The following is a 72,089-nucleotide window of genomic DNA, read 5'->3' on the forward strand; positions in this document are numbered from 1 at the left end:
TCAATAGGGGTCTACCTATAGATGTCTGGATGATTTGCTACAGACGTTCCATGGTTTCTATTTCCAACATTTAAGGAGGAATCCTTCCACACTGATAATGAGGTTAGTGATAACAATAACCATGTCAGCTAGCTACTATGACATACTCCTCAGCTAGTTCAACTTGAAAGGGACAGTCATCTGCTTTTAAAGGTCCCAGCATTTCTCTCCTCCTCCCACTTTCCTCCTTCATCTTGAGCTTAGTTCAGTTGCTGCAAATGAGTCAAAAGTGGGGAAGTAGTTTGCACTCAATTAGTCTTGCCTTTCTCCATAGGCTTTGGGCAAAAGAAAATGCAGCAGCCTTAGGGCCTTTCCACACAGCCATATAACCCAGAATATCAAGGCAGAAAATCCCACAATATCTGCTTCGAAGTGGGTTGCTTGAGTCCATACTGCCATATATTCCAGTTCAAAGCAGATAATGTGGGATTTTATTCAGCTGTGTGGAAGGGGCCTAAGTTTGTGTGATCTTTCTCAGCAGTAATGATTGCCATTTTAACTACTCTTTGATGTGGCTTGGCCACAAATGTCCTGATTTCCATCTGTGAAATGAAGGATATGCCATGAGATACCCCCCTAAAAATCCTCTGAGATCCCGTCTACACTTCATATAAAATCCAGGTTATCTGCCTAGAACTGGATTATATGGCAGTGTAGACTCATATAATCCAGTTCAAAGCAAATAATGTGCATTATCTGATTTGATAATCGGGATTCTATGGCAGTGTAGAAGGGGCCTGAGTCAGAGAGATAATTATGAGAGATAAAAGTGATGGCCTTTGAGACACTGATATAAGTAATTGGCATAAAACCAGTGTTGATAGAAGTCATTTCCTCCTCTTCCTCCTCCCCCTCCTCCTCCTCCTCCTCCTCCTCCTCCTCCTCTTCTTTTTCTTGAAGGGAAGAAAGAGAAGATGAAAGAAGGAGGGGAGTAACTAAGACAAGGAGGAAAAGAAGACATGACTCCATCAGCATTGGTTTTGTGCCATTACTTATCTTTCTGTCTCAGAGGCCATCACAATAGCCATTAGGACACATTGAACTGTTCCATTTTTTTTCATTAACACATTTTCTGTAGTAAGGGAAAAGACAGAAGTAGCACAGAAAAGTAACAAGGAAAGGTTATGACTTGACAAGCCCATGAAAAATGTGATTGAGTTTGGCAGCTGCTCTGCTAAAAGCACCATCTGAAAGTACAGTAAGAGTAACTTCTCTGTAAAATAGGTGGACCATTTGGTTCCTTTTGAGCAGGATGTTATTTAGTTTTACTGACCAGTTTGAGAGTGTTATGTCAGAAGAATCTTTGAGTTCTGGGAATTCAAAACATATTTTTATAGGGTTCCAATATAAAAGGACCCTGGCTTCTAAATTCGCCTTTTTTGTTTGTTCACTTGCTTTGTTTCTAATAGGGAGATCGTATTCTAAATACAGTGGAACCTCTACTTAAGGGCATCCCAACTTAAGAGCTTTTTGAGTTAAGAGCAATTGCATGGCTCAAGTTTTGCTTGGACATAAGAGCAGCATTTTGATTTAAGATCTATTTATTATTTTATTTATTTATTTACTTTACTTATATACCACTCTTCTCAGCCCTCAGGCGACTCGATCTAGTGCCAGAGGAAGTGCTAGCACAAGGGTACAGGGTTTTTTTATTATTATTTTATTTATGCTTTTGTTAAGAATTATACATAAAATAAAATAAAACTAATGCCTTGCCTTGCCTTGGCCTCAGCCTAGGCCTCGGTTTTTGAGTATTCTGCTTTATGCCCAAGGAATATTTTTATCAAACTGGATAGGATGCAGATTTTTAGAAATTTCCCATCCTTGCTTTCTAATCACTATATTTCACTGTCTAGGTTTGTAAAGATCTCTGGTATTAGATCGAAAATTACAGCTAACCAGCCACTTGTTCAGTGTTTCCTTAAGACCCTCTGGAGTGTAACTGCTTTTGCATAGATTGAAAAGCTTAATGGGAAAATCTGCTGAGCTTCTTTTGTTCCTCCCCTCTCCAGCCCATCATTCTCCTTCTCATGCACTGTGCTGCTGCTCTTGAAGGATGTTCCAAATGACCAGGGCCACCCCATTCTTGAGATAATCAAGCCATATTAATGTAGAGGGTAATTGAGTTCCCAGTGTTTGCAGTTTCTCTGCACAAACATATTACTTACAGTGGCGTCATCAATAATGAAATTGAGACAGCGGATGAGAGCCTCCAATTAGCCAAGTGCCACTTAGGACCCCTGGCTTCTTTTTAATAGCCTCTCTGACAGAGACCTTATCTTAATTTCAGTAATCAGTACCAGAGTTCTTCATTGTGCCTCCCTTGATTCTTCATCTAAATGAAATAAAGGTGGCCATTGAATATCTGCTAGCAAGGTCATCCTAATAATATTTCTACACCAATTGCTGGACTATTTTGAGTCATAATGGCATTGCAGTTTCAAGTATATAGTAACGCTTTTTCTTGACCGGTGTGTCTCTTTGCCTACTTTTTTTTCACTTTCAACAATGCCAGACTGAAGGGTGCAATCCCACAGTGTCTGATTTGAACTGAAGACAACATCTTCAGTTGATCTTAGTGTTTGTTCTACTGATCCTTTTGAATTTCAAATTTTGATTTATAGCCATAAGGGCAGGGTCAAAAATGATGCTAATACTAACAGGGTGTTGAAAAGGGAGAACAAAATTCATCTGGAACAACTGTTACCTTGGTTTGTTAATACATCCAGGCTCATCTATGCTGAATCGAATAGGTTTACCAATGTTCCTGCATCATTGCTACACAGGGCTTATCTACACTGGCAAAATCTTGAAGGATCGGTCCAGAACAGAAATGCTCTGAACTGTCTCTGAATTGTTTATACACAGTCTTTGTCCAACCCAGAGTTGGTGAAAGCAACCTTCCCTGTTGTTGTCACCATATGGCCACCCTCTCCTTCTCCCTGCTTCTGTGGGTGCCTCTAATAAATACTAGCATAGGGTCCTGCAAAGGCCAAGTCCTCTCCCAATTCCTGCAGCCATCTGCAGTGGCGATGGCAACATGGTCCAACCTGTCTTATTTTCCCTGTGCTCATGAGTGCAGGAATAAGGAGATGGTGGTGGTCTGTTTGGACAGCAGGTAGGTCCAGACTGCATCTTATAATGTTGTCTACATTGTTCCCAAAGTGTGGCACTCCTCTGGACTTTCAGCCAAACTCTGGAGTATTCTCTGGCTTTTCTTAGCATGGGGCTAAACTGGTTTAATCCAATTTGCCCCACAAGAAGTCCCTGGATGTTGTGTGGACATTCAGGAGTGACCTCTAACTGAATGCAGGATATATGCCCTAACATAGACAGGCCTACATTCTACTCACTGCATCATGAATATGGGACATTTGGCTTTTTCAGGTAACTACTACAATTGCTTACCTAATTCTATACTGGCAAGGCATTTTGATGTTGAATCCAAAAGGATGGATGTAACAACAATTCTCCACATTTTTTCTACATCGTGGACAGCAACATAACTTACATGTTGCAAATAATTCTCTCTCTGGGACTCTGCACTGAAGTGTTAAGAAAATCTTTGCTTCGCATAAAGAGTTACGTAGGTCAGGTTGTCAATCACAGAAGCAATGAAAAGATCAGTGATTTTTGTGTGCTGATTAGGGCCCATAAATATCGATCAAGTACTGCAGAAATCAATTTCCTTTGCAATGTCATTTGTTTTCATAAACAGACAGCAACAGTGTATTTCCACTAAACCCTGTCAAGTGTCCTTAGCTCATGTCACACAGGTATTTTATTGGAACAACCAATTGTTAATGCAATAATTCTTTAGCAATGAAGCATTATGTCATGTCATCCCACGTTCAGACTAGATTGTAATGGCTTCCCCTGCTTTGGGCATTGATTTGCTGTTCACTGAAAAACAATTTGTTTAAGAATCACCAGCCTATTGCTAACACTTTCTCGACATTTATGAAATGGCACCCTTTTGCCTTGCTAATATTCACATATATAGGCAACAGATTCATTGTGAGTTTCATTTAAATGTTTATACATTTCAAAAAATCTAGCAGTGATAATTAGCAAAAGGGCTTCAGGGGTAGAAAGTCTTTAAAAATGACTATCATCAATAACACTTTTGCAGGATTATTTTAGTTTTTTTCCTCCACTTATTATGTGAATATAAAATCCTAACTGAATGAAGACTATTCACAAGTAGCCCATCCCAAAGAAAAAGCCATTCTTTGAATGTAGACCTACGCATGCCTACTGATTGGACTTCATATATATATATATATGTAAATGGCCTATTGGATTTTTATAGCAATTTTCTTCAGGGGCAAGGGGTCATCTTAGGAACCATGCCCTGTTATAATTAAAATATTTTTTCTGACATTTTAACATTCAATCATATGTCCTCTTTGTGGACTGGAGAGATGAAAGGGCTTAGACAGGACAATGACAGGAAGAAGATGATTTTACACATATTATAACAGCAATGCCAGCTACATGTCTTCAGAAGACTCATGTTCTCAGGATTATATGCAAAGCTATGAAGCTGCATTAGTGAATAAGGGGACTTGACCCAAGAGAACAACAATCCTCATACAATTGGAACAGAAATGCTGTGTTTCTTCGTGGTTCAGGGTTTATGAATGTTGGTGTTTTGCAATTAATGGGTTACTTATAACGTATTATTCTTTAGCAGCCCTTGTGAGCACAACAAAGTTGTGTATATATATATATATATATATATATATATATATATATACGTGTAATGCGTACAGCATTATTACAGTGGCTTCTAGATTTTGCTGTCAAGGCAACACCTAGCAAGGTTCACTGGAAATTGCTTCTGAAAGGTAGTGATGCTTGCCCTACGGCACAGTTGTTCCAGCCTTAGTCTAATTAAAGTTCATTTTGATTAGGAATATGTATGAAGAACATTGTTCCATCATGCTTGTTTCTATCTGAATAGATCCATGGAAAACATATTTTGTGCAAAATTGTATTTTTCAAAGTACTGTGTTAATACAGATAGGAAAATGCAGTAAGTGAAGCAAGCATTCATTTTAAAAAGTATAATTTAAACACAATAACAGATTGCAATGAGGCAATGACTTTGTGCTTTCATTATTCTTTTCTGTTTTTGAAAAAAGAGGCTCACCTCATTCTAAGATCGGAGGGAGTAAAATCTCATTCAGTATTAAATGCATGAATAGAAAAGTGCCCAAATGCACTTCAAACGACTCTCTTATGGATTTTAATTTAGACTACTTTCTATCTTATTTCTTTCTTTCATAATTCTGTTTTGTAAAGCAGAATTGATGGGCTTCTAAAACATTCATTATAATAGGGTTGGGGAAAGTGGATGGCTATATTACATCTCCCATCTGAGACTACAACCCCCATCATGTCTTGCCATTGATGTGGCTGATGTGACCAGGAGACCAACAACATTGGGACTACCACTCAGCTCCCAAGCCTTATATTATAATGAATACTTGAAATGTTTTTAAATAGGGCCTGTGGCTCTCAATATCTTTATAAAAGACTAGCTATTTAACCAGGAGTTCTAGAATCTGACTTTGCTGATATGGCCATGGATACATAATAATGTTGTTTGTAAATGACACCCTCCACATACTGAATCTTTTTCAACCTTCAATCTTCAAATAGTGCTGCATTACTACTCCCACTGTACCTGAATCTTGGCCATGTTGAGTTCAACCAGTATGCTGAGTTCAATAACATCTGGGAACTCAAAGTCTGGAAAGGCTGATATGAATATACAATCATGTGCCTCAAGGGCCTACCATTTCAAATGTTGGAGATGTGGTTTTATTTCAATGACTAAGAAAATTTTACATGACAATATCTCTCACATAAACAGCTCCCTTCTAAATAATTATGGAAGAAAGAAACAGGTTAGAATGAGTTGTTATTCAGGGACATTTCAGAGTTTACAAATAGCTCATTCAGAAGAGCGAGCAAACTAGTGGGCAAAGTGTAACACTATGGTGGGTGAACATGTGGTCTTCCAGATGTTGTTGGACTTCATCCCAGAGCAACCTTAGCCAGTGTAGCCAATAGTAAAAAAAATGAGAATTGTGGACCTTGGATTACTTGTAAATTCTGGGTTTCAGGCTATAATCATTAATCGAGAAAATCTCTTTAGTGACACATCCAAGAAGAGTACAGAATTGAGGATGAATGTGTTTATCTGAAACAATTTCTAGAACTTTTAATATTGCAGGTCTTTTGCAAAGCTTATTGGTCTTGACAGCTCAAGAGCTAAGTCATCTCCAAATATTTTGAATTACAACAGGACTATGACTGGAGACTAAGAAAACTCCAGGATAGGCTTACTTTAGGGTCACTACAGTTTGGAAACAACTTGTTGTAAATAACAAAACTCCTGAAATTTCAACAAAAGTCCAAATTATTTAATTGAAACCCTCATACACATTAGACAACATGATTCATTGGAAAAGACAACAGGAAAAGAGGAAGAGCCTTTTTACAGGTGGATAAACTCAATCAAGGAAGTCACAGCCCTGAGTTGCAACACCTGCACAGAGCTGTTAATGAGAGGCTCTTTTAACAGTTTTAATTCATAAAGTTGCCATAAACTGCAGCTGACCTGACAGCAACCAGCAAGTTGCATATGGCAAGCTCAAATTTAATTGCCAGGCAATGGATCTTGTGTAACACAGCTGAGAAATGGCTTTGCCTGAAGATTTACTTATCAAAACTTGGAAAGGTTTTATAAGAGCAGGGCACTGAATTTACTAGTTTGGGGAGAAAAACCCTCACTGGTGTCAACTCCCTGCAGACTAAAGGTTTAAAAAACAATAATTATTGAGAGTATCTGAAAAGAAAAAAATCAGGTGTCATTTTGTAGCAGAAAAAATTGATAAGACAGAAGAAATAGCAGTAGAAACCCAACAGCACTATAGTCAGTATGAGATGTTTCTCAAAAAGAAAAGAAACGAAAGAAAGAAAGAAAGAAAGAAAGAAACGAAAAAGAAAGGTAAAAGATGGATGCTAAAAACCCTACTCCTAACCTGTCTAAGTGAAGTATAGGGTTGCAGTTGGGCAACAGATATATGGGATTTATCACTCATTGAAGTGAAGAAGAGTCCAAATAATCTGAATGGCCAAATCAGCAGCAGCATTATCAACTCGGGGGCAGGGAAGCAGGTTCTGAATGAAGGGGATCATGTGAGCCTCTGCTTCTTTCTGTGTTGGGAGCTCTCAGATTCTGCTCCTAGAGAATCTGCTTCTCTTTCACATGACTGCTTTGCAGATTCTGTCTTGTTTCTCCCCTTTACCCATTTAGCTTGTTTGAAACTTGGAGCTGTCACATTGAGTGAAGGAGACACCTATGAGCCCCTTTGCCAGTAAAAGTAAACAAGACAGTTAAATACAAATAGGTCTTCAAATGCAACAATTAGACAATTTCCTTGTCAGCAGGAGGAAGTGGGGGGTGGGGGTGGGGGCTTGAAGGAGAGTTCTGGTTTGTACATTAAAATGTAACTTGACTTCTTCCAAGATGGCCAGGGATCTAGGGTATCACTCCCTATGCTGCCAGTACACATGCTGCAATATTGAGAGACTGGCAAGATGCAGCTGAACGCTTGCTTGCAAGTCATATTTATCAAGCATAACTCACAGAATCGTAGAGTTGGAAGACACCACAAGGGTCATCCAGTCCAACCCTTGCCATGCAAGAAAATACAATAGAAGACCTCCCACAGACAGCCATTCAGCCTCTGCTTTTAAAAAAGTTGCATTTGGAAGAATATTGAAATGCAACTCCCAGAGTCCTGCAACCACCATGACCATTCTGCACTTTGAACATGCTTGAACAAAGAAATGTGCAGCTGAAGTGGACATTGGGCAGAGGGGACGTGCTAAACCTTTCTGCATTTTTCTGATGAAAATGAACTCTTTCCTATCTCCCCTCTCACCAAGCTCTGATTCTCCAAGTCTAAAATGTACATATTTATTTGCACCATCCACATTCTCCTGAGAAAATGTAAATAATGACGTGCTCAACTCCCTTCTGGATCCTGTGCCGCTACAGCACTTAAGTATATTCCCAAAATGCAGAAGGGTAGAGAGGATGGGGCGGGGGAACACACATAACCACAAACTGACTTTATTACTGCTGCTTAATCAGAGGTTACCGAAAGGTACCACACAAAAACAGGAACATCACTTCAGCATGGGTGATTAGAAGTAAATTGCCATGTAATTAAGCCATGCAGAAATTATCATGTGGTGTCATTATTTACCACACAACTAAGGAACACAATAATGTGGTTCATATAATAGCAATCAAAGCAGGATGAATTAACCACAATGAGGTATTCTTGATATGCTTGCTGCTGTGATAATATATTCCTGATCAAATTTACCTGTTTACTGCACTGGCATCATTAATGAAGGAAGACCTGTAATCTACTCAGGCTGGATTTATTAAACACAACGGCAAAAGAGTAAAGCTCACCAAACAAATTGGTCTTTATTTTTGAATAAATGTGCACAACTAAATGTGTACAACTAAAATACTCAGAAAAAGGGTATTGATTTTTATTTGAGGGAATCAACAATTAAATTTCCTACTTATTTATTCATATTTTTCTACATATCACTGGTTTCCATTATAACCAAATGTGCTGTTTGCAACTAAACTATAGGCCATCCAGTCCATCCACTAGCCTCATATGACCTAGGACAGGGATGTGCAGCTTTGGCATAGTTGGAGATCACCTCTACCATCTGTAATTAGCTGCAAAAGCTCTGCAAATTTATTTATTTATTTATTTATTTACAGTTCTTATATTCCGCCCTTCTCACCCCGCAGGGGACTCAGGGCGGATTACAGTAAACACATATATGGCAAACATTCAATGCCAGTTTGACAAACAACATTTAACAGACAAAGGCTATTTAACTTTTTTTTTTCTGGCCGCCAGGGGAGCTGCTGCTTTTCATCGTCCATCAACGACACCGATAAAGTTCTTCCGCATTCCACATTCCCCGGAGTCTTCTTTCTTTATGGCCTCATAAATTAGTTAAATTTAGCCTCCCACACAAGGTGGTCCCTTATTTTCCTATTTGACAGATGCAACTGTCTTTCGGGTTGCAAAGGTCGACAACGGGCTACACAATGGCTGGACACCCACTCCAGCCCGGGCTGGCTTCGAACTCATGACCTTTTAGTCAGAGTGATCTTAATGCAGCTGACACTCAGCCAGCTGCGCCACAATCCCGGTGCTTAAATGATGAGAGATGTTTAAAAGGAGAAAACAATAAACGTAACTGAACATCTAGTTTTTTTTCCATGTCATGTGGGACTTGAGTAATGCAAGTCACTTCTGGTATGAGAGAATTGGCTGTCTACAAGGACATAGACCAGGAGACATCTGGATGATTGATGTTTTACCATCCTTGCAGGAGGCTTCTGTCATGTCCCTGCATGGGGAGTTGGAGCTGACAGAGAGAGCTCAACCCTCTCTCTCCGGATTTGAACCACTGCCCTGTTGATCAGCAGTCCTACCAGCACAAGGGTTTAACCCACTGCGCCATCGGGGACTCCAAGTGAACATCTACTAATAGCACTAGATTTTGGAGAATTCTGTCCAAGGGTAGTAGTATTGTTATTTACCTTCAAGTAGATTTATAGCAACCCTACCACAGGATTTTCTTGGCAAGAGGTATTTACAGGAGCTTTATTCTTGCCTAAGATTTGCCCAGGTCTCCCAATGGATTTCCATGACTGAGCAGGTATTGGAACCATGATCTCTCAGAATTCTAGTCTCAAACACAAACTATTACACCACATTAGCTCTTCCCTACAGGCAGGAAGAGCACTGAAATGGCCCAGGGACCACACATGGCTCACAAGATGTGCTTTCCGCATTCTGATCGAAGAACAAAATGACAAAAAACTTGTGTTAAGTTGCCTTGTGTGCTGGCACTTGGGGGGGGGGGGGGAAGGAGACTAGATATACCCATCTATAAGTCATAGAATCAGAGAATCATTGAGTTGGAAGAGACCTTGTGGCTAATCCAGTCAAACCCCCTGCCAAGAAGCAGGAAAATCGTATCCAAAGTACCCCCAACCAATGGCCATCCAGCCATTAAGTCAACCTCTTGTAGAAGTCAAGAGCAGGTTTGGGACTAAAATTGCAATTTTTTTCTATGACTTGTTGAGAGTAAAGCCTAAGACATGTAACATACAAATCTTTTCCTCTCCTTTTATGAATTCATAGAGTGAACAAACTTCATAAAAGCTAAGGAGAAGATCTGTTTATATGAGGGATTATAATGTGTGTCTGCGTAAATTACATTGCTGATCTTAAAATGTCTATGTCTATACAAGTATAAATAAGGAAGGAATATGAATGAGAAAAAAGAATCTGAATGCTGCCTAGAAAAAGAAGAAAGTTTGGAGATGATAGGAAAGCAATACACTTCCTTTAAGGACTTAAAAGGAAAGAAGTGGCAAGAGGCAGAGACAAGAAGCTCTCCCACTATTACCTTCTCATTACCTAAGCTGGAGAAAGAAAGACCATCTCCCTCCTTCCTCACCTTTTCTTTTGGCCTGAGCAGAGTTCAGCAGCAACATGTCTATGAAGAATTTGGTGCACCTGCAATGTTGGGTTTTTGTGGTGGAGCAGAATGTTGGTAGCCATCTTATTAAGGCCTTTCTGCAAAGCTATTCTGTAGAAAGATTGCTTGGCCATTTTAAATAGGGGGTTATGGTAAAATGTGTCTGCAGCAGTTTCTCTGCAGAGAGGTTTATTTCAGTAAGCCCTTATTAAAAATGTCTGCTTCCTTTTTATTCTCCTCAAGCATCAGAAATGGTGAGTACACTGTGTTTTTCACCAATTAAAAATTGGAAAGAGGGAGAGCTACTTTTCTTTCTCCAGTTTAAGCAAAGGGGAGTAATGGGGTGGGATCTTTTTTCCTCTGCATTTTGTCACTGACTTTTCATTGTGTCCCTGTTCCAGTATTGACATGTGTAGAAGTTGACTTATAAATTAATATATAAAATATATAAAAATAACCATAAACATAAATTCATTGCCATCAAGTGTGCTTGGGGCATAGAGTTTCATATGTAAAGGAAACCGAGGAGGAAGGGGGGGGGGGAGGAGGAGGAACTACTCTCAGAGTCCTGATTATTTGTGCCTCTGGAAAGACTATGGAAAAGCAGGAAAAAGAGGAAATTCGAGATCAACATTTGTTTTACACTCTCTTCTACTCTCCCACCCTTTCTCAGAAACAACTTTTTTTGTCTATAGCACAGATTAACATTATTTTGCTAATACAGTGGAATCACTAATATAATTACTTTTCATCTGCTATTATCATCAATAAGAATAATATACTTTCCTACTAATGCAATTAGGGAAAACTTCATGAATAAGAAATCTGGTAATGTAATGAAAAGAGCTGCTGGGAAATGTTGCAACCTGCTTTATTGCTTTGTTGTGTGTTTCAAGGACTGCTTTAATTTCTCTCCTGAGACCAAAGTACAATGGCAATAAGAAGCGTCCTGCTGACACCAAGACGTGGGTATTTTTCCCCATTTTATCACAAAGTGGGAGTCCATTTTGAAGAGCACCTTTATTATTGATGGTGAAAACTGATACAGCTGTGGGGCACAATTGTTAACCTTCCACAAATACAAAAGGATAGTGCCACAGGCAAATGTAGTTAACAAACACAGGGAACATTCATCCATTATAAGATACTGTCTTTTGAATTTTAACTGCTCTCTCCCTCCCTCCCTTTCTCATTTATGCATTTTAACTAGCTAGAAGGACAATGCAGGTCCATATCACATGTAACTGTGCTAAATGCATGTACAGCATGAAACAATTTTCTTTGTGGCTATCTGTCTAGTTAAATGCACAGTACCATCCCCATATCCATGATACAATCCTGTACTTACCAAGGAAAGAGGAAACTATAGATAATAGTAAATCCTATTGAAATGGACAACGTCTATCTGAAGGCACCATAGAATTACTATAGAACCTAGACAATTCCTAGAGTGGACATATTTTGTCAGATTCAGATGGCTGAAGTCACAGATACTCTGGAGCATATTTTCAATGCACAAAAGTAGTGGCATCACTGGGGTTGGTGTCACCCCCATGGACTTCATCCCATTCTGAATCATACATACAGAATCCTTAGTGCTTTTTAAAAACCTATTCTTCCTTTTCTGCATTGGAATAGTCTAAAGTGCAGAAAATCGAAATCCAGTTGTTACTTCCACATATAGTAGATCTGTTAAATCATTTGCTGAATAATATGTTAATCCTTTTGTTTTTTATTCAATGGATCCATTCTATTTATGATGATCAATTGACTTAGGCCAGGATGGGAATCAGGTGACTTTCCAGCTGTCCTGTGACTTCATGTCGGGGCTGGGCTGGTAGCACAGCTGGTTAATCAGCTGCAATAAATCACTGCAGACTGAAAGGTGGAAAGTTCGAAGTCTGAGTCAGGGTTGAGCACCCGACTGTTAATAGCTATTAAAAATAATAGCTGTTAAAAAATAGCCCAGCTTACTGTCCACCTAAGCAGTTTGTAAACAGCTGTGAACTGTGAGTAGAGAAATTAGGGACCGCTTAAAGAGGGAAGGTTAATTTATGACACTATAAAAATGCCAGAGCAAAAGGAGGAAATATTATGATCAAAAGACTCGGCATCATAGAGGATGAAGTGACAGCTCCCCCTGTGGCCGAATCGAGCAACCTCCAGGATCCAAGGTGGAAGAACTGCTGAATGGCCTCTAACTGTCTGTATGTTTTGTATGTCAAAAATGGCATTGAACGTTTGCCATGTATGTGTGCGTTGTGATCCACCCTGAGTCCCCTTCAGGGTGAGAAGGGCAAAATATAAATACTGTAGATAAATAAATAAATAGTTCCTTGCCAACATAGCCAAAGTGGGATATGGAGTCCTGAAACATCTGGAAACCACATGATTCCTCCAAAGCCTCTAAAGTATGATTTGTTACTTTGGGGGAAAAGAAATATTATATATATTATCTTTTGTATACTTTAATTGTAAGATTCGTTAGTCTTTTTGGAAAAGAAGTAGTAATAACAGAAAATATTTTAAAAGTAAAATGTTACAGAGCATAAATACTATGAGTAGACATAAGAAATTGCTAAATTCTTCCAGAAAGTCTTGATGATGCCTAGTTCTTATTCATAGCACACCAAAATCTGAAAATCCCATACACTCACTTCCCGTTTTATCCCCCCATGCCTTGCAGAATGGTTGGAGGAATGTTAGGGCTGGATGACTGATGTATGATTCCCTGTGGAAAAGTGGTTTTATTCAGTGTTCACAAAGTTGTGACTACAAACGTACTTTCAGAAATTCCATGTGATGCTATAAATCAGGGATAGGTACCTCTCAGCCTCACGGGCTTTAGTTTTGTTATTTATTGGATCCACAAAGACCATCAACTAGTGACAGTAGAAACAAGATGAGGTTGGAATACTTTTAGAACTCTGAGGCTGGTTCTACACTGTCCATAGGATGCAGTTTGAACTTGAGCATTAATGAATGCAGTTCAATGAAATTCAAACTGCAGTATATGGTCAGTGTCGAAGCAGTCTGAGTTAGGATCGTTTGCAACCATGTTAAATCCAGGTACCAAAGGCACTTGAGTTTACAAAGTCATGTTAAAAAAAAATAACCTTTGACACATCCTTTTCACCATATATATTTTAACAAAAGCCTGTCATCACAGGTCTGTTGAAAAACAAACTAAAGTAGGTGCAAATTTAACTGAGAATACATGCTTATAGATTGTTTTTTGTATTTTCACTGTATTTGTATGCAAATACGCAATTTATATTTACTTCACTAGGTAATTTCCATTTCAATGTCAGATAATGCTGTATTTCTTTCTCTTTTAGCATAATCTAGGACATTTATATTCTGAGTGTTTTGCACCAAAGACAAAACCCTACACATCCATCAGTTTTATATCTAGGTGTAGCTAATAATTGAGGCACACCTTGCAGACATGCTGCATATTCCATTTGATATATTCCATATCGGTTTTACTTGAAATACAGTGTTTGAAATGTAAGCTTGCTTACTTGTACTGCCTGGTGCTGATAAAGACCTTAATCTCAAGGAAAAACAAAAAGGTAACAACCAAATGTGAAAGTATGTAAACTAAAGTCTTCATTATTTTACTTCCACAATTAAAGCAGTAGAAGTGGCCTCAATTAAAGCGGATAATAGTTTACTACTGGTCTTTCTCCAACAGTAGCCTGAGGACTACCACTATAACAGATATATAAACTGTACCATATATTAACTGGGCCACAGAACTAGTCTAGCCAGTACTGTTTCATTGCACTAACAAAAAGAATCATGATGTATTCATTTGGCTACAGGTAAATTGCTATCTGTATTGCTTAAAATCAGGATGGATTATAATACAGGCAGTCCCAGAGTTACAATCATCCGACTTAATGACTCACAGTTAAGAATGGGGTGAGACAACAGGAAGTGAGAGAAATCTACTCCTAGGAAGGGAAATTAATTCCTGAAAGAGTTATCGTGGGGAATAGGTGTCTCATCTGAAGTTTTATCACCAATCCTTGTTTCCATAACAAACATTCATAGGGCCAGAAAGTGAGGTGAAATCTTCTGAACAGGGGCACAGGCAGTAAAACAAACTCCATAGGGGTGTTAACCTTTCCTAATCCAAAGCTTTTGTGTGTGTGTGTGTATTTGTGTGTGTGTTTGGAGTTACACTTAAAATGTATTGGATCCAATTTTAAAACAGATTCAACTGAAGAACAAACCTATATCAAAGGATAGACAAATTACTTATACATATACCTAAAGATGGGCAAATCACCATTGCTATTCCTCTAAGCACACTTAACACCCCCCCCCCCATTTTGGAAAATTCTAATAAACAACACACACACACACAAATTCACAAGCAAATGGGCAAATCTGTCAGCTTTGCTTTCTGCCACATCCAAATCTTAAATTCTGATTGAAACCAAAAATAAATGATTTTTTATCCAGCTCTAATGTGGCTCAATGCTTTTATGGATCATTGTGGGAAAACTCTGTGATGTTGTTGGTTCATAATAAGCCTCCCACCAAATGTCTATATCCCAAGAGCAATTCCCTGGAGCAGGACTTTACTTTATTTAAAATATATGCATGGATTTATTTGAATGTGAACTGAACATCCATGGCTGTTCCTCAGTTATTGTCTCTGTGGAAATGTTTTTTCTCTTTCTGCCCCCATTAAAGTAGCCCATTGCTTCTGGTATGGTAGAGGACCTAATGGCATTGCCAGTGTTGAAGTAAAGTTCTTCTGTCAGTTCAGTTGGCTTCTATCTGCGGAATGGAGGCACTATTTTTACCATTTCCTCAGGCACCAAAATATCTTGAGGAAGCCCTCACATATAAAAATAATTTATGATAGATCAGTCATCTTGCTGACCTTTCTCTTTAATAGGTACAGGACACTTCTGGACATTTTGTCATAAAGCGTATTGTGCTGTCTCCATAGCTGAATTTCGTGTAATCTTGAAAGACAGCAGAATACAATCTGACAAAGCAAAATACAGCTATAGAATCAACTAGTTATTTGAAACTAATTGCTTCCAAACTCTGTGTTCAAAAAAGCCTTTACTGACTCATTTTTCAGAGGTACAAGCATATAAAAGCTTTCACACTTTCTACATCAATGGTAAGCCATGAATAGTTAAACATTGTGTATTTCTAGCTCAAGATAAGTCTCTGATAGTAATGTGCATGATACTAAAAAAAACTACACAACCTTGTCTTTTAAAATCATAAGGAATATAATTTTATATCTATCTGTACTGAACTTAATTCCATCTACTGTAATTGGACTTACTCCCAAGCAAACTCAAGTGTGACTTCAAATTGTTTCAGACTTATTGAAAATATTACTGGTTTTCTTGACAATATTCGTTCAGAGAGGGTTTGCCTTTGCCTTCCTCTAAGGATGATAGAATGTTACTTGTCTAAGGTGACTGAGCAATTTTTCATGGATAAGTGGGTTTTGATCCTAGGTCTCCAGATTTGTAGTTCCATACTCAACAGCTGGACTGATTCCAAGGTGGAATTGATCACTTACATGACCATTCTGTGCTCCCTTCTAATTTTTCTTCTTGTGGCCAGCAGGTGTGAATGGGTCGTGGTGGTCATCAGTTTTCTGGAGTGATACTGGTTACAAGTTGATTGGAGAAGGGAAGGGGAGTGTAGGGGGTGATTCCTCCTCTCCCTCATCTCTTTGTTGTCCCAACCGGTGTCATTCCAGATAACAAGCAACTGGCATGACACATATCATCTTTGTTAGTCATTGTGGCAAGAAATACAGGGGGGTGGTAAGGGTGGCTGTCCAGCATCACAGAACCGGATTTGGTGTTGCTTGATAGTTAACACTCCCTGCTACTTTTGCAGTGGCCAGTGGAGTGGTGGTCTAAAACATCCCAGGGCCATTCACTATGCCATATGGGCCCCAGGATAAGTAGTCATTGTAGAACAGCTTTTGGTTGTAAAGATTCAGCGTGTAGACTGTCTAACTACTTTAAAAAACATGCTCCCATTTTATGTAGTTTGTAGATTCTTGACCTAGTTACGTTGAATGCCAGAAACCATCATAATCCTGCATGTGTTCCTTCTCATTATTATGTCAGTCAGAGATTCTAAAGATTAATCACCATCACAGTTAAAATGTTAGCATTGGCTCTGATTTAATGGCAGCTATTTGTTATAACTGAAGCCTCTTGCCAGGAGAGTTGTTGAGGGACTGCCGCGAGAAAAGAAAATAGGTCAGTCACGGAGCCTCGAGACATTAGCATCGAGAATTGTTGGCTACCCTAGCTGAAGCGTGCATAATGCCCAGGTTTCTTAAGTTTTGATACCAATTTCATACAAAAAGCATAATCTCAAAAGACAGGTCTTTACAAGATATACATACATTTGATATCAACGTGATTATGTTGTCTTTTATATTTCAGCCTTTTAACTGGAGGATTGGAGAACACAAGAATTTTATTGGCCACTGATAAGAAGGTGGATGTAAAGGAGAGAAGAAGAAGAAGAAAAAGGAATATGGCAGAACCTTTAAGACTAGCTGGTTTTTATTTTTGTATGAACTTTTGAGGGTATAAACTCACTTCTTTGAATACAGCACAGACGTTTAGTAAATGCTGAAGTATAAAACATATTTATACAGTTGTGGAAATGTGATAAAAGGAAAAAAAAGATTCAGAAAGATGCAAATTGTGAGCCTTGCTTTAAATTTTCAAAGGGGTGCATAATGTGATACAGTCTTTTAGGTTTATAAAGTGGTCAGTGTGTCTTCTTATGTGAAAATAATAAACCTGCTTATCAAAAGTCAGGTGCCTTGGGTTCAAAACTCCCTCAAAGAATATAGCATTGTTATATGAACAGTAGCAGGGACTCTTGTATTAATATACATAGTGCTCCATGAAGTCATTGTCTTTGTTCATACCTCTACCAATGGATTTGAATTTGTTACTATAATTAAGTTCAGCAGTTTCTTTTCAAGCCTTCCTTCATAATTATTTGTTCAAGGACAGAAACTTGTAAACTCTTTCCAGAAAGGTTGAAGATGTTCTGCAATAGGGCTTCAAAAATCCAGAAAGAGAGTTTAGTATCTGTCTGCTTTATGAGTAACACGGTGATACTAATGTGTGGTTCTGATTCAACAATATGGGGTAGACAGACTTCAGTATTACGTCATCTAATTTGGCTTTTTCTTAAAATTGGAAATCAACCACCTGCAGCCATGTACATTTGCTAAACAGTAAAGAACAGAGTACCTCTGAGCATATGAGCCCTAGCATTTTTAATCAATACAAAACCAAGTTCACAAGTATTTTCACACAAAAATCCACTCCTGCCCCCCCCCCCAGCTGACTTTCAAGTGAAGGGAGCTTTTAGATGTTACCATTGTTAGACAATTGAGGCCAGTAGATCTGCTGATAGATCTCCATCTACCTTCTGCTTTAGGTCATAGACTCCCATCTCCTTTCTGTGCCATTTAACCTGCAATGCAAAACAATCATAGCTTTCCAGGGCATGTAATCACTTTCTTATAAAAAGATGAATTCTGCTTATTTTTGGAGGAGGAAAACATATTCAGAAGTCTGTTTGGAGTGTCTGGAGATAGAACATGCAATGAAATATTTAAAGCTGCAACACCATACTGCAGAATTGAAAGCAGCTAGAAGGAGGAACACAAGTGTAATGTCCCCAATCTCAGCTGAAGGTAATCACTATTCCTTGCTTTTATTTTTCAAAGGTCATCTGAACTATATTCACAGCAATGCCAAAATGGAAAAAAAGGAGATTGGATGGTTTGAAAAGAAGAATGAAGAGGAAGGTAGGGGGAAGAAGTGCGATCATTAGACCAACTTTGAACCCACTTTGAGAACCAAATGCTACCAAATATGTGAAATACCTTCATGAGCTCAGTAGATTTGTACTGAGACAACTAATTTCTAAATAAACAAATTGAATTATTAGATTTTTTTAAAACCCCACCTTTTTGTGATTATTTTACAGGAGTCTTTGTGTGCACATGCACATTTCTGTTTTTGACTGAGGACATGGAGGAGCTTATGTTTAACAAAATAAGATGAAATAGAACATGCTCATAGTTTCATGCACAGTATTCCAGAATAATAGCTTTCTAACTATCTTATAGACAAAGAGACATGTAGAAATGTAAACCCTAAAACATCTGGCATGAGCTTTCACAGAGAGCAAAATCCTTTATCTGCGATCTAGGAAAGCTTGTGAGATCCATTTCTTTTCCTTCAAGAGCAGCAAGATTTTTAGTAACAAAAGTATTTCAAAATATTTTGAATTCACTTATTTTCAATTCTAAATTATTGGTTCTTGACTTGATCTTATAATACAAATTAATAACCAAACATCCAACAAAACTCAGGTATTTTATTTTACTTTTATAGTGTCCAAAGTGGAAACTAGAAAGGATTTTCCTCAGAAACTCTGCCACCTGTCATGAAGCGCTCTCAGAGGAGAGTTCTCTTTGCATAATTTTTCAAATAGGGGGGATCATGCAAGCCATGCCTTCTTTGTACAAAACCATTAGATATGGTTTGATTTGTCATCTGTATCTATACACCTCATTTCCTGAATTTCAAAACATTTGTGCCTGTTCTGTTTTTTAACAAAATGGAAAATGTTTAGACACATTTGTGGACATATTTTTTCACAAGAATGCATATTAATGACGAGATTGAAGTTCCTTTAGAAATCTGCACAGTGGTGGTGGTGGGGGGTTCCCATTTCCCAAATAGCCATTTGATTTTCATTTGCAGAATGCACAGCAATCCTATGAGCCTTTCACCAGAAATTATGTTTATTTCAGTGCTCAGTACAGGAGGTAACGAAATATATAGAATGAATTGCTTACACACAGAGAGACTTTCCATTTATTTGGCATGGGGTCAAAAGAGTGGCCAAAATTCTACACAACATTTGTGACTATGTATAGTCGTCCCTCCACTTTCATGCATTTCAAATGATTATTCAGGCATTTGAAATACTGCCTCCACCTCTCAAAATTGGGTCTACTGTGTGTATGGTATGCTTCAGGAGATGACCAAGAGGGCTATTTGGGAGGTGGGCATGCCATGTATTTGTTTTGCCTGGTATCTCCCTTTTATTGTCTGGATGAAACCAACATTCATTGCATGCAGGCAGAGAAGGAACTGGTTCAGTGCACCACTTCCCTTACCCTGAAGATCAGGCTTATTTTCCTCTTCCTATATTCTACAGTTTTCCCCATGCCAAAAGAGAGAGAGCATTTGGTGAAATAGAAACAAGCAGCATGCAAGAAAATGAGAATTAACCAAATCCATCTGTGAAATGCCAGTGTACACACACATGAGGCCACTTCCTTCTCTTCAGATTTGCCACATGTTTCTGTTTCCCTAAGACAAAACACACACCCATGATACACAGGATGAGGAAAAAGAGCTGGGATACGCAAGAAGAGTGATGTGGTGCATGTGTCTGTTTACTGAGGAATTCGCCATCTTAATAATAGTAATATGATTGTAAATACATCCCCTAGATCGGGCATCCTCAAACGATGTCCCTCCAGTTGTTTGGGCCTCCAACTTCTAGATTTCCTGACCGAGGGGCCACCACCGACAAGGCCCTGTCCGTCATCCCTACCAATCGCACCTGCGAAGGCAGTGGGTCTGAGAGCAGGACCTCCCCGATAGATCTTAATGTTCTAGCTGGCTCATCTACGTTGACCACTTATACCAAATGGCAGGTGAATCAGCTCTGTGGTGGCTAAATGCATCCTTGAACCTAATCAACCAAAGTCATGGGTTGCTCCAAAATCTCTGAGAATCCAGAGAAAACTGTGACTTTGGGCCCATATAAACAGTTGGGCAGTTCTGAGATGGAACCAGATACAATTCTTTACATGGCTATCCTTTAATCCTCAGCGTCAGGCAGCCTGGGGACATGGGCCTGTTCTTTTTGTCACAGTGGTCAACAGGCACAAAATAGGTCATGTCAGTCATTCATCACCTAGAGTGACCCTGGCTGGAGTGACAGGGTGACTAGAGAACTGAAGGGGAAAAGACCTTAACCCCTTACTCTGCTGACCTGGCTGTTCTTGGGAACAAACACAAAGCATGTCTTGCCCACTGGTCACCATGACAAGGATGGTGAGAGTAGCAACAAACTTGGTTCAGTGCTTCTAGATGGTCAGAACTCCCTCCCACCTCTGCAGCAGCCAGGAATGAGGGTGGGGGATGGAATGGTCAAAATTATCCCAGGGCCAATCCAGTATTCATCACTCTAGATTGGTCTCAGGAGAAGTGGTCAATGTACACCCACTCCTTGTTATAAATCTGTAACTGCAATGTGGGATGCCATTCGGTGCTCAATTCCTTCTGCTTCATTGAGAGGTACAATCTATGACTAAACATATGAAGGTGGTTTTCTACATATTAATTCTGTATATCACATAATAGCATGAACTTTTCAAAACAAAGTTGTCAATTGTCGTGAAAATTAGTAAGGCCTTTGATTGACAAGTGGGATGGTGCTTTGTCTGTGGCATCTTTAACACCTTAATTTGTGTCTTGCTTCAGTGGTAACACATTTGACTTTGCTCATTCAGAGTCAGGGAGAAGAATTAGCCAGAACATTTTGCAACTGTCAGCAGCATTCTTTGTCCACTCTGCCAATCAAAGCAAAGCCGGCTCTGATAGAGAGGAGCTCAGAAGAGAAGAGCAGACATTTATTTCTTTCTTTCACTTTTTTCAATGGTATCTTCCCATCGCCACCTTCAGTTTATAATGAGTTGAAAACTCAGGCAGAAGTTGGAGGTCATTTGGACTCTCTGTCAAGACAGGGTATAAATTGTGGCACCTGGTGAGCAAAGCAAACATAGCTTTTGATAGACAGGAATCTACAGTTTCTATAATTGGTCCCTTTACCATTTCCCAGGAAGGCTAAATCCTATTACTGTGAATCAGTGCAGACGCATGATAGTGGGAAATTACTAAAGTATCCAGTTTGGAAAGAGACTTTCTGGATAACTTTTTCTACTAGACACATTAAAAAAAAGTCGAAAAAAAAAGCCTTTTGGGTGTTCTACAGGTGACTGTAGAACACTCAAAAGGCAAGTGGTAGAAACAACAACAGTAGCAGCAGATCCATGGGTTGCAATGTCAGCTATGTAATTTGGCAGATGCATGGTTCAGGGGAGTCATGGCTTTGTCATTCTTGAGAGCCAAGCTACAGAAAGAAGAAACTGGCAACTTTTCATAGGCTTGGAATGGCTAGAAGAAACTATAGGGGGCTGCATTAGCCTCAAAGGATGTCTTGGGGGCCATGGCTCACACAAAATCAATTATTTGCCTCCAAATGCCTCCACACATAATCTTATGTGGTGCACAGAAATTTCATACATTTGAAGGACCAGGAGAGGGCTTTACTTGACCAAAGATAAGTGGAATTTAGTTCATTTTTATTTCCTTTTAAAAAAAATATTGTCTGGGCCTTAAAAAATCCCCCACGGGCATTTTAATGGGGAAATATTGTTGGTTTTGATTCACAGTAGTCCCTAGAGGCTAAAAACAACTCTCAGGGGGTGCACGTGGCCTGCACTTTACAACTGCTTGCTATATAACATGTGAGAAGGGAAACCTACTTTACCATGCATCTCTTAGCACATTGCTTACAATGTTTTCACTGTTCAACATAGTGATACTCAAGAGTTCAACCCAATGACCAAACTGCCATAAGTTGTGTTCTCTTCTCTTGGAATAGCTCAGCTGTCTATGTTATGTAGGGATGAGTAGAAATGTCATTAGGCTTGAGTATCTGGATGAATGGAGCTCAACAGTACTTACTGAAATGTGAGAAAATGCCTGCATTACTGCAAGGTTTCAAGTGTTTTTGAGGCTCACCAAACCTCTCAATATAGGGGACATATTTTAAAATGCACATAATTAGGGTAAAGGCACAAAGACACTTTTGTTAATAGGAAGAAATTGGGTAAATTATGCAAATAAATTAGTATGCATGGAAAAGCACATTAAAATGCGCACAAATTTCTCTATGGGAAGAAAATGCAAAGTCCCACTATGCAGTAAGGATAAGAAGAATGCAGGTGGGATTCAGATTAACTCAATAAAATTTAAAGACTTCTTCATGTTCTCAGACTCTTCCCACAAAATGCCAAGTGTGGTTGTGAAGATGTAGGTTCAAATATGCAGCTGGGTGATTGTTTGTATGGATTCAAATAAAAGACTTACTAAAGGGAATATGCAGCTGACAGGAAGTTACCGCTGATTAATTGAAAACATTTAGACTCCATCTTTTCATCCCACTGGGATCCACACAAGGTACCTTATGCAAGAGCACAGAGCAAATAGTTCAAATCGAACAAAATCCTAGTAACAGCTGCATAAAGACAGTGCTAAAGTAATAGCAACACCAAAAAACTGCAAAGAAACAAAGAAAGACGAGTGGAGCAGAAAATAATTGATCCATTTCAACTGAAATGCCTCTGAAACAGCTTTGATTTTATATCAGCCTGGACTCCAAGACTACCAGGAGAATTTCAGAAGGTAATTCTGTCTGAGGAAGAGTGTTGGAGATTGGGAAATATTAGGCATGTGTGATCAATAAAAAATGTTTCAAAACTCATTACAAAATTAGGGGGCGCTGGCATTTCATTTCTAAAGTGTTTCTAAAATATAGTTAGTGAAAATTTCATTACTATAATGAGAGTAATGAAATTTCATTACTTTTTGTTACAGTAATTGTGCATAATTACTATAATTGGGGGAAATTCGGGAGTTTCTTTCTCCCTCAGTTTTACAGCGATTGAAGTGAAACTTGCCACAATGGTAGAACACATTTCCGACTGCTAGCCCATCATGTTTCAATACATTTCACTTATCCACAGTTTTGGGGAATTTTTTATAAACATTTTAAAAAATTACAAGAGACATTTCCTTAAATTTTCTTTACAATAACACAAAATAACAGGTGATCATTCCCCCAACTTTCAGAAATATTCAGACATCTACTAATTTTAGGGAATTTTTTCAAGTTTTGACAAAAACTTTTTTTTAAAAAAAAAGCCTCAACAGTGATCTCATTGAATGTCTCTCATATTAACCAATAGAAACCAATATTAATGAATTCTACAGTTTCATAGAATCCTAGAGTTGGAGGGTACCCCCAAGGGCCATCTAGTCCATCACCCTTCTTCCAGGCAGAAGGGCACCATCAAATCTCTCCTGACAGATGGCCATATAGCCTCTAAACTAATTAATATGCTTTCCATTATTGAGTTGGAAGGGACCCTCAAGGGCCATCCATTCAGGGATTTCTTCCCAGCCCATAAAATTATTATTATTATTATTATTATTATTATTATTATTATTATTATCTAGAAGGATCAGTCAGTCTTCCTCTTTGCAGATCCAACCATTCATTGGAACTCTGAAAGTATTGGCAATTTTAGACCCTCCAGCTATTGTTGGATTGGAATTCCTCTGCACTCTAGGCATCACAATCCATGATGAAGAACATTTCAAGTTGCAGTCCAACATCAGTTGCTTCAAACTAACACACTGAAGAACAAAACTTCTTGCTGAATCTGCTTTTTCCCAAAACTTTGAAATGGCGCTCTTGTGAAAGGCAGTGAAGTCTAATATCTAAAGGCATGTTCTTTAGTACTGTGTTATCATGAAAGCTTTCTATATTCTTCTCATATACCATCAAATTGTTTCAGACTTAATGCAAACCTAAGGTGAAGCCATCATGGGGTGTTCTTGGAAAAATTGTTTGGGGAGAGGGGCTACCTTTGTTTTCTCTAACATTGAGAGAGTGTGACTATTCCAAAATCATCTAGTGGGTTTTTATGGCTGAGGGGAAGCACAAATCCAGCTCTTCAGAGTTGTAATCCAAACCATTATACAATGCTGGCTGTCCTATGTATTCTACCTCCCCTCTTTTCTACAAAAACATTCACAGTTATGCCCCTTCTTTTCACTGTATGGAGTGGTTCATAAAAACATCTAACACATACCTTTTTGTGATTAGTTCATTTTATGCAGCATGCCATAAAAGCATATTACCATGGATGACTGTGGAGAATACAAGAAAATACTCCCCTTATGAAAAGCCCCTACAGCATTCCTGTAGAGTAAGGGAGATAGTTCTGCCAGGTTCAATGGGGCATAACTGAAACCTATAAAGCAGGAAAAGCAAGTTAACCAAGGTTCATCTTCAAAATTACTGGGAACTTTGTTAGATAAGCCTCATTAAAATAGACTACCTGAGAGGCATAGTGAGAACACTCTCAAGGCTTGTCCCTTTCTTCCTCCAAATAATGTTTTATGTTTTTAAATTGAAGCTGATAAAATGGGCCATTGCCTTTTAGGAACTGGTTGTCAAAAATTTGGCAGATTAACCTTCATGTTTCCAATTGGAAATGATATATTGAACATTATTAGTGAATTATCACATACTGAGATCTATGAGGGTGCATCTACACTATAGAATTAATGCAGTTTTAACTGCCATAGATCTATGCTATGAATTCGTGGAATGTATACCTTTTACAAAGTCTCTAGCCTTCTCTGCCCAAGAGTGCTGGTACATCACCAAACCACAAATCCCAGGATTCCATAGCATTGAGTCATGGCAGTCAAAATGGTAGCACACTGTATTAATTCTACAGTGTAGGTCCACCCGAGTGAAAAGAATATAAATGAAAGACTTCCTGTGTGTGTTTCTCAGTTTCCCTCTCAGGTTCCTTCTACACAAGCCCTAAAATGCAAGACAAATCTGGATAAAGGGAGGGGGAGTAGATGACACTTGTCAAAAATGCATGTTGAATCATATCATGGGCTGAAAAGCATGAGTTAAAAAGTGCACTTGAAGCCTGAGATCAACCAAAAATGCACATATTTGCATCACTGTATATCCCTGCACTCAAGAAAAAGCATGGGATTTCATTGCAATACAGTTGTGTGGACTGCTGCAGTTCACTTGTACCTTTGAAAATTCCAAAACAGCTGATGAGGGCTGTAAACAGATAGAGCCACAGACACATTGACGGCTAAATGGAAGCACAAATAGAAAGCAATTCCCATGAGAACATCTGCAACAATTCCTCAATTCCAACAATTCATTATGAAATTAAACAGAGCTTGAAATTAAACAGTGGGCACCAGCATGGGAGGCAAGTGGCCCCAAAGGGAAGTGGTGTTCAAGAGGTGAAACATATGGCCAGAGGTAGAGCTAACAAGAACTTTGCTTGTGTTCACATTGGTATAGCCACACAAGTGCTTATGAGGTCCAGCAAATCTCAGATAATAAAAAAAGGAAGGAAGGAAGGAAGGAAGGAAGGAAGGAAGGAAGGAAGGAAGGAAGGAAGAAAAAAAAACTTCTAGAAGATGTCCCAAATCCATTTTGCAGATTTCTAAAATCCACTACAAACAAACCTTTCAAGACACTAAGGGACTATTTGCTGGGACTGGCAGCTCTGTGTTTGGATTTGCTTTCAGGTTATCACATTTTTAAACCCACTACTTTGTCACGCACCATGAGTTTGTCTGGAAGGGCCCTCAGTCTTCTGATCTTGAGACTATAAGGAAAGCAAATGTAAGATCTAATGCAGCAGGTTTTGAGGGTCATGAAAGCCTGGAAATTAACTCTTGGAAGAGTTATCTTTTGGGTCACATCTCCCAGAATCTAGCAGTTGTACATGGCTGTGTTTGCTGAGAGATTCTGGGTACTGTAAGTTTTTTTTTAAAAAAAAAATCTAAACTTCCTGAGTTCAAAAGCCTTCCTGAAGTGAGGGTCTGATCATCAGTCTGGAGAAGTTTACGATTCAGCCAGAGGTAATTTGCAGCTTTCACTGCACGTGCGTAAAATAATTGCCCAACATTTCCCTCATTCAGTTTTTTCCCTTCTAACATAGGTTATACCTAAAGAAAATGAAATCCAACAAATCCTTTGATGTTATCAGGGTTAGCTTTTATCTCTTCAACTGAAGGAAATCCATAGGCTTCATGAGCCACAGGGCTCACCATAAGTTACATTATATACCAAGGCCATTGAAAGTTTTCTATATCTATTTAAGAAAATAATTTCACAGCAAGAGATCAAGGAACATTGTTGATAATGCTACTCATTCTTTGAACTGTTTTTGTGTCTCTAGGAACAAAGCAAATATTTAAAAATATGCAGGTTAGGGGGCTGTTAAATAAATCATTATCATAAACCATTTTTCTGATTCACAAGACATAGAAAACTGAACAAAGGATGCTTTGATTTTCCCCTCAAAAGCACTCTTATTTGTTTTTGGATTTTTTTAAAAAAATACTTTTAACTGTGCATCTTAAAATCTAATATATGAATTTAACAAATCAATATAACAAATATTGTTGTTGTGTGCCTTCACATTGTTCCAAACTTATGACAATCCTGTCATGGAGTTCACAATTTACCCTGAGAGAAGTTGCCATTGTGTTTTTCTGAGTCCGAGACAGTATGTGTTTTCCATTGCAGGGGAACCACCTTGGGAAATTCAAATGTTCAGGATCTATGGAGTGCTGCAAATTAAAGGGAGAATCTATTCCACTAGCAGTGCCTTTTCTGCTAACAGGTGAAACATGTTACCATTTATCAGGTGTGTGTGCATGTGTGTATAATGCCTCTTTCATTTCTGTTTAGCCTTTGGGTAGCTCTTGCACAATAAACTTTCTCTGTCTTGTAATGACATGTTTCTTGAAAACAGTGGTATTTCAATGACCCAATTTGTTAAAAGGACACATGCTGGCTTAATAGAAAATGCCAGCAAAGTCTACAACATTTTTAAACTCTTCATCATCTTATTAATCCCTCATCAAGACAGTCTATATCTACATGTTATGGTATGGAGAGACAATTCATGCTGATGGTTAAGTTGGGTCATGTTAAGTTTTATTTGTATTGAGCCATAGGCCATTGCAATTATAACAAATACAGTATAGCCCAGCAGGCATAACTAACGCAAAAGCTTATTAATACTAATAGTAATATTAGTACTAAAAAGCTTATTTCTCAAATGTGATTGTACTACAACAGATATATAAGGAGTATAACCAAAGTCCTTAACATGTGGATAAGATCACTGAGTTTATTTTAAAAGTATATGCATATACAAATAAATACAATTGTGTAACTTAAAACCCATAGCTTAACTGTGGCCCTTAGTTCAACAGCTGAAACTGTTCCTGTTTGGAATATGAGATTAAAACCCTCAAAAAGGAAAGATATTTGATAAGTGATTGATGCTACAATGGGCCAGGGTGGTGCATTGGACAACTCTGGATATCATGATTTGAATAAAGAAACAAGAAGGCTCATTTACACAAAGAGAATACAGAGGTTGTTAGTCCAAGGTTGTTGTTAGCTCAGGAAAAGACAATCTAACCCAGTGAATATCAGTTATTATAGCCACGTTTCATCTTGAAGCATTCACAAATATACACGTGGAATCGTTACAACTTAAAAGGCTCCACATAGGCAACAGCCTCTCTATGCAACTGATCAAGTGCTATTCTGCTAAACAAGCAAGAAGATATATACGTGAGAAGAAAGACATAATCAACATTCTCTGTCTTTTGGACTATGCAGTCACACTGATATTTATGGCTGCTAGGTCATGCCTATTCTAACTGATTGATCTTGGGCCAGTCCACAGTGCTCTCACAAACCTGGGTTGAGCTGGGCTGAGACCACATCAACCTGGTTGGACCATCAGCAAGTCTTCTATGTCAGTGTTGTAATTCACAGCTGAGAACTCATGACCACTGTGGGCATCCCATGCTGACATGAGCAGAGGCACTCACACAAATAGGAAGAAGGAGGGGACTGATTTCCTTACCAAGAATAGGTACCCATGATGTCCAGGAGCTCACACAGAGCTCTGTAGTCAGCTGAGAGCAGTGACAGTAGTAACAAGGGCACAATCTATCCTCTTTTCCCTGTGCTGATGAGCACAGAGAAAAGGTGATAATGATGGCAGTGTCCTCTATGGACGGCAGACTGGTCTGAATGAAACCCAATCCTACTGTCTACACTGTTTTGACTCTGGAAGTTCAAGCAAAATCCAGAGCATCTGAGCCAAGGCAAGATTAACATGGTGTAACGCATGATAATCACTGAAAGTGAAGGAACATAATGGAGACAACCAGGAGTCAACTTGAGGTCAAATTTAAGGCTAGGACCATGGATACGGAGAGTCTGTGCCAAGCTAGCATTACACTAAGAGCCCAAAGTTTCAGATCAGAGAACACATTCACCAGGTGAAAACAAGCCACAGAGGTTTAGTTTTGATTTGGCCAAAAAGGAGATGCCAAAATGTACAAGCATAACATGAATACAGAGAAATGAAGCTTTATACACACAACAGCTATTCAAACTTCCCACTCCATTTGCTTCCCTTCCTGACTGGCCAAAAGAAAGTATGGTTTGGATCCACACCCTGATTGGCTGGCACTCCAGTGACATTCCCACCCCGACTGAAGTCCCTGTGCATCATGTAATTGGCTCTGGGTCGAAAACAGAGAGGAAGTGGTGTACAAAGGGCAAATCATCCGGGGAGAGTGCAGATGAGCTCCCTCTATTAGCTCCAGCTCCTCATGCAGGGACATGAGAGAAGCCTCCCACAAGGATGGTAACAAATCAAAACATCCAGGTATCCCTTGGGCAATGTCCTTGCAGACAGCCAATTCTCTCACACCAGAAGCAACTTGCAGTTTCTCAAGTTACTCCTGACACAACAACAAAAAAACCTTTTCTGATGAGGTTGTCTGAGTCCTGATCTTATATAGCAGTGTTTTTTCTGGATGGCAACAAATTTGTTTTCCTTGAGATTATTTCTCCAAGTGGGATTCAAATGCTACTAACCCATTTTGACAGAAAAGGGTGAATATTATATTGGGCAGGACAAATGCTCCTCCTCCTCTGAAACGATGGAAGTGAATATATTTTAATCCAAGTTAATTTTACATTGGGAAAAAAGAGGAAGCAATTGCCCTCCTGTTCATTTTTAATGTGCTTGGGGACGACATGCATTGCTTTAGATGAAGGCCAGTGTAATTAGTAGAACACTTTAGAGAGATATATTTTAAATAAATAATTTGCATGGAAGTCTCCCAGCTGATCTAAATGGGTGCACCAAATCCATTTTGATGCTACTAACTTTCCTCCTTGAGTCCTGCAAGTTTATTTGAAATGTTAATTATCTCCCTCAGAGAGACAAAATAAAATAATTGGGCTTCACTCTGGCTTTCCAGCCCATACAGGTTACACTTGGCACTAGGTCAAAAGTCTCAAAAGAGCAATGCCTTTTACACATTATATATATATATATATATATATATATATATATATATATATAGTCTCAATCAATATGGTAGTGTATCTGTATTTATCCAAAAGCATTTTTAATAAGATTCTCATATTGGTTGTCATGCATCACAGTTGCCCTTTCTGTGGTTTGCAAATAACTGCTATTTATGGAATTGCTTCTAAGAATGCCAAGCGCTACTGTGTTATGACAAACAGCAGGCCTCTAATAACATTCTATTTTTTAAATTACTTTCTCAATATATTCTAATTGAATCCCTCTCCCTACCTCCTTTGTAGTTCATTATATTTGGATGGTATCCATTAAGTGGGAGAGAAATCCTAGTATCATATAGCTCTCCTAAACTATCATTCATCTCATTCCCTTTTTTTCTTTTTCCTGTACTTTATTTCTCATATTTCCAAATTAAATGCTTTTTCCTCAGCCTAGCAAGCTTGAAAACTTTGTATAAACTGGATTGCCAAAGACTCTTACAGCACCTTAAAAACCATGCAGTTTATTATGGCTTAAGCTTTCTGGTACTTATAAGCTTTGTTTTGTGCCACAATACGTTACCTTACTTTTTATGGTACCACAAAACAATTTGTTGGTGGTGCCTTAAAAAACAAGACAACAAGGCTACCTTTCTGGAAGTATTGTCGAAGGCTTTCATGGTCGGAATCACTGGGTTGTTGTAGGTTTTTTCGGCTATATGGCCATGTTCTAGAGGCATTTTCTCCTGACGTTTCGCCTGCATCTATGGCAAGCATCCTAAGAGGTAGTGAGGTCTGTTGGAACTAGGAAAATAGGTTTATATATTCCACAGATATATAAACCAATTTTCCTAGTTCCAACAGACCTCACTACCTCTGAGGATGCTTGCCATAGATGCAGGCGAAACGTCAGGAGAAAATGCCTCTAGAACATGGCCATATAGCCGAAAAAATCTATAACAACCCAATAATAATAATAATAATAATAATAATAATAATAGGAGCAACTCTGGGGCCATTGGGTTCAACCCCATTCTGCCATACAGGAAAAGCAGTATTAAAGCACCCACCCTTGATGATGATGATGTTGATGGAGGAGGAGGAGGAACAAGGGAAGAGGAGGGAAGTGCAAAGCTGCTCAGGATGCTTCATGGAGCCCCAAAGGCTCCTTGGAGCACACCTTGAGAACTGCTGGTCTAACTACTTGATGAGCCATTCTTTGTTATCTGTTGGTGTAATCTACATACCTACCTGCCTGCCTACCTGCTATATTATGATCAAAACCAGTTCATTCCATATTTCCCAAAATAATCTCTTGTGTTTTAATAAGCACATATTTTAATATATAGAGACTCATTGAAACCTATGATACTATTTCTTCCTCCTCATCCTGTTTCCTCACTTACTTCCAAGTTTTATTCTATAAGCTGTTTTCCAATGGGATACTCCATACTTGATATCTACTTTGTTTGATCTGCCATCTTCTTCAACAAGCAAGTAAAAGACTGACATTTTTGTTCATAAATAAATATATTTTCCTCTCAGGCTTTCACATATAATTGGATTCCTCAGTTTCCGATAGAACAACTTGAGTAGCAGTCACAATTCCTTCTCAGCATCAGCATTGTAAAAGAAGAAACATATGCAACCTAGAGGCTCATTTCTGCCAATTCATGTAGAGTTTAATTATGGTTTAGTATAATATGAATATAAGCCACTGTGGTAAAATTATGGTAATGAGGAGAAAGCTGATTTAAAAAAAACACATTCAGTACAGACTGCGGGATCCTCTGACATAAACAGTGGAGGATCAATGTGGAGCCCATCTTTTTTCTTAGCCATTGCAGATATACTCAAAATGTTTAAAAGTAAAAAGTAAAACATGAAAAAGTGGGTGCTGGTTGTCCTTCAAACCTGTTAGAATGAAGATTTCCTCCCCTACAATACAAGTCAGCATGAGAGGTTACATGTGCCTAGAACTTTATTCCAGTTGATATGCAGTAAAATGTTTAAAAGTAAGTGCTGAAAATTGGAATTAAATTATTCCCAGCAAGTTATTGGAGTTTTTAAGACCCCTTTGTTGATTTTTTAGATGCATCTTCTAAATAGGTTTGAACTAACCCCTCTCCTGCTCAACCTTTCCATGGATTATTTGTGAAGACTTGTCATCATTTCATTTCAATATTGGTACAATATTTGTATGCAAATAAAAAGTTCCACGCATTTCTCTGTGATGGATTTGGCAATGGTTGTTAGATTAGAAATGGCCCTGTGCCATCCCTGAGACTATTACCATGAAAGAATACGGCATCAGCATCTGTGACCATGCAAGATGACTGCATCAGTGTCTACATCACCATCAGCATTCAATGCAGACCCCATGACCTGCAGGAAAGCATTCCATTTGTAAAAGGTCAAACATTCCTAGCCTTAAGCTTTTGAAATGAAGCAGAGAAAACAATTTTAGAGCTATTTACTACCCTGTTCTCTGACAGCTTTTGTCCTGGCTTCCTGTAAGAGATATTTGCTTTTATAGTCGCAATCCTTTAAGTAAATATGATGCTTGTGGCTACAGAAAAGCATTTGATTGCTTTCTTGGAGTTGTAAAGCTTTTATCTTGTTTCTAGCATCATAAAGCCCAGGAGGCATTGCGATTTTCCAATGCTATTGACTGCTGTCCATTCCATACATTTTAGGTAATGAGATAAGAAGGTGACAGTACAACTCAGGCAGTACAGGACTTTGTTTAAAAAAAATCAAATACATTATTTTGAGTTGTTTTACTACAGGTACACAAGTGCTTTAGAGTCAAGATAAAAATTATTGTTTTCTCACTGAGTTCAGAAGAGTTTTCTAACCGTCTAAGATTGGATGTCATATATCTCCCATGAATATACATAAATAAGGGCCAAAATGTATTTGATTCCTGAACATCAACATACTTAGTAGTTTAAGTAGGAGCTGAAGGGCATTCTGGGAGAATATAGTCAACCACTCCCTCCCTGAAACTACTTTGACTCTCACCAAAGTATTTTACACAGTGAAAGCTAAAAGAAGAAAGTGGGAATGTTGTAAATATGTGCCTTCAGGTTGTTTCTGATTTATAGATGGCCTAGTGCAAATTATCATGGGGTTATCTTGGTAAGATTTGTTCACTTGGGGGGCTTTGCCTCCCTCCGAGGCTGAGAGAGTGTGACCTGTCTAATATAAGTAGGTTTTCATGACCAAGTGGGGATTTGAACCCTGGTCTCCAGAATTGCAGTCCAGCATTCAACTCACTATAACATGATGGCTTTCCAGCAGCAATGGGGGAGAGCTAACCAATTTGGGGACAGCTATTCATAGTTTAACAGACAATTGTGTATGAAGTGGAACATCAATAATCGGGCTGAAATGTTAATATTATTAATTGGATTAAAATTTGGGGAGAAGTAAACATTGCAGGCGAAAGGTGGTAACTTTCAAGAGAGGGAGGTAGAGGTGGCCAAATGCCTATTGTATTATCCTTTTCTTTCTTCTTTGAGGGATAAATAATTTCTTGTATTCAGTGTCTTCATTTGGAGGGATATAAAACACCCCACCTATAAGCACTACTAAATCCAGAAAGCCTTTAAAAACTCCTTCATATAACTCACAAAATAGTTCAGTCAACATTTTGAATTGCTTGGATGCCATGTCTTAAACCTAGCAATTCATCACTCAAAATGCATTCAGAATTAGTCACTGTCAAATTACCTTTAGCAGAACAAGAAGACTGTGTACAAGAGTGCATATTTACATATTAGAGATGGAAAGAATATGAGACCTTATTTATTTCCTGGCTGAAAAAAATGTCTTTCCTATATTTGAGAAATGAAGTCAAGAAGAACAACACAGAAAGCTTGCAGAGTAGACAATGCAGTCTCCTATCCAAGAACTAACCATGACAGATCCTGCTTAGTTTCCAAGATAAGATGAAATCTGGTGCCTTTAGGGTATTTAGGAATGTCTCTGATATCAGACTATATCTGAAAGTTCAGTGTTTCTCTGGAAATATAGCAGTGATTGCTGATGGAATGTATGTGTATGTATGTGTGTGCGAGAGAGCTCAAAATATGGGTAGGAGGAATAATAAATTTTCAGATACTCTGTCTCGGGACTCTAGTGTTTTGAACATCTTGCATACCAACCCTAGATAGTGAGAAATGGCCTATTTTTCTTTACTAAATACCTCAGAAATATGATTAATGATAGCTATCGATGCTAAGACAGTCAGTCTGTGAGGGAGCTTTTTGTAATGCGCCATGAAATCATGTAAGCCTTTCACTTCTCCTCTCACACTTTCAGAATATTTATTATATATAATATTTTATAGTTTTGGCTATATTTCTTGATATCTTTATATATAAAACTCAAAAGTGTGCATGCATGTATGTCCATTTGTACAACAAGGGCAACTGCATGGCTTAATGGATCTGGACCAAACTTGGCAAATATAGCCTTCTTTATCCAACTCAAACTAATTAAGGGGTTTAAACGAAAAGAACCATTCCTTTCAGACCCAGAGCAGAGGGAAAGAAAAGGAATGAAGTCCATTGGTTGGGCCTAGGTGAAGGATTGGCTGTTGCTAGGTGAAATGGCCCTCTGTGATGTGACTGCCGAAGGAAAGGAATGAAGCAGCTTGGTTGCTGCTGGCTTACATCTGTATGAGGGGAAGGGAGGAAGGAAGGAAAGAGAAAGAAAGGAAAGGAGAAGGAAGGAAGGAAGGAAGGAAGGAAGGAAGGAAGGAAGGAAGGAAGGAAGGAAGGAAGGAAGGAGAAAAGCAGGCAGCAGGCAGGCAGGAAGAAAGAGACAGGAAATAGGAAAAAGTATTAGGGGAGCAAAGAAAAGAGAAAGAAGGGGAGAAAAAGAATGGGAGTAAAGAAAGAAAAGAAAGAAAGAAAGAAAGAAAGAAAAGAAAAGAAGGATGGTGCATGAGGGAAAGCAAGTGAATAAGAAAAGAAAGGCAGTGAGAAAGTGTATAAGGGAAATGGAGGAAGGAAAGAAAGATTCACAAACACAGCCTGCCCACCATTGCCGGAACATTGCCATGGAGACATTGCGAGGTAGACCTTCTCAGAACTGGAGAAGGGAGAAAGTAGACAGTTGGCAGCCCCTCCAACACTCAGGCAGTGTCAGCTATATATGCTAGTTCATAATAAAGTCCAGCAGTCCTGTTTTTTCCTTTTTTTGGGGGGGGGGGGTGTGTGATGTCTGACACCCGTGAATTGATGCTGTTGCAACACATTTTCCAATGGGTCAGCAGTTTTTTGGGGGTTGGGGGAAGAGTTTTTATATTATGTATAACTTTCAGATCACCTGTTAATATCATCTACCCATTTATAAACCTATCCAGCTCTATCAATGCTCTAGACATAAATGATAATTGGCTTGTACTGGGGTTAGATATGACTTTTTCTTTTTACAGAAAGTAATTGCAAAGATATATCTGCCTAAGGGGTCAATGAGTTTAAAATGTATACCTAGAGCCCAAAGATTTGCAGCTACCTACAGTCTTAGAAGTGCCTAGGGCAAAACATGCTCACTGTACCAGAACATCAAGTTTTCATCTATGGATTTGTGATGCAATTCTTCGGGTAGTCTTTTTTAAAGGCTACTATGCAATGCTTGACTTCTCATGCTGAAACTATTATCGTCACCAGTGTAATCCTATATGTATCTACTGAGCAGAAAGTTCCATTAACCAGAATAGAGCTTAATTTCAGATAAGTGGATATAGTGCCACAGCTTAAATGAACTACAATTTAGACTATGGAAGATGGAGCAACACTGTTTGTTGCTGCTCCAGGGGCCATGCCATGAACCAATGGATTCAAATTATAAGAAAAAAAAAGATGCCACCTAAACACTAAGAACAACCTGTTGATAAGAGCAGTCCACAGTGGAACAGACTGCATAGGAGTAGGATGGACTCTTCTTCTTCTTTGGATGTCTTTGAACAGTTTAGATTCCCAAGTGCTTTAGTTGTGCATTGCTGTATGGCAGATAGTTGCACCAGACAGTCCTTTTTAGCTCTATGATTCTGTGACCTTATCTATGTATATAATAAAAGTCAAAACTTGTATGCGGAGGACAAAAGTGTGGCGGGAGGAGTATGTGCCAGCGTTCTGATTGGCTGCCGCTGTGGTGCTATTTGCATATGGTCTCTGATTGGCCAGCTTCAATAGGAGCCCCTGGTGGAGAAAAGAGATCATGACAGAAACAGGGACATGAGAAGGAAATTTGCATATGGTCTCTGATTGGCCAGCCTCAATTCCAAGATTCCGAGATGACAAAGAGAGGAAAGGAAAGGCCAGAGGGGGCTGAGTCAGAAAATTACCAAAACAGACCACACTTGGCACACAGAGCCCCCATGACCCACTCTACATCCTACTGCATTTTGGAGGAGCATGAGCCATGGATGTTGGGACTTGCAGTACCATCACTCACATTCTGAGACCACTGTTAACCTCATCTAATGACTGACCAGGACCAAACTTGGCACATAGACCTCTCATGACCCATCTTATGTCCTGATGCGGTTTGGCCGGGGATGGACCATGGATTATGGGACTTGCAGTACCTTTGCTCAATTCTTGAGACCACTGCAACCCTCATCCAATTACCGATAGACCAAACTTGGCACACGGATTCTCCATGACACACTCTACATCCTGGTGCAGTTTGGAGGAGGATGCACCATGGACGATGGGCCTTGCAATACCTGCACTCCCTTCCTAAGACCATTACAACTGCTAACAATGATGGATCAGGATGGCAATTTACACAGAGAGCCTGTATGACCCACTCTACATCCTGGTGCGGCTTGGAGGAGGATGCACCTTGGACGATGGGACTTGCAATACCTGCACTCCCTTCCTAAAACCATTATAACTGCCAACAATGATGGATCAGGACCACAATTTACACAGAAAGCCCACATAACCCACTCTACATCCTGGTGCGGTTTGGAAGAATTTGACAATGGATGATGGGACTTGCAGTCACTTCACTCACTTCCTGAGACCACTGAGACCCTTGCCAATGACTGATCAAGACCAAACTTGGCACACAGAGTCCCCATGACCCACTCTACATCTTGGTGTACTTTCGAGGAGGACAGACCATGGATGATAGGACTTCAAGTACCTCCACTCTCTTCCCAAGACTGCTGCAACCCTCATCTAATGTCCGAACAAAACCAAACTTGGCACACAGAGCCCCCATGACCCACTCTACATCCTACTGCGGTTTGGAGGGCATACCATGAATGATGGGACTTGAAGTACCTCTACTCGCTTTCCGAGACTGCTGCGACCCTCCACAATGACTGAACAACACCAAACTTGGCACATAGACCTCTCATGACCCACTTTACACCATGGTGTGGTTTGACTGTGGATCGAGCATGGATTATGGGACTTGCAGTATCTTTGCTCAATTCAGGGACCACTGCAACCATCATCCAATTTCCGATAAGGACCAAACTTGGCACACCGGGTCTCCATGATGCACTCTACATCCTGGTGCTGTTTGGAGGATGATACACCATGGACGATGGGACTTGCAGTTCCTTGACTCACTTAGTGAAACTACTGAGACCCTCATCCAATGACTGATGAAGACCAAACTTGGCACACAGAACCCCCATGGCCAACTCAACATTCTGGTGAGGTTTGGGGGAGAACAGACTATGGATGATGGGACTTCAAGTACCTCCACTCACTTCCCAAGACTGCTGCAACCCTCATCTAATGACCAATCAAGACTAAACTTGGCACACAGAGCCCCCATGAGAGACTTTACATCCTGGTGCTGTTTGGAGGAGGATGGACAATGGATGATGGGACTTGCAGTACCTTCACTCACTTCCTGAAACCACAGTGACATTCATCCAAATATCAATAAAGACCAAACTTGGCACAGAGAGCCCTCATGGCAAACTCAACATTCTGGTGATGTTTGAGGGAGACTATGGATGATGGGACTTGGCAGTATCTTAACTCACTTTCTGAGACTGCTGTGACCCTCATCCAATGACTGATCAAGACCAAACTTAGCACACAGAGCCCCCATGACCCTCTCTCCATCCTGGTGCAGTTTGGAGGACGATGGACCACAGATGATGGGACTCACAGTACCTTCACTAACTTCCTGAGACCACTGCGAGCCATATAAATAACTGATAAACACCAACCTTGATATACAATTCCTTTCTCTAATAACCCGGGCAGCGCCGGGTCCCCAAGCTAGTATTATATAAAATCAACACCAACAGTAACAGGGGAAAAAATCTAGTTTACACATATATACATCCAACACCCAGGGGCGGCTCAACCCATTACGCAAAGTAAGCATTTGCAGTATAGTTGATTTTGCCCAGGGGTGCTCTTGAGGCGCTCTTGGGGGAAAATAGACCTTGATATATGCGAGTTGTAGTTACTGGGATGTATAGTTCACCTAAAATCAAAGAGCATTCTGAACTCCACCAGTGATGGAATTGAACCAAATATGGCACACAGAACTCCCATGATGAACAGAAAATATATATCAATGATTGGTTGGGGGGCGCAAAAATACTGTTTGCTTACCGTTGAAAATTACCTAGGGCTGCCTCTGCCAATACCCCATCTACTCACAAATGCTACCCATAACTATTCAATGGCATGGTTGTGTTCATCTGCAATAGCAATATATAAAGCAGGGATCTTCACAGTTTTTAAGCAGAGAGCCAGTTCATGGTCCCTCAAACTGTTGGGGGACTGGACTATAGTTTGAAAAAAAACAATGAACGAATTCCTATGCACACTGCACCTATCTTATTTGTAGTGCAAACAAACATGAAAGAACGATACAATATTTAAAATGAAGAACAATTTTAACCAACGTAAACTTGACAGTATTTCAACAGGAAATGTGAGCCTACTTTTGGCTGGTGAGATAGTAAAGCCAATTAGGATTGTTGTTGTTGTGTGCCTTCAAGTTGTTTCAGACTCAGAGAGACCCTAAGGAGTTATCTCATGTGTGTTTGTGTGGGGTGGAGTGGCATATTACTGCCACATTTAGTCTATTACAAAGCATATAGTTCCGATTGTCATTTCTTATCACACGTTGTTCCTTCTTGCAAGTGCAATTCCCATCCACTCAATTTTTTTTAAAAAAAGAAATCTTTTGAAAACAAAACTCTCTGCGAATTCCCCTCCCTCCATTCCTTCTGTTCTGGCATAGACTGAGGCACTGATTTTAAGAAGACGCCATTCTGGGGATACTGGGCATTCCTCCAAATCTCAGTAGCCTCCATTGCAAAATCTAAAACTTTAAAATCTAGAATTACAGACAGGAAAAACAACAATATTTCGGTATTTTGAATGATTAAATTAATTTAATTTAAAAAATTACCATGCCACACTGATGAAACAGGATCTGGGTCTGGGTGTGTATGCATGACATAACACAATAGAAAGGATCTCCAGGCCCCAAGGACACAAAGGTCAGTCATCCCTAACCTATGTGAAAGCACAACTCAGACATACTCTTCCAGGTAGGAGTCATATGAAACACATAGTAATCCAAAAACAGTTTTCCCCCAAAAAATTTCTACTAATGTCCCACATTTTTTTTCTTTTTGAAAGCATCCCTAAAGCAGCACTAGGTTTATTACTCTATAAATCAGGGAAAATGCTTACAGTGGAATAATGACCATATGCTTGTAAATTAAAACAGAATTGCAGCAATGCAGACTTGTATGTATGAAAGTGCTAATTCTTATAACTAAGACATTAATTGGTGTGTGGGTGTGGATGGATATGAGGGCGTTTTCACGATATGTATGCAAGACAGCTGTGCAGTTGATAAAAGAGGTTTGATCAGAAAGGAAGAGAAACATTTGTCTTTCTGTTATTGGTAGTTCCTTTGCCTTCTTGATTGTTGAATCGTTTTCAGAAATTAAAGAAATCACTGGTTTTGACAATTAATAGCATCAATGCAGATTGCGTAATGGAAAGTTGTATGTCTAATTATATACTTGCAAGAAATGCACAGTCTAAAATATCTATTGAAAAGGCACCTTGTTCCAACTAATCATAACTTTGCTCCAAGGCTGGATCTATGACCCTTCCACACAGTTGTATAAAATCCACATTGAACTGGATTATATGGTAGTGTGGACTCAGATAATCCAGTTCAAAGCAGTTATAAGTCTTCACATCCATATAATCCAGTTCAAAGCAGATATTGTGAATTATATGCCTTGATATTCTGGGTTATATGGCGGTGTGGAAGGGCCCTAAACTGTTATATAAAATTCAGATTATCTGCTTTGAACTGGATTATATGGCTGTGTAGACTTATATAACCCAGTTCAAAACAGATAATGTGGATTATTTGCTTTGATAATCTGGATTATATGGCAATATCACTGCTTTCTTGTAAACAGTATCTTAGTTAGGGCTATCAACTTGTTTTGTATTCCAGTATTCTGTATAATAAGAAACAGCTTGTAATGGCTCTCTCCCATGATAATAAGAAAGAAGAGAACAATACTATAGAAAAAAGCAAATGCAGATTAATTTTTCTCAATACATTTTTAGCTAGAATGCATTTTGGTGTAAATTGGGAGTAGTTAAAAGATGGTACTAGGAAAAGTTTGGAGAAAAATAAAGGAGAGTCGAAGTTCCATTGGATTTATTTTCAACATCCATCAACCAAACTGTTTTCCTGCTGTCTTTTTACTAAAATATGCCAAACCATGGTTCCCAGTCTGTTCAAAGGCACTGGCACCAAGAAGCAGTTCCAGAAGTTCTGAAGAAGGACAATAGCTTTGGGTTTGTTCAATGAAGGCCAGTGCAGATGGGTAGATTTAGATATACCTAGAAATAGAGCTATTGAATGCAATATTAGTATTTCTTTCCAGAAACCTGTAAGAATTATATTTGAAAGAGCACTTCTTAAACTGTTGGTTGGGATCCCAAATCTGGTCCCATAAGTGAATTGTGGGGGTTGTGAACCCCCCCTTCACACACACACACACACAGAGTAGAGGACTACTGCTGCTGCAGTCCAAGAAAGAGAACAAGAATAGCCCAAGCTGCTGAAGGAAAGGGGGGGGGGGCAGCGGAAGCGGCTGGTCATATGGAGGAGAGAGAAAGAAACCAGCAGAAGTTGGGCAATGGAGGAGGAGGAAATAATGGTTTAAGGAAAGACGGGGAGATATGTAAGGGCAGAGGAGAAGGAAACCCCTGTCAGCCCCAACTACACCCTCTTTCTCGAAATAAATCTAGTTGTTATTGTTGTTTTAAAGATTGCATTTTAATTTTCCTGCACAGCTTGGCTTGGAATAGGGTGTGTCCTCCATATCCATAGATTCAACCATGCATGGCATGAACATAGACAGATAGATAGATAGATAGATAGATAGATAGATAGATAGAGACAGGGATAACCAAAGAGCAAGCCATTTGAACACCATTTTAGTACACCCTTGTCTATCATGGAACCTGAGCATCCATGGGCTTTGATATCCATGGAGCATCCTGGAGCAAAACCTTAGTGGGTACTGAAAGCCCTGTATTTTACTTTGATTTTGTGTACTTAGACATGCACTCATTTTTATTGCTCTGGTACAGTTGACCCCCCATATACATTGATTTAACTATCCAACATTTTAAAAAAGTTTGATTTGTACACCTATTTTATATACCTATATACCTGTGGTCATGTAAAAAATTCTCAGAGAGGAAATGGATCGTAAGTTGAAAAAATTTAAGAAGACTCAGGTTAGACCAATCACCTGCCATTTCAATTACATCTAGGTTATATCTTCAGACATTTTTCCAGTACTTCTTATTTCTTAAATTCTTGGAAACAATCATGCAATATACCTAATCATTTTTTTCTCTATAAATTAACTTCTTGATTGGTTTCTGTTTTGACTGCTCTCTTTCCAAAGTACTTAAGCTGTCTAATTATGTGAGGTCAATTATCTCTGCTTTCCAGACTATTACACTCCCCCCTTTTCCCATCTTGACCTTGATTTGACATTAAAAATTTCTAATAAGCATTGCATCAATCTCCATCTCCTGACATTTTTTGCTCTGCTCTTATGCTTTTTGATGTATTTTCCTCCCTTTTCCAAGATTTCTCTCCCCCCCCCCCCCATTTAATTATTCTGCACTATCATTTCTTCCAGAAATGAATTCCTTCCTTGGCAGGAAAATGGTGGTCACAGTGGCTCTTTAGTGCTACCCTGCCTTGGTGGGAAGAGCAGAGAGAAGCCTGTATCTTATTTATGGTAAGCTGTCCCTAGACAGACTAAACACTCTCTGTAGTCCAGTGGTTCCCAACCTGTGGGTCCCCAGATGTTTTGGTCTTCAACTCCCAGAAATCCTAACAGATGGTAAACTGACTGAGATTTCTGGGAGTTGTAAGCCAAAATACCAGGGGACACACAGGGACACACTGCTGTAGTCTCTTCTGGAAAAAGCTAAAGAAGCATTGACCCCATTCACTCTACTTACTGTCATAGAATCCACACCAGAAGCGACTTACAGTTTCTCAAGTGGCTCCTGACACGACAAAAAAAAAACAACAAAAAAACCCTCCCTTAGTGTGATGGGCAAAGTGTTCCTTTTCCAGTAGGTTCCCCCCAAATTGACTCTTTGCTATCCAAAGAGCCGCCACCACTGCCATTTCCCAGGTTCTACAGTGGACAGAAGTATTACAGTGACTCGTATATAAGTGGAATCAAGTTTTTGGGTGATTTCTTTTTGTAATTTAGACATTTATATAAATGGTACAAAATTCCAGCTTTCCCTGACTTAGCTTAACCTGGGGTAAGGCTACAGTACAATTAACCCAAGCATACACTGATCTAAGTGGCTGGTGTAGATATGCCCATAGTTACCCCACCATTCTGTTCCACCAAGATGTCACCCTAGGCCACTGTCTAATATCATGTTACATCAAATATTGAAACAAAAGAGAACTGCATGTCAAATATATAGTTCATGTCATTACAAAACAGGTGGAAAATGCACATCATTAAAATGTAGAAGAAAGAAATATGGAAAGCAAATTTGAAACAGGTTTATCCATAATGAACTCTGCATTTCCATTGATTAAGACCACAAACATTTAAAAAAATCTTCAAGTTTATAAAATTGGAAAGAGCAGGAGAAACATCTGGTACTTTGAGCAGAAAGAAATCAGTGATGAATGACAAATTTGTAGCTGGATGCATTAATTAACATCTCATTTTGATTATTAGTTTCGCAGAGAAAGATGGCAATCATAGACTTATGATTTCTCCAGTGTTGTACAATAGAAGATATTAGTATTCTGCTCTAGGAATTAAACCCAGACTACTGTGTTTGCTACTGTGAAATAGCATTAATGGATTAATTGCAAAACAACTCTATCATTTCCATGTATTCTTTTTTGCAAAATCTATGCAAGTGTAGAAAGAGAACTCTGGTTTGTTTTGAAGCACTATAAGTTTTTTTTTCTTCCTGTCAAATTGTTCTTAAAATTCCTACAAATCAAACTTACTACTCCACTTTACTGCTCTGTGTGGCCTCAGATTAATCTACAGCATGTCAATAAATCATAAAGTCTTTTATTCATGCTCAAAGTGCATGCAATCAATTTTACCCACTGCTGAGCTTCGGGTATTATCAAATGTTTTGATCTATCTTTGTGTATTTACTAAATAATTTAGGATTATGATATTGACTGATTACACTATACTTTGAAAAACGCAATCTATAGCTACCATAATTTTTTTCTATTTTCCACAAAGTTCCTTTTAATCATTGATGGGATATGGGCCAGGTTTAATTTGATTTTCTATTATATGTTGAATGTTTCTTTTTTTAGCCCCCACTTTTCATCTGATTGAAAACTGCTTTCCTAACATCATGTATTGATAATAAAATGTAAATATATTTTATGTGTTCTTTGCTTTATAGCTATACAAAATATCTGATAGTCAGATGAAGGAGAGATGCAGATTTATAGTCAGGGTGTAAACAAAGAAGAACCAGAATCATAAAAGGAATAGCTGTATCAGATACAGACTTCATTTTATTGTTGCAATTTTTCAACTCTGTCACAACTATTGGGGGCTGTTGCACTTATGCCTGTATCAGTGCTGCTGGAGGAGGAATTGTCCTATGGAAAAAACTTCCCCTCAATGTGACAAATACATCAGCACAGAATCTTACAGCTCTCATCCAACACAAATACAAAGACTGCATCTGTTTATAATGGGACCAGATGTTCTACAACGAGCTGCAATACTCTTCATGAAGTTTGATGACATAGGGCCACCAGTTACAATTAATGGTATGCATTTTATTGTATAACATGTCAGGCTTAAGCAAGCACAAGAATGCTTCTTAAGTAAAACACTTAAGTAGAACCTTTACAAAGAAAGCAGTACTGGCCTTCAATTAGAACAACTTTCCCTTGAAGCAGTGCAAGTAAATGTTCCAAGTTATATGTTCTTCAGTCACAAAATGAGGAGGCAGCTTCAACACAGAGAAAGATATTAGACTCTATTTTACCAGAGGAAAGAGAGAGTGGAACAGAAATTATAAACTATGACTGGAATCCTATTGGGAAGTTATGGGTGTAACTGAGAGTTATACATCCATAACTCCTTTGTGTCCACAATCATGCAAGTCCTTCAGTCCCCAATAACTGGTGAGCAGCCACCATGAATGATGGTTTTCTTTTACCCGTCACTCAGAAAATGGTTGATTGATATTCCCACCCATCCTTTTGTGTAAACAATCTCTAATGCAATGGGGAAATGCAATATGGACCCATTTTCTGTCCATTTGACTGGGTGATCTGAAAAACATTGTCCTTCTACAACAGTGGTTCTCAACCTTTCTAACACCGGGACCCCTAAATATGGTTCCTCATGTTGTGGCGACCCCCAACCATAAAGTTATTTTTGTTGCTCCTTTAGAACTGTAATTTTGCTACTGTTACGAATTGTAATGTAAATATCTGATATGAAGGATGTGTTTTCATTGTTACAAATTCAACATAATTAAAGCATCATGATTAATCAGAAAAAAATATGTTTGGGGGCGTATGGAAAACAGATGATAGGATTTGCAGTACCTTTAACTGATTCAGTGCTGACTTCCACAGACCACTGAGACCTCCATACAGAACTCCCATATCAAACAAAAAATACTGGAGGGGTTTGAGAGGAACTGACAGTGATTTAGGGGAGATGTAGTTCACCTACATCTGGAGAGCATTGTGAACCTAAACATGGCACAAAAACTCAATATGCCCAAATTTGTTATTTTTTTTCCTATGTTAAAGTTTATATTATATATATAATTCTTTTGTTTTCCTTGATGTTGTTATTGGTATTATTGTTATTGTTATTAAATTTATATGTTTATGTTTGTTTGTTGTTCCACAATACTATCTTTCTAAATTTATTTGGGGATCTTTTGGGGTCAGTTGCCTATCACAATTACTCCACTATCTTTTTCCTGGGTGTATCTTCACCACTTTAGTCTTTCCTTTCTTCCTTCACTTTCACCGCTTCTGTCATTTTTCCTTCTATTCTTCCCTTCCCAAATCTCTTATCTGATGTGTCTACTTACTTCCTACTTCCTGTTTCCTCTTCTTTTTTTCAGAGTTGCCTTATTTCTCTCCCTCTTTCTCCTTCCTCCATCCTTCACTCTAGTCTCAAGCTCTGTTCCTCTGACCGTCTCAGCTGATTCTCTTTCCGCCTCGCACCTAGCAGCCTCTTCTCTCCCATTCACTCTCCTCTTTCACTCTGTTCCTTCGCTCTTTCGCTTGCCTCGCTCCTCGCAACCTCTTCTCTTCCCTTCACTCTCCTCTCACGCAGTTGCTTTCCTCATACACTTCGCGCGGAGGCCATCGGCGAGAGCGTGAGGCAGGCGAGGGGGGCTTCTGTGACTGCAGGCATTGCGCGGAGGCCTCCTTGCCTACCTTGTTCTCTCACCAATGGCGACGGTGCAAAGCAGGCCAGGAGGCCTCCGCGCGAGGCCTGGCATCGCGGAAGCCCGCCTTGCCTGCCTCGCTCTCTCGCCGATGGCTATTGGTGAGAGAGCGAGGCAGGCGAGGGGGGCTTACATGATGCCAGGCCTCGCACGGAGGCCTCCTCACCTGCCTCACGCCCTCGCCATCAGTGAGAGAGCGAGGCAGGCGAGGGGGGCTTACACGATGCCAGGCCTCGCACAGAGGCCTCCTCGCCTACCTTGCACCCTCGCTATCGGCGAGAGAGCGGGGCAGGTGAAGGGGGCTTCCGCAATGCCAGGCGTCGCGCGGAGACCTCCTCGCCTGCCTTGCACCCTCGTCCATGGTGAGAGAGCGAGGCAGACAAGGCGGACTTCGCGTGAGGCCAGGCCTCGCGTGAAGGAGATCTCGCTTGGTTGCGCCCTTGGGGCGGGGCCAACGAGGCGGCCTCGTGACCCTGCCGAAATGGCCAGGCGACCCCCCTAGGGGTCGCGACCCCCAGGTTGAGAACCGCTGTTCTACAAGGTAAAGCACTACATTACTCCAAAGACAGCAGAGAAAAACAATTATTACATTTTTAATGATGCCTTTTTATGCTTATGAACACTTCTGGCCCTCAATGTCCCCTCACCTCGGCCTTCTTTGACCCTTCTGCTAAATCCTTGCAGGCCTTCTAGGTTGCCTTCTCCCAACTAGGCCCCAAAAGAGGCAGCCATCTTCCCTGTTCTAAACTGTGTCAAAGAAGGCAGCTTTTTGACTGGGTGATCTGAAAAAGCATCCTACAGTCCACTGCAGCCCCCAACAAAGACCAATAAAGACCAAACTTGGCACACAGAACGCCTGTGACCCATTCTACATCCTGGTGCAGTTTCAAGCAGGATGGACCATGAATGATGAGACTTGAAGAACCTCCACTCACTTCCCAAGACTGCTGCAATCCTCATCTAATGAGCGATCAAGACCAAACTTGGCACATTGTCCATCCTCCTCCAAACAGTATCAGGATGTAGAGTGGCTCATGGGGGTCTCTGTGTATCACACAGTCCTAGATGCAGCATATAGATCTCATTTGTTCTGACATACTGTGTTTTTGTGTCAATAATAATAAATAACATATGTTCCTAGTTTGCAAGTGTTATTTCTTGTTTAATTGTGTAGTCCTCACTTTGAAAGTAGTAGTTGTGCTCCAGAAACTTTGTTTTTGTGTCCACAAACTATGTTAAATTGGTGGAGACTCTACTAGATATTCAATCATTAAGAAACCAGAGCAAAATGTGATATAACAGAACATCCCTCCAGCAAAGGCAACGTATTTGCAGTTTAATAAACTTTCCCCATGTATTTATGATAGAACCAATTAAAAATGACATTTATAACCTAAGAACAAAAAACATAGTCCAGGAGAGGAGGTATTTCTTTGACAGTGGGCAGGAAAAACTTGCTACAGTGTGATGGCAAATCAATTGAGATCTCCTGAATAAAATGGATAGTTTGCTAGTGTATAATGGAGGTAGGAAAATCATCAATTTATTTTCAAAACAGAGCATGCCTGAGCTGTATGGTAGACCTATTCTTCCAAACACTTGACATGTTAAGTGGGATGAAGTCTCTAGCATTTGTTTCGTTTGCTTGCTTGTATTTCTTCATTACATTTCAATTCAACCATTTCTCATCTAAAGAATATGGACAGTATACACACTCCTGAGTTTAACCTCTTAGAAATCCTTTATGCTTACTAAAAGACAATGACCATTTCCAGGTCTTCTTAGCTTGGAAGGAGATTGAATCTGAGGGCACAATTATACTACACATTTATAATACTATGATTCCAATTTAGCTGTCAAGACTGCATCTTAGGCAATCCTGGGATTTGTCGGCACACTAAGGGAGCTCTTTGGCTATGAATGTATGAATGTCCCTCCCTAGCTGTCACTTCCAGGATCCCAATGGATGTTGCCATGGCAGTTAAAGCGGAATAATAGTACTATAATTCTGCAGTGTGAAAAGCTCTCCCTAGTCTCAACCAGACATGCTAATCACAATATCATACTGTTTCTTATTGCTGATAACAATTTCTTATTCCATCCTTGTGCTTCCTGCAAAGCAGGATCATACTTCAGGATCATTGGTTTTCTAAATGAATACAGTCATTCACTGAATCAAATAACTATAAATTTTGGCTGCATTCCAGCTTGTTTGTCTGCCGCAAATGATCCCTTTATACATTTTCAGTCTGGAAATTTTGTGCATTGCACATCATGACCAGCTGGCAAACCTCCAGCATTCTGAAAAGATTGTGTTAACTTTATTCTAGTAAGAGGGTTTTTCCTCCTTTAGAAAGCAGAATTTACTAATCCAGAAGCTGGATAAAATGCTGTATTTGTCAGAAACCTAGGTAATTTCCCATAGTGCAACTATTTGAAAGGCCCACTTGCCAAAATTAGAGCACTTAGACAATAATATCTCACCAGACATGGTGTAATTGCTTTACAATAGAGTGCCACAAGAAGCTGTGGAAATTCATGTTAAAATTCATCTGCTGATTTCTTGCAAACAGCAAGAAATTCCACTTGCTGCTGAGTTTCAGGCATGTAGATATATATGATTGTTGCCAAGGTTCAACAATCACATCAGCTCACAACATGAAATTGGATCAACTTTGTTTGTTGTTATGCACGTGTGATTTTTAACTCAGTTTTGGTTCCTGCTTTGATAGTGGACAGAGTCCAAGTGTTGAAAACTGATCAGAGCTGATTCTAATACAGAACTTGATACCAGTGGCTTTACATACCCTCCAACAGTTCGCAAATGGGAAGATACTGCCTCCTCTTCTCCTCTCCCCTCTTCTGAGTTAAGGGAAGTACAAACTAATATTTGAACTAAGTGTGCATCAACTAGAATATAACAATGACAAAGGAGGAAGTGGGAGAAAGGGAGAGTAACTGGAACATTTTTAAAGCAGCTGAAAAAGGAAGACCTCTTCCACACAGCTATACAAAATCCGCAATGAACTGGATTATATGGCAGTGTGGACTCAGATAACCCAGTTCAAAGCAGATATTGTAGATTATCTGCTTTGATATTCTGGGTTATATGACTGTATGGAAGGGCTCAGAAATGACAGAGAACTATCCCTGCCAAATTGGGGCAGATGGAGGGTGTGGTTTTATTTGGGTGTCATTCCCATGTGAAGGTCTAATTCTGGATCCTATTGAAAGTCTATATTTGACACCATTTGAATTAATTATTGTAAAAAAAATAATCAAAAAAGCCACCAATTTTCATAACTGCACAGTGCCTGCAAAATAGAAAATAATAAATAAATAAATAAATCAAGGAAGAGAAATGGCACAGCAATAGGGTGGAGTTATGTCACTCACCTGGAAAGACAGCTTTGCACAGCTGTGCTGTTGCAGTCATGCAATGCCAGCTGTTGTGGAAAACTTTCTATTACTATGATAGTAAGTTGCTATTATCTCATGTTGTATGAACAGTTCAGAACTGAGGCAAGCCTGTTGTAATGTCTAATATGTAAATATTGCAATCTTACTACAAATGGTCAAAGCTTAAAATAATCTTTAACTGAGGTCAAACACCAAATACAGTGTTGTGTCTCAGAATAAGAGTCACCTTGCTCTCCACAACAAACCAGCCACAGTTGTGAGGTATATAGTTTATTGTGAGGTTTCCAAACAAAAGGCAGTTTATAAGCAGTGAAAAGATCAATAGAACAGGTTACAATCCAATATAATCCATATAGCCAAGGCAGGAGACTTGAAGCACAGGTTCAGTGCAAAGTCCAAGAAACAGCATGAAGCAGCCTTCCCCAAAGCCAGGAGCCCGAGCCAGCCATAAAGCAACATTGAAACTGACACCGAGAAATCCCCAGAGCAGAGCATATATTCACTAAACATCAAAACAATCAGCTTTCCCACCAAACTGATGATCTCAACACTTGGCCGCAATCTGTGGGCTCCGTCTCAACACCTGGCCACCTTGACCCTGGTTCTCAGCGTCAGTCTTATCATCTGCATTCCTTTCCTGTGAGAACCACGGCCTCTCTACAGATACAGACTGAGAAAACTGAAATCCAACATCTGCATCATGCAGTTGAACCACAACATACAGAACTTTCCAAACTATGTATCATGGCACGTTACTCCGTCAGCTGCAGTGTGTACCTATGTCATGCAAATATAATGAGAAATGACAAAAAATCTTGGAAAAGTATGTTATTTTCTTACAAATCATATATTTTTAAAATTATAAATGAAAGGTTTTAATGAGATATGTTGTGTCCCTATACATTCCATTGTTACAATTTATGTATGTGTCTGTATCTTTTATAAGGAGTTGGTTTAACCTCAGGTTTGCTAGTAAAACTGAATTACTGTGTTGCGAAATGATGCATGTCTCGAAAGTGTGTCACCAACATGAAATGTTTGCAAAGCTTTGACCTAATGCATCAACCAAGTTTGAAATACTGTGATCAAGGATGAGATTTTTTTAGTTATTTGAAATTAAATGTTTGAACTTCAAGAGGAAAACTGCCCTCAAATCCAAAATAGGGAATTTCAGCATTTGTTTTTTGTAGTTCATAAAGAAGTAAGAAAGATGAAATAGTTTGCAAACAAAGCCATTATTAAAGATAAGTCTCTCAACACAATTAATAAAATCACTAAATATTACTACTAAAGAAAATGGATTTGGATGGTCTATTCAAAAATAATAGTTTACATAGAAGTCTGTGTGTACACATGTATAGTTAAAATATATGCTCCATTCACAAATATATAAACACATGTATACATTGTGAAAGAGATAAGAGAAGAAAGTTTCTGTTTGTTCCTGACATGCCACAGAAATTAGAAAAAAAATCACTAGCAATTTTTGCACTTGAATGTGTCTGTAGAAGTCTTAATCCTATGAAATAGTGGTAGATTTTTAAAAAAAACCTTTCATTGTTATTATGAGTTATTTGTAAGCTATCCTTAATGCATGTAATATTACATTTTAATAGATTATGTCTGGATTTTTAATTTTTTTCTGCTGAATTTAAGCTTTTGATGACATGAAAGAGGAAAGATATCTACTTAAAATAAATGGAAAATCACTCAGTATTAAGGCATCAGGTAATATGATGGAATACAATTTGACGCAAACACAACCACTATAAAAAGGGGAAGCAGTTCAAGTTACTGAAGCTTTGGCTTGACCTGTAACTTTCCCAGACTCAGTTATAGAGTTTTGGGGAGAGGGATGATTTTTTTAAAAAGTATTATTTTAAATTCCTGTTTGATACAAGTAGTAACTGCTCCAGTCATGACAGGGTAAAGTTTTGTTTTGTTCCCCAATTCTATTGAAGTTAATGACCTGGATATGCCTGCATGTGCTCCCTTGGATATTACTTTTGTTTAGTAATATGGTAGAGTCTCACTTATTCAACCTTTGCTCACCCAACATTTTGCATTATCCAGCACAGCCTGCTTCCTGCCCGGATCAACAGCTGTTTCAATATATTGCAATGTTTTGGTGCTAAATTTGTAAATACAGCAATTACTACATAACATTACTGTATATTGAACTGCTTTTTTCTGTCAATTTGTTGTAAAACCTGATGTTTTGGTGCTTAATTTGTGAAATCATAACATAATTTGATGTTTAATAGGCTTTTCCTTAATCCCACCTTATTATCCAACATTTTCACTTATCCAACGTTCTGCTGGCCTGTTTATGTTGGATAAGCAAGACTACTGTAAACAAAAACCTGTATTGGAAGCAGTGAGTAGATGAAGCAGTCCTATGAGATGTTCCATCATTAGTTCAATGCCTGACTTACCAGGCAGCCAAGTTTGTAGATTGGGTACTGGAGAGGCAATGGTGACCAGATGTGACCACAACTTGTGTTGACACATGTAGCCAGAAGGCATAATGGTTGGTTCTGTGATCAGCCAATAGTCTGGCAGCTGTGTGCTGCTAGATCATTGGCTAGCAAGCACTAAGCACCAGACAGAGTGGCCTAGATGGGATTTCACTCTGGTTGGGTATAAACAGGCAATATGGAGCTATCTTAGAGCAGATCTGTTTGGGGAAAAATGAAGCACCCAATAGATGAAGCAATCCTGTGACATGTTCAATCATTATTAGCATCTCATTATAAATACACCACTGATGAGAGCACAGATCTTATCTGTGGAGTTCAGAAACTACATATCAAAACACAATGCATATTTAGATCATCAAAGTGATCCATAGCTAGAAATAGTTCAAAGCATAAGTTAATGTAGACATGGACACGGACAGAAACCTTGTATTGTAAGCCATTCATGACAAGGGGAGTGAAAGGGCTGATTGGAGTGCTGCCATATTGTTTCAGGGGACAAATATATAAGGTTCTTTTCTGTTCTGAGACAAAATATCTTCTTAATCAATGAACAATTCAAGTGGATGTGCCTGTCAAAATGGAACAATAATTTCCCCATTGGTATTCAGGGCAGGATTTGTTTTCCAAGGCTGTTCTTTGTTTAGAAGAGAGGAGGGAAACAGATCCCATAGAAAACAAGATAATGCATTTTGTAAAATATTGATTTACTTTGTGAACTAAATTAGAGCTGATAGAACCGGTTTCAACATCAGAATAGGCAGGGTGCATGACACAAAACTCATACCAGCTACTGATCAACCATGTCCCTGTTAAAAAGAGGTCACTTTGTACAAATAGGGTTTTTAACTGTAATGACAATAAAAAAACCAATATGAGACTAAGTACCTTATCACACATACTGCAGAAAATTCTCGTAGACTAGGCAACCTGTGGCTCAAGAAGGCTAGATGAATATATTGAATACATATATTGAATGCATACCCATTCCATCAAACCTGCTTTTCTCCTTTCCATATCAAATATAATAATGTGCCTTTAAGTTATCACATGGCAGATGTCCTATGTTTCCCTACATCACTGTCTTCTCTCTCTTTTTTTTTTTTAAAAAAAAGGTATTTGGGTGGAACTTGTGCAGCTACCCAACTTTGAATTCTTGGGAGAGTGCAGTCACACCATTTCTAGGGAATGTAAAACTATCTTTATGTCCCTCCAGAACTGTGCAGTTCCATAGTTTTAAAAAAAAGGAAAAGGAAAACAATAGTGGGAAAATGGAGAGCATTAATTGGTTTATTCAAGGTCTTCCTCTGACTGAAGATTCTTTGCCTACAAATTCCTACAGGTTACCAATGAAACCGACAATGTGTCATGTAGGCAAAGAGCGGCAGTGATATTGTCCTAAAACAGTAAGGAATAATTCTTAGAATGGTAGGAAAAGAAGACATTCTGTTTGCACTCAAGATTCTTTTTGTGAGCTAGCAAGGCTATGAATCTTGGCCTACTTGATACCCAGCTTCTGCGTAAATACGCATTGGCTGCATGCCTGCAGAAATATTTATACTGTTTAGGATGGCCTTAGTTTCTATTTCTGATACTGTGCAAGGAGATCATATGCTAGCTAAATCACCAGCAAGTCCACTCACAGACCTACCAGTATCAGGAAATGGTCATCTGCCCTCCTGACACTTTTCTTTGTAGTGGATTTTACAAATCTGCAAGTTGAATGGGGGCATTGGCTGGAATTTGTGTTTTTTTAAAAAAAATATCTCCAAGATGTACTGGATTGTATATGTGCTCATGTGGATATCTCAAGGTACACACAAGCAGATTTTTTATTCTCTCTCTTCAGCCAACTATAAATGCAAACTCTGTTTAATATCATAAACATCAGAACAAAGGAATGGTTGCAGCGAGTTCTAATTGTAATTGCTTTCCAATTGTGCTTCCGTTTAACCGCTTGTGTGTCAGTAGCTCCATTTGATAGCCCTGATCAGCTGTCTCAGTCTTTTTAAACACGCACATGTGTTGAAGGAATCAAGTCACCTGTTTTCCAAGACAGTGGGGATATACAGTCATGTGAATGAATATGCATATTTTTTGACTGGAATTGGTTTGTAAGTGCACCTTTTAAACATGTGCTTTTCAGCTGTTAATCCAATTCACCAAGCACTTTTTCTAAACATAATTTAGCCACCCTCCCCACCCTTTTATCCTGGTTTCTTCCAGGTTTTATGGCATATGTTGAAGAGTCCATGGTTTGCTCCCTTGGATTTTTTTTTTTACTTCAGTTCATGAAATAAGGCTGTTCAGGACCTGGCCCTGGACAGAGATGATTATGGAACCTACTGTTCTTGCCACTATGGTGTTTCTGGGATTGGACCTACACTGCCCTATATCCCAGGATTTGTTCCCAGATTATCTTGTTTGGGTCTACACTGCCAATAGTCTGGGATAAGCAGATAATCTGGGATCAGATCCCAGGATATAAGTGTTGCATCCCAGTTCAAAAAACGAGACCATAAGATTAAATCCACCACACTGGACTGTAGGGAAAGCAATCCTTGTTTATTGATGAAAAATTGGTTACAAAAGAAAGGTAAATGCAAAGTCAAAAAGCCACAGAAAAACACAGCAGTCAGTAGAATCTCTGAACTTGAGCAACATTTCAAAAGCCACAATACAAGAACCAGGAACCTGTTAGCCTTTTACTAACCATGAACTTGATAACTACAAGCCTCTGGGATTACCGGCCATGAAACACAGGAATTCTGCCAAGGCACAGCCACAGTCCCAAACGTTGCTTGATCTAAAGGGGCAGCCAGCAGGAGGCCTCTTAAACCAAAGAAGCTATTCTTTGAAACGCCCCTTGACTTTGAAACCTGGGCCTGTCTCTCCTGTAAACGATGTGACCTTCGTAGAAACTGGGAAACATTTCTGTCTCTAACTATCTGTTCTCTTCGGTCCTCATTAAAAACCCTAGGTGGAGAGATATCACGGCTAGTGATATCACGGCTAGCTTCCAAAACATTTTCCTCCAGCTGTTGAGTTTCATTTTCATCACCGCTGACCTCTGCATCAACAACAGGTTCCACACTGTCAGGGTCAGGGAGAGCTTGCTCAGTTGGAAAAACTATCAGAGAATCCGGTTCACACAGATCAGGATCAGGCTGAACCCCAACAATAAGGCAGTATAGATCCCCCCTCCCCGTTTTCCTTAAGACAACTGTGTAATGGTAATACTTTTCAATGTGTAATGAAGCTATTTTTTCTTTCTCATGTTTATGTGAGAAAGCAGAATTATTGGAAAGGTTCATTACCTTGAACATTTCTACATTCTTTGAAACCCTCTTAGTGAGGACAATATTTGCATTCTCATATCAGTTGGACATCTAAAAAAGAGGAAATTATGTTTAAGGCATCTCTCTTTTTTAATTAACTCAAAAGTTTTGAAATATAATACATATATTTCCTCCCCATCCTCCACCAATATTTTTTTTCCATTCAGCAAAGATTTGAATGCAATTTGAGTTAGCCTCATCAGTAATGTTTGAGATTTAATATGCAATGTGAATACTCTTGGAAAGTCAGTACATGTTTTAATCATTTCACACATTCATGGTTGATTGCACTTATTTAAGGCTCTAAAGCATACTACACCAAAATTTTTCAGACTACACCATTCTGTAGGTCACTGAAAACCAGATTTATAGGAGTTTCCAGTACAAAAGAATGACTTTATCGGTGTTAATTGGCATTATTAACTTTTCTTAACCACTTGCACTAAGTATTGCTGCTGAAAATTTAAAATTTACTTTGCTTAAAATGAGTAATCCAATGTTGAGTGAACATAACTATGATATTGCTCCAAGACACCTTTTAATGGTGTAGATAAAATGTTCTGTTTCTCAGAGCAATTCCTTACTGAATGTTTTCCAGAACTTTGTTTTCAATCATAAATCAAAACCTAGAGAGGAACATGGAGGTGGGATTGGGGAGGGGGAGGGGGAAGATGTAATGGTGATGAAAACATCTAAAGCAGGAAAGAAGTGTAATAAGATGAAAATCAATCCCTCCCCCCCCCCCCCGATACAAATTAGATACAAATTCAGTGTATCTAAATTCTGGAACTGAGCTTATCTTTTAATTTCTAAAAGAAGGTATTCATCTGATGTTGCCTTATGAAGAGAGAGAGTTTTCAGTACCTTGTTTTAAACTTATTACAAACTCTCCTAACCTTATTTGCTCACTGCTTTCTTTCTTTCTTTCTTTCTTCTCTTTTGAGTCAGAAGAGACAGAAGATACAATTCAGCTATATAATCTGTAATAAAACCAAATTATGGATGTGTGAATAACCTCTTAGAAGGATTTTGGTTATGATAAAATTCTCCATACAAATTTCTGTACAAGAAGCCAGTAAAGTTAACTGTAAATGTGAATATGATAATCTGATTAATCTCATCCTTATTGGTGTGTCCATGTATTGGGTTAGTGTGTACAAATATGGCATTTCAATGCATGAACCTGTAACTAAACAACAATGTGCCACATTCTACACATATATTTTTTCATGTAGCAGTAAGACCCTTTCAGTTTACAGCGCACCTTCTTACAGTATCATACAAGCTGTAAGAATCATAGAATCATAGAGTTGGAAGAGAACTCATGGGCTATCCAGTCCAACCCCCTGCCAAGAAGCAGGAATATTGCATTCAAAGCACCCCTGACAGATAGCCATCCAGCCTCCGTTAAAAAGCTTCCAAAGAAGGAGCCTACACCACACTCCAGTGCAGAGAGTTCCACTGCTGAATAGCTCTCACAGTCAAGAAGTTCTTCCTGATGTTCAGTTGGAATCTCCTTTCTTGTAGTTTGAAGCCATTGTTCCGTGTCCTAGTCTCTAGGGAAGCAGAAAACAAGCTTGCTCCCTCCTCCCTGTAACTTCCTCTCACAGATTTATACATGGCTATCATATCTCCTCTCAGCCTTCTCTTCTTCAGGCTAAACATGCCTAGCTCTCTAAGCTGCTCTTCATAGGGCTTGTTCTTCAGACCCTGGATCATTTTATTCACCCTCCTCTGGACACATTCCAGCTTGTCAATATCTCTCTTCAATTGTGGTGCCCGGAATTGGAAACAATATTCCAGGTGTGGTCTAACCAAGGCAGAATAGAGGGGTAGCATTACTTCCCTAGATCTAGACACTATGCTCCTGTTGATGCAGGCCAAAATCCCATTGGCCTTTTTTTTTGCCGCCATATGACATTGTTGGCTCATGTTTAACTTGTTGTCCACAAGGACTTCGAGATCTTTTTCACACATACTGCTCTCAAGCCAGGCATTGTCCCCCATTCTGTGTCTTTGCATTTCATTTTTTCTGCCAAAGTGGAGTATCTTGCATTTGTCACTGTTGAACTTCATTTTGTTAGTTTTGGCCCATCTCTCTAATCTGTCAAGATCATTTTGAATTCTGTTCCTGTCCTCTGGAGTATTGGCTATCCTTCCCAATTTGGTGTCGTCTGCAAACTTGATGATCATGCCTTCTAAACCTTCATCTAAGACATTAATAAAGGCATGATAATCAAGGAAAGCCTTCTTTCATTTTAGTATAAATGCAAAATAAAGACATCTAATTCAATCACCACAGTTTTTAAGTAACCAGTTTTATTTTATCCAGATTTCATGCTTATGCAGATGACACTTTTTTGTAAAAAAGAAGAAGAAGAAGAATCAGTTTGTGTGTATGTGTGTGTAAAACTATAAAACCAGCTTTATTACTATTGGCACCTGATATTGTATAAAATAAAAATAGAAATACATTTTAGTCAATGCAGTGAAATTCAGTTGTCTCATGTTAAGCAACAGCCCGCAAATGATTTTAATAAAATCTATCCAAAGGAAAGAGATGTTGTGGCAAGTAAAAACACAAAATGGGTAGTTCAACAAAATAAAATATTTTTTTATTAAAAATGGAAGTGTTATATTTCACTGTAATTGATTTTTCTCAAAGCATGCCAGGCATATGAGAGAGAAATTATGTTTATTGGGTCCACACTGATTTGCATTCCTACTATAATCCTAAATGATTTGATCAAATTTTCGGTTGTTCATAGGCCTTCCTCTCTACAAGGGTAATATTTGATCATTTCAGGAAGCAATTGGCTGGGGGGGGGGGGGGCATTCTTGGTGAGAGAACTGAGGTAAGGAGGAGACAAAATAATCCACAATATGACCCCCATATCTGAGGGGGAATACATTCCTGAACTTACTATGGAAATGTACATCTTCTCTACAAGCCTACCATAGAATTGCACTGGAGAACCCAAAAAGACCTAGAGAGAACATCTCTCTAGTATTTCTAGGTCCTCCGCTGCAGCTGTATGGTCAATGTTTGGTGGAAACATACCATAGAATGGAGGACCTAGAAAACTCTTAGAGTGAAGATTTATTTGGATATACTTGAACGAAATTGTGAGTACCAGTTCTGCATATATGGTGCTTGCAATATGTATATATATTTCTCTACTAGTATCCCTGTTGTGGACCTGGATGGGTATTTTGCTGGTTTGCAATGATACCAGTAAGCTTTTTGATAACATCCCCAAAAGTGCTAGAATTGAACATAATTAAAACACAAGGATATTTAATGGCAAATACCTGTCACTAAATTGTTATAGCATTTCCACTTAACAAGGATTTACTCTTGTGATTAATTGGCATTCAGATAGGGTTGACTGGATGTATAAGATTGACAAGAACTTTGTCAATCAGTATCACCAGCTTTAATGATGCAAATAGTTCATTTGCTTTCAAGCTATCAGCCTCAATGAACCTCCGCCCACTCTGCCAATAATTTGACTCTTTAGTTACCTAAGAACCAAATGAAACAAGACAGTAACAGTCTCATATCTTCAAATTCATGCCTACCACGCTGACAAGAAGTTCCTGTTAGAGTACCCAACACAATACATGAATGGAGGAGTTAGTAATTCTAAATTTGTCTGTGAACTTTCTGATAGCCAGGTTTCAGGACACATACCAAACCATGAAGATAGGACACCCAGGCTCTGTTGACAATCCAACCCCACAACCAGCTGCATGGGTCAGTCACACAGCTCCCTCACCCCTTGTTATTTTTTTCCTGGTTTTTAGACTGAATAAACACAAAACCTGAAATCTACTTTTGCCTTCGACAATACAAATCTACCTTTGATTTGTTGCACACTGGCATAGCTCATCCTTTGCCTTGCTTCTCCATTTTTTCCCCAGCATGTGAAATTCAAAACAGGTTCCCTGCTGAATGTTATCTTAATCAGCAAGGTAACACTTGAGGGTTTTCTTTCTGCTAACAAGTCCCACTGGACAGTACAGTCTCTGTGAACCTTTCATTTTTTTCTCTCCAGATATACCTACGAGAAGAACTTGGGAGATACAACTATAAATTACAATATTAGAAACTTTACAGTTTTCTTTAACATAATCCCTTTGTGTTATATAGTTTATATGGAGAATCCAAGGGAAGTATTCTAAATCACCATGTGCATCAGGATTACATCTAGCATAGCACACTAACCCAATTAAACTTATGAACAAGTAAGCCCTATTCATAGATCAAGTGCAATGCAGTCATTTGTGCATTGGCCATTGAAATTTACTGGGTATGTTTGGGCAGGACATATATTCTCAGCTTCAAAGGCAATCAGTGGCAACCCTCTCCCTGAATGAATCTGTGATAAGTTCATTGTCCACCCATCAATGAAATAATGAGACCAGACACCTGTATTGGGATAAGTATGGACAACTTTTACTAAATTTCTTTGTGAACCACAACCAGCTAAAAGTGGAGGTTTGAACTTGATGTTGGATAAGCTGAGGCAGTGGCCATTCCAGACACACTCCTCAGCTAACTTGGACAAGACACCCGATCTATATGAAACCCAGCGGTTTCATATAGATGTTAAAAAGCATGGGAGATAGAATGGAACCTTGCAGGACCCCACAGGTCAAAGGCCAGGGGTCTGAGCAGGTGTCCCCTAGTTTCACCAACTTGAAATGATCCTCCAGGAAGGAACAGAGCCACTGCAGAGCAGTGCCCCCAAGACCCATTCCAGAGAGCTGTCCCAGAAGGATACCATGGTTGATGGTATTGAAAGCCACTGAGATATCCAGGAGAAACAACAAGGACACAATCCCTCTGTCTAGTTCTCTGTGAAGGTCATCCACCAAGGTGACCCAAGCCATCTCCATACCATGACCAGGCCTAAAACCAGACTGCAATGGATCAAGATAATTGAGTTCATTCAAGAATCCCTGGAACTTAGATATCACCACTCACCCTAAAACCTTGCCCAAAAAGGGAAGATTAGAAATTGGCTGGTAATCGTTTAAAACCAAGGAATCAGGACTGGTTTCACTCTTACAAAGCAAAGTTTATTAATTAGTCCACTGACCATTTCAACATTTAAGACAAAAACAAAAAAAGTACACAAATAGACACTAATCACTATCCTAAGACTCCCGTAATAGTGAACTAACATACATTAAAACTTTATTAAGTTAAAAGGTGATTAAAAATATCATTAAAATGCCAAGGTAAAATTTCATACCACAAAAGTTAAAAACGAAGGTTAAAACAAAGGTTAAAATAGGCCAGCTATTACACAATCCCAGTTCAAATATCTGCATCACCCCTACAGTTTACCCCAATCACCTCCAGATACGCAGTTCTCAGCTGTGTTGCTTTATGAAGAAAAAGTGCCATTTGGTGTGTTATTTTAGCATTCTGGTCAGTCATTAAGAATGTAGTTTTGATATGGGGTGAGTCTACTGTGTAATGAATGGTCTGAGGTATTGATTTCTCTCTTTCTTTTACAAAATACAACTAAACAGTACATATGTAATATCCTCTACTACTTTCGCCCCACAAATACAGAATCGTTCATTATATGGAACTTGGTTAAACCTTCCATGTTTAACCCCTGTATCTGTCTGTTCAAATCTGGTTCTAGTGAATATCCTCCTTAGATGTTTAGGCATTTCTGTCTTTAGGTATTCAGCTGTTTGAAAAGTATGTTTGAAGTGACTTATTGCCTTTTTAAGGCTAGATGGCAGTTGTCCCTGATCCGACGAGGCATCCCTGTGAACCGCCCAGCTAATCCCCCACTGGCAAGTTTGATAATCTAGGAAGGGCAAGGGTATTGAGCACACGTAGCTGCTCTCAACACTCCAAGGATCTAGTCGATGTCATCAGGCTGAACATGCTGAAATGAATCCATCAAAACTGGACAGATAGGTGCCTCCATTACATCCTTTGGTACTGCTCTAAAGCTGGCAACCAAGTTGGAACATATCTGAACAACTTTATCTGCAAAATGATGAGTGAATTGCCACATTGAGTTGTCAGATGGTCAGGGGCCTACTCATCCTCAGGGGGATGAAAGAGTTCCTTGACCACCCAAAACAACTCCACAAGCCTTTAAGTTGCAGATGCAAGGTGGACAGTTGAGAAAGCCTTTCTGGCTGCCCCCATTGCTGTGGAGTAGGCCTTAAATGAGGCTCTAACCCGTGCTCAGTCAGATGCATTTCGAGTCTTCCACCAGCAGCATTCTAGTCCATGTCTCTTCCACATCATCATTGCCAGATCCTCGGAGAACCAAAGAGCTGATTTGACTCTGCGGAACAAGAGTGGACGTTCAGGGGCTACCATGTCTACTGCTCTAGCCGCCTCTGAGTTATAGAGGTCAACCAGGGCATCAACAGGATCATCTATCACCATGACAGAAATATCCCCAAAAGACATCAGGAATCCATCTGGATCCATAAGTCTCCTGGGGTAGACGATCTTAATGGTGCCCCCACCCCTGCTGAGGTTAGAGGCTACGGTTAGTCTAAAACTGAGCAGATGATCTTTACTTTGGTCATACTGCAACTCCCAAAATATCTTAATTGGTATTAATATAAGGATGGGTTTGATAACCTCAGCATTGCATCCCCCCCCCCTCCTGAAAACTCTCAGCAAAGCTCTCAATCCACAGTGATCACTTCCCAACTATCAAGACCATTTCATTATTCCATCATGATTGCTGAGAATGAAAATAACACCCGATCTTGCTATTTCTGTGAGATGTTGGAAAGATAAAACCTATTATTAAGATGTTATGCCAAAGTGATAGGAGACATAGAAATACTGCCACAGAATAAAGAAAAGTGTATGGACTTGAATTCTAAGTGTCTGATGGGAGTGGTTAAATAGGAAGGAATAGGAATAGAAATAGACTGCTATTTGTACAACTCATTTGAGATGTTTATTGTGTGTGTGTGTGTGTGTGTGTTTAATGGGAACCACAAATAGTGCATGGTGGAATACATATTGTTCATTTTAGTTTTATACTGTGCTTTTTTTTTAAAAAAAAGATGAAAGCATAAGATTCTTTGTTTACAATGGGATGGAGTCATGGATTGAAATTGTAGGAAAGAAATTATTATTGCATAATAGATTGGGGTGGGGGGAATCTATGAAATTTCAGTCAATGCAAATACACTCTGCATGTTCCCTACATGAAGCATAGGGAGACATAAAGGGAGCTTTGGTGCATACTGATATTCTTTCCCTTCATTATCACAGTGTGAAATGATTTTCTTTATTCTTAATGTGACTTGCCAAACTGTGCAGAGGCCCCAGGGCTTTGCATATCTCGAAAGAATATTTGTATTTCCTATGCAGTTGTATTTAATAGCATAGTTTGTTGGGTGCATTAAAATGTATAGTAAATGCATATCTGCTTAAAATAGTAAAAAAAAAGGACATAAGTTGGTATCTAGCTTAAGTGTGAGTGTGTTTTGAAAGGATCTAGAAAAATAATTTTGCTATTGTAATACCTCTTCTCCTTTAGACTTGATTGTCTAACATCAGTGACAATCAAGTCTAAAGGAGAAGAGGCATTACAATTATTGTATATTTTCCAATAGTTGCAATTTGGTACAACTGCACGTTCTTACATAGCCTGCTGTGACCAATAAATTCTCAGCCAGCTTTAAACATAAATATTCATTTTCAAGCCTCATAAAAAATTAAATGCAATACTGACAAAAAAATTGTGCTAAGTGGAAAATGAGACTAAATTTTCACATGCCAAGATGAATAAAATGGGATTAAAATGTAATATGTAAACTGCATGTTCAATATAGTATCCTTTCCTGTAGAGAGAGTAAGAAAATATGATCCCAAGCATCCCACAATTTTGCAAAGATTCTCTGGTTTTCTAGGGTGGAAATATTTTCAAGGTGTTTGGTGAGATGCACAAGATGTATTTATTTGCATCACATTGGGATTGTATTAATTCAAGTCACGTCAGAGTTGTATTTAAGTTAGGCTAAAGAACCACATAATATAGAGAAACATAAAGTCATGTTGGAATTGTATCAAAGTTAGTTTAAAGATACATGGAATCCAGTCACATTAGGACTTCATATTATATAGCAGTAACCATCTAGAAACAAAGATTTGAGAACCAGAACTGCATACACTGCATACACTTCAAAAGTTTCTTTTCCTCATAGAGAGTCTATAATAACAACCAGGGGAAAAGAAGTTCAGTTTGTCTGTTAATAAAATGTAGTTTTAATTCACCAAAAATTACTTACTTACTTACTTACTTAGGTGATCCCTCATTGTCCGAGTAGGATAATCCTCCAGGGTGGGTCTGTAGGTGACTATGGAGCCCCATTCTTGATCTGCATCGTCTCCTGCAGTGAGGGCATTGCTTTCCAGGCGGAAGGCGGTCCCAATCGGGGTTGGCTTGACGCACCTTCCTCTTGGCACATTTCTCTCTTTCGCCCTCCATTCATGCCTCTTCAAATTCTGCAGCACTGCTGGTCACAGCTGACTTCCAGCTGGAGTGCTCACAGGCCAGGGCTACCCAGTTCTTAGTGTCTATGCCAGAGTTTTTAAGGTTGGCTTTGAGCCCATCTTTAAATCTCTTTTCCTGTCCACCAACATTCCATTTTCCATTCTTCTTCCAGGCATCGTTACAATGATTTCCCCTCTCACATTCCCAGTTACTTATTTTCAGGCTGGTCACCACCTGACCATTCAGTGGTCTCTCCACCATAATTATGCCACCCCTTGCTATTGACAAGTCAAACCATCAATAGCTCCCAATCCCACTATGTTCCCACTATCTATCATGGCACAATAAGACCATTCTGCTTCTGTGTTGGCATGTCAGCAGTAAAGAGGCATCTGGGGATGGACTTCACTTCCTCTCCCACTTTCCCCCTTCCTCCTTGCTATTCCAAAGCAGTCATTTTTTCACTTATATATTTTATAGTTACATTCGTGTTTAGATTTGAAAAATTGCTCTAAATTAAACATTAAAAAACACGGAACAGTGGTAGTGTAGCTAAGTGGAGTTATGAGCATATGGGGAAATATGATTGTGGAACCACAAATTGGCAAACTGATTTAATTGCATGATTGAAGAGGGATCTGATGCCAATGGGGCTTAAACTGGTATGTGCCCACTATCAATGATAGCACAGCTGTGTTGGAGTGGAGAGTTGATACAATAAAATCTAAATTAGGCTCCTATCTCTATACATATATTCAATGGGATTTTCTTTCCCATATATGTGGGGATATTGGGCCCTTTGGCACATATATATAGAAAAACAAGAACACCGTATTTAGGTAAGAAAAAGGCTACAACTTTATTTGGTTATAGCTCACTGCAGTTGGCCTCACATGGATCTGGATCCTAACCAGCCAGCCCACTTGCCAGCCAAATATCACCACATCCATCATCAGTCTATCTCAGCCCCCCTGTGCATGGTATGGTGTGGTTTTGCCCCCACCTAGACAAGACCTCATAATCACCACACCCCAATTAGGATTCCTGGCAATGGAACCTTAAATTCACCAGTCCCAGTTTGCACTGGCTCCCATTTCCAAGATCCAAGGCCCATGCCAACCATCCTCAACTCAAAGTTGTGATAGGATTGCAAAAATGCACAGGGAGAAGACTATGAGAGTAAGGTCAGGAACAGCTGAAGAGGTGCCCTGTGGCATGTCTATATGCTCCAGCCAGGAAACATTGGGGAGGGTGGCTCCTGGCACCTGCAATGCCTCTCTAGGAACCACCAAGTGCTCCCAGATCTCTCCTGCCATGGGGATTTCTTTCTTTCTTTCTTTCTTTCTTTCTTTCTTTCTTTCTTTCTTTCGATGATGCATTTTACACTGGGTCAAAGGATCGTAGAACTGAAGGCACTTAAGTCTTAATCTTCCACTATGAATAATTTGGAAGAATATGTAACTCCTAGCTACATCTTAGAGTAACCTGTATTTTGAAGTTTACATAGAATTAGAAATTGACATTATAGATTAGAGTAGTGGGTTTAGAGTCTTTAGAGCAGATAACCAAGCAATAGAGCTTGGAATACAATTTGCTCAAGAAGCCATTAATTACTGTCACTTTTACAACATCCCTTTGTATTAAAAGTGGAGAAAGGTAACAATGCATTTTAACATGAGTGTGATAAGCTAATCATTTTTACTTGCCTATATGTTTAATATGCATGAAAAAGAAAGACAAAAGAATGGAAAGAAAGAATCATGATGTGAAGCACCTGTTATGGGCCTGAGATCATTATGATGGATTACCAGACAGAATTTGGATGGGTCCAAGATGTTTTAGTGCCTGAGGCAAAGGGCCTTGTCCACATTCTGAAGCTTGTTTGACTGGCAGTGGAAGTCTATTTCAATATTAATGGCACAACAGTGACTTGCACTGCACCTTGAAGGCAGTAGGTTGCATGAAGCGAAGGGCAGACTGTACAAAACACAGCACCATTTTTTTGTGTCAGGAGTGACTTGAGAAACTGCAAGTCTCTTCTGGTGTGAGAGAATTGGCCATCTGCAAGAACATTGCCTAGGGGATGCCTGGATGTTTTGATGTTTTACCATCCTTGTGGCAGGCTTCTCTCATGTCTTCACATGCGGAGCTAGAGCTGACAGAGGGAACTCATCTGTGCTCTCCCCGGATTCGAACCTCCAACCTGTCGGTCTTCAGTCCTGCCAGCACAAGAGTTTAACCCTCCTACACAGCACCATGACATTTTGCTAAAGATGACAACCTCACTCTATATTATGGTAGAGGACACCCTGATGTGAGCAACTTAAAGTACAAGCTACCATTTCATAAATATTTGCTCTCCAATAACATATTAACAACCCAAACCTGTAAAGTGAATTCAGATCACATCATAAACCTCAACATGTTATTTATTTTTCTCTAAAAAGCTAAAGTCCCATAAACCTCAAATCTGAAGTGTGTTACAGAATTGCATTGGAAGAAAACCACTCTTGCTGCTACCGAGAAAAATCCAAGGCAAGGGAAGAATAAAATGAAGCCCAGTCTATTCATGCTCATATACAATAATTAGTATAATCCCAACAAAATTTACAGTGAGAGAAAAATGCAGATGTACTAGAGAAAATTATAAAGCAATGATGTGCCCTCCAGTGTACTGATATATTAAATCCCCACCCTATCTTGCTGAGTTTTATAATCTCCACTGACAACATTATACACAGATAATATATGATGCATGACACTCAATCCTAACATCCAGATTTTTTTCTCCTAAGAATATATTTAGGTCTGTATCCAATATCATGCCATCCAGCAACTCAAGCTATAAATAATTTACACTTTGCCTAAAGTCAGACAGTCCTGCTATTTAATTTGTTTAGATGCTGTTAAATCTCTAAATCTGAGGTGGCAGATGTATGGTATTCATCCACATGAAAATGCAAAATAAATAAAGCCTGCTGTAAACTGTTGTAAATTTCCAGAGAATGTACATCTTTGTTACTGCCAGTTGCGTGGATTAAGTTACTTCCAGTCTCGCTCAATGGAGATCATTAGCCTGCAGCATGCATTACTATTCAGCAGTGCAAGTGCTTATTAGATTAAAAACAGCGTGCTGAATCAATTCGTGAGGATTCAGCATTCTGAACAGTTCCTGGACTAACTCGTATCTCAAATTGGACAGATCAGAGAAATGAGTTTACCTGCAGGACATAGTAGCAACTTTTTGTGAGATCCCTTTTTTTCATTGAAAAAATGTTATGCTGAAGTTGATGTTCCCATGTTTTTCAACTAAAAATAGATTCCCCACATGCTACTTAGGCGGAAAGGGATTATGATAACCATTACAGGTCCATTCCAGTATGGCATAAATTGCTTGAATATACCTGGCATTGATAACATAATAAGATGGACCTCTCCAGAAATGAATATCTCCATACAACTTTGGTTTTGAAAATATAATTGTGCTTTTGAAATGTTATACATTGGATTTAGGGAGAAGGATGAGAGAGAAATGCAATAAATAAAATAAATCAATACAGCACCTCAGACTAAAATCCACTAAGGTGGAAGACTCCAGCTGACAAGGGCGAAATGAAGAAAAGATTTTGAGCCTTTCTCAACAGAGAATGGGACAAACAGAGGAGTGGGGAAAGCAAGGGTACATCTACACTGACCACTTAAGTCATTTTCAATCTGATATTGAAGAAAGTGGTTTTGCTCTGCAGATGATTGCATAGGGAATCCTGGAACCAGAGCCCTTCCACACAGCCATATAACCCAGAGTAGCAGGGCAGAAAATGCCACAAGATCTGCTTTCAACTGTGTTATCTGAGCCCACACTGCCATATATTCCAGTTCAAACCAGATAATCTGGGATTTTATTCAGTTGTGTGGAAGGGGCCCCCGTTTGAGTCTTAGATGGTGATTACACAGCAGTGATGCACATCATGTCTTTATTTTATATGTTTTTGTGGCTGTTCGTTGCCTAGCCAGTGCAGTTTGAAGCTTGCTTTGAACTGCATTAAATGGTTACTGTCTGTAGTGTAGTGAGGGAGTCAATATTCTGGACTCCTTCATTTCCTTCATTTTTATCCTAGAAAGAAACTACTATTGGTAGGGAAATCAAGGTCAAGCAATAGGATCGAAATAAGTATAAATCCACTTCCCTTCATTCTACAGTCTCAGTAATGGTTGCACCCTGTCATACCAGTTAGAGAGAAAAAAAAGAGAAAAACATGCACTATGTCCCTATCTACACTGCCATATAATGCAGTTTAACTACATTGAACTGCATTTTATGACAGTATAGGCTCGTATAAAGCAGTTCAATGCAATTAAATTGCATTGTGAAACTGCATTATACAGCACTGTAGATGGGGTCCATGTTAAATTCCATGTTTAGTGTAAATGATACTTCAACCATGTTAAATTCCATGTTTAGTGTAAATGATACTTCAAATTTTTATTATTTGTCAGTGTGCTGATGACATCGCACACTTGCTAGAATAGCTAAAAGGTTAAGGTAAAGGTTTTCCCCTGACATGAAGTCCAGTCATGTCTGACTCTGGGGTGTGGTGCTCATCAACATTTCTAAACCAAAGAGCCGGCGTTGTCTGTAGACACCTCCAAGGTCATGTGGCCGGCATGACTGCATGGAGCACCGTTATCTTTCCGCTGAAGCAGTACCTATTGATCTACCCACATTTGCATGTTTTCTAACTGCTAGGTTGGCAGAAGCTGTCTGCGTGCCCCATCTCTACCTGAAAACTCTATCCCAGTTATATCCTACCTTGTCCATGTCCAGCATTATTTTTAAAATTTTTAAATTATTACATTTGGCCCAGCCATAGGTTTTAAATGCTTGTTGTTATTGTTACTGTCTATTGTTTACTTTTGTTTATGAGATTTATTTTAACTGTTGTATGGATTGTTTTCTTATTGCTTTTACTGTTGATGTATTTTGGGCTCGGCCTCATGTAAGCCGCACCGAGTCCCTTGGGGAGATGGTAGCGGGGTATAAATAAAGTTTTATTGTTATTATTATTATTATTATTATAAGCTGGGCCTAACAGTGGGAGCTCATGCCGCTCCCTGGATTTGAACCACCGACCTTTTGGTCTGCGAGTTCAGCATCTCAGCCCTTTTACCCACAGTGCCACCGGGGTCTCCAGAATATCTATAAACATTCAAAACATAACTGTAGCTCAATAAGCAGATGTGGCTGAAATTATATACAAATATATAACATGTTAATTTAACAAGAATATTTCTGGGTGTGGGACAGGATGAGAAGTATAACAGATTGTCATTACCTCACTGAATTGGCATGAAGTATATTGGGGCTTTGTGCTAAAGTCACCATGATGGAATAGGTGTAAGAAAATAATTTCTTCTTTTATATTCATTGTTAGTAGGAAGGTAATGCTTTGGAAAGGATGAAAAAATCAAACTTTATTGATCTATAGGGTTTGTGATACCTTTACTTTTTCAATCTTAACAAATGCTTTGAGACTTTAGGTTCTTTTATTGGTAGGTGAGTGCATTTTCTGTTCTATCACTTTTTAAAGTAGATGATCATGTCACTGAGAAATTTGCCATTGGCAGAGAGAAGGAAACAAAACTGCACATCCTGGGCTTGTTCCATTTACTGTTTTTGGAGAAAGCAGCCAGCAGAACATTGCATCTACATTTAGCTTCAGGGAAGCACTGACACAACATAACACTGAGTTAAGTTCCTGGAAAAGATGTTAAAATTTTATAATGTAAAAAAACTAAACAAAAACTTAAAGTCACAATCAAAAACAAAACACCAACACAAAAACAGCAGGAGTCCCCAGTATTAATTTTAGCACTGTTTTGCTTCTTATCGTGCAAATGGAATTGAAAGTTAATAAGTCACAATTAGGTGTAGATCATGTACTGACCATAAAATGTGGAAGGGCACCAACAAAGACCTTATCACAAAGGTTTATGGATTTGCTACACATCATGGTGAATCCATGGGGTCCTGTCTTGTCCCTCCATGCCCTGCATTATGCAACTTACCAGTGACCTCATCCCATGGGGGGAAGCATGACAACCTGGCTTCCCCCTGTTGTCCTGAAAGCAACACGAGAAGCCTTCCATGTTGCCATGGCAGTTGCATATGCCACTTCCTCTCCTCTTTCCTGATGGGGCCCAGCCGGAAGTTGGAGTGCATCATGTAATGGGCTCCATCAGGAAAGAGTAAGTGTCAATTTGGAAAATGGGTAAGTGCCATTTTGTGTCCTGGGCCACCTGATCTTGGGAAACACAGGATGATAGTGAAACGAGTTGCTACTGATTTCATCTCAGAACTGGCCCAACTGTTTACATGGGCTCAGATTTGGGGGATACTCCAAATTCTAGTCCAGAATTTGTACTATCCTTTGACTTCGGTTAACATAGTTCAAGGTTACATTAAAGCGACCTTGTCCCACATTACCCCAGATCAGCTCCACATGTTGTTTTACCATCATGGAACTAATCTGCGACCTCATCAGACAGGCTCTTTTCCCTGTCGCACACCACTTCCTCTCCTCTTTCCCGACGGAGCCTAGCCGGAAGGTGGTGTGCATCATGTAATGGTAGGTGTCTTGTGGCCAAATTTGTTGTCATTTCGTCCAGTGGTTTTTGAGTTATGTTAATTCCACAAATGAACATTTCATTTTTATTTATATAGATATACTGTGTTACTTCTTACTTCCATGCCTTGGATGTGATGGATACCATTACTTTGAGATATGTTTTCCATTGTGATCCAATGCTATTTTTATCTTCAGTTTATTTTCTCCTGACCAAAATTCATTCCACCTGCATTTAATATACATAAGATTTTAAGTACAATGTGGCTGTTAATTGAAATGCCAGCCACACAATGTAAACACCTAGTTTATATGATACAAGAACAATTTTCAATTAGCATAGTTGCATCATCTTTCTGTATTTGAACACTAATATTCTGAAGACTATATTTCTAAACTGCCGAATGTACCCAATTGTTTCCATCTAAGCTTTTGGTTTTAAATCATGCTTTTTAATACGGTTTTTATTCTTTCAAAATGGATGAGAATAGTACCAAGGAGCTGCTAAAAGAATACTCTGAGCCAGTTCATGTTATTATGCCAGAAGCTCTAGTAAATCTGTGGTATTAACTATATACTCTAAACAATTGTTAAAGTTTTGGAATGAGATTCTGAAATATAACTCTGCTTTCATAAATTTTTATGGTGTCATGAAACAGTGATATCACTATAGCTCAAGACCCTTCTTTTAAAGGGGATTTATTTCAGCTGAGAACAGAGATGACCTTGCCATCCTCTATATGATGTGATGGTTGAACCAATTTTAGTGTCTACATATGTAGTCTTATGGAAAATGAAAAAGTAGAAAACTTGTGAGCCAGAGTCTAAATGAAGCTTATTTATAGGATACAATGTGGCCTTTTCCATCAACAGGGCATAGATGGATGTCAAGTGCTGCCAGGTTTCCTTGAACAACCTTTCGAAAATATATCATATAGATTTTTCACTGTACTGGGGATGTAATTGTTTCAGATGCTAATTTTCTGCTGAGGTATACTCATGTCTATGCAGGGCAATTTATAGGAGAAAATATCCAAGAAATTTCAAAATCAGAGACCTGTAAGACGAGCTTAACTTGGTAAACACCCTTGCTTTCAGGGATTTATGTGGTTACCAGCTTTTTAATTCTTTTTACCTTCTTTTTTCTATCCCCCCACCCCCACAAATGTGGACACAAGTATGTGCCTTGTATGCCCCCTCGATGGACTGTCACCTTGTCGTGGTGAGGGGGCTTGCGTGTTCCGATGAACCTGTAGGCACAACAACTGGGTCGTGCACTCCCAGGAGTGGCTGCGGGGGAGGTTCCAGACCAAGCACAGTCCGAAGACCCAAAGACCTCAACGGCGGAGCAGGCGGAGGATAACATGGCACATGTTACAACGGCTGCGAAGGCGGAAGAAGGCTGCAACAGACTGAGAAGCCACGGTCATTGTGTTAAACTACATCACCAGTGGAACCTCACTCTGTGAAGTCTGTGTGTTGATCAGTTGTGCACTGACCTCCACACATTAAAAAAACCCACGCACAGGCGTCTTCCAAAGAAAATAAAAACAAACCAACCAAAGTCCCATGGCGATCAGCGAGTGGCGACGGGGGCAGGACTTAAGAAGGCCGAAGAAATCCAACACCTGGCAGATACCCATAATGCTCAGGGATTTTTCAAAGCCACAAAGGTCATCTACAGACCAAGAAACCATGG

Source organism: Anolis sagrei, chromosome 1 (genome assembly GCF_037176765.1).
Source record: "Anolis sagrei isolate rAnoSag1 chromosome 1, rAnoSag1.mat, whole genome shotgun sequence".
Taxonomy (NCBI): domain Eukaryota; kingdom Metazoa; phylum Chordata; class Lepidosauria; order Squamata; family Dactyloidae; genus Anolis; species Anolis sagrei.